The sequence below is a fragment of the Helianthus annuus genome, chromosome 13, assembly GCF_002127325.2.
Source record: "Helianthus annuus cultivar XRQ/B chromosome 13, HanXRQr2.0-SUNRISE, whole genome shotgun sequence".
Classification (NCBI taxonomy): Eukaryota; Viridiplantae; Streptophyta; class Magnoliopsida; order Asterales; family Asteraceae; genus Helianthus; species Helianthus annuus.
In genome coordinates, this window is record NC_035445.2 from 87123187 (window position 1) to 87195275 (window position 72089).

The 72089-nt window shown below is 39.4% G+C and overlaps 6 protein-coding genes across 6 annotated transcripts; 4 read left to right on the forward strand and 2 right to left on the reverse strand.

Annotated features, from left to right (window-relative positions):
* The first annotated feature begins 5960 nt into the window (after positions 1-5960).
* Positions 5961-6695, forward strand: LOC110901204. Its single transcript, XM_022148047.1, has one exon. The coding sequence runs from the start codon at positions 5961-5963 to the stop codon at positions 6693-6695; it is 735 nt and encodes a 244-aa protein (XP_022003739.1).
* A 6891-nt stretch (positions 6696-13586) lies between these two features.
* Positions 13587-14756, forward strand: LOC110901203 (uncharacterized mitochondrial protein AtMg00810-like). Its single transcript, XM_022148045.1, has one exon. The coding sequence runs from the start codon at positions 13587-13589 to the stop codon at positions 14754-14756; it is 1170 nt and encodes a 389-aa protein (XP_022003737.1).
* An 8779-nt stretch (positions 14757-23535) lies between these two features.
* Positions 23536-24189, forward strand: LOC110901202 (mitogen-activated protein kinase kinase kinase 1). The gene has a single exon (XM_022148044.1). It carries the CDS (start codon positions 23536-23538, stop codon positions 24187-24189), a length of 654 nt encoding a protein of 217 aa, XP_022003736.1.
* A 12400-nt stretch (positions 24190-36589) lies between these two features.
* On the reverse strand, positions 36590-37774 carry LOC110901200. Its single transcript, XM_022148043.1, has one exon. The coding sequence runs from the start codon at positions 37772-37774 to the stop codon at positions 36590-36592; it is 1185 nt and encodes a 394-aa protein (XP_022003735.1).
* A 9024-nt stretch (positions 37775-46798) lies between these two features.
* LOC110898475 (GATA transcription factor 12) lies at positions 46799-48657 on the reverse strand. The gene is made up of 2 exons (XM_022145259.2): positions 48298-48657; positions 46799-47616 (listed from the first exon to the last, which is right to left on the reverse strand). The coding sequence occupies exons 1-2, from the start codon at positions 48547-48549 to the stop codon at positions 46963-46965; spliced, it is 906 nt and encodes a 301-aa protein (XP_022000951.1). The 5' UTR covers positions 48550-48657; the 3' UTR covers positions 46799-46962.
* Positions 48658-49818: 1161 nt separating this feature from the next.
* Positions 49819-51286, forward strand: LOC110901199. The gene is made up of 4 exons (XM_022148042.1): positions 49819-49984; positions 50107-50388; positions 50731-50987; positions 51275-51286. Exons 1-4 carry the CDS (start codon positions 49819-49821, stop codon positions 51284-51286), a joined length of 717 nt encoding a protein of 238 aa, XP_022003734.1.
* The last annotated feature ends 20803 nt before the right edge of the window (positions 51287-72089 follow it).

Here is a 72089-nt window from a genome sequence, read left to right on the forward strand (position 1 = left end):
TGTGATCGACGATGGTGGCCAGTTGGGTGGGGATTGTTAATGAGGTCAGCAGTTGCAAACTATCGTCGAAACCCTAATTTTGTTGCTTGTATAAACCTTGATGCTAGGAAACCCTAGGAAGAGACTTTTGATGGCTGAAGATGACTAACAAGGCATTTAAGGGATGTTTAAAGGAAGAACAATAAAAACAAGGAGATTGAAGATCAAAATACGTAGGAAACAAAATTTGACAACCCTAGTTCATTTTCTACTGATTTCTTATCTTTGAACTTGTATTTGATGATCATTTTGATATTGGCTATGTTTTTGGTTTATTATGTCTAGCAAAACATCCTTATAACTTTCCAGATGTGATGATTTGTGGAATGATTTGATGTTTAGATGTTTGATTTGTCTATGTAGTACGATTTTAGTAGATTTTCTATGGAATTAATCTTATGACGTGTATGGATACAAGTTGCGTATTGATTGTGATGTTTTTTATGTGCCAGGATTGATCTTTCCATGAGTTTATGCATGTTATATTTGATATCTTCCGTCTGTTGGATCTAATAGTGTTTATTTGTGTATGTCTTTTTATAAAACAGTTTAGAAATCAATCAAACCAATAATAATAAATAAGGGTGTGCGTGGGTCAGTTTTGACCTAAAACCATAACCATAACCGAGATGTCGGTTAATCGATAACCATAACCATAACCGATCGGTTATGGTGGTTAGGGTTATTCAGTTTTGATGGATATTGTGACAACCAGAACTTTCAAGGTTAGAATCGCCTAACCTCGTAACACTCAACTCGTACCTAACCTCGTATCACTATTCTTCATGTTGCATTCTACGTTGTATTTAGGTGTGTGGTATGTAAATTGGACAAGCATGATTTGATTGTGCATGACTGTTATTCCTTTAAATGCTAGTGTTGGTGTTATGAATTCCGCCGCACACTATTTCGGGTCACACTTATGCCGTGTATTCCTGGGCCCGGTTAGCCCAATATGAGCCATATACCCCTTGATTCTCGGCCCAACCCACTGACTTGTTTGCTATGCGCAACTTATGAGGATGGGACGATGGGTATACATTCTCTTTTCAAATCATTTAGAAACCCTAGTCTTTTTCCACACACACACACAAACGACGGCAACGCCCATTTGAAGCATCCCTATTCTTGATCGAGCTCATTCCTTTGAAGCATTACTGTTCACTAATGATCGGCGCTACAATCTTTCGGTTAGTGGATTTGTCCTCGTTTTAATTCTTGTTGATTGTTCTTGGTTTTTATGTAAACTTATTGATTGATGTGTGTTGTTTGATCATGATCGGAAGTCATGCTAGAAACATGTCTTGATGTTATTTTGATCGGCTGTATGCTAATCTACCAACTAGGATCGTACTTGGTGAGAAAGTATAATAATTCTTTGGTTAACAGATTAACTAGATTTAATTGGGAAGGGGGTCATTAGTGATTTGTTAAAATGCATGATTTTGGCCTAGAATTATGTCGACAGGACTTGTTTGTTAAAATGCATGATTTTGGCCTAGAATTATGTCGACAGGACTTGTTTGATGTTCAACTCATGGTTGTGATTCGTTTGATGTTGATAATGATGATATTGGTTGAATAATGTTCATAAACTTGATGATCCAGAGAAATAAATCAATGGAGGATATTATGATTCTGGCCACTAGGGTAAAACGATTACGAACATGGATATAGATCCTAAAAGTTCGGACTGTTACAAGCATGACTTGGGGGTTAACTGGTTAACCGCACACTCGACCATGCAAGTCGCACAACGATTATGATCACACATTTGGGTTGTGGTCGCACACCTTTAGTTAGTCGCACAGTCCTTGGGCTTTAGGTATAGTCGGGCCGTACACAACTACAAGTCGTACACCTTGTTTGGGCCACACCTGGATATTGGGCCAGGCATGTACATAAGTATAAACCAGATCGCACACTGACATGGTGGTCGCACATTAGCCTAGGATCGCACACCAGCTCACGAGTAAAACACGGGTCGCACAGGTTAAGCTCAATCGCACACTCTATGTGAACTTGCAACTGATTGGGCTTTACACGTTATCGGGTCGCACACTTCATTGAACATTGTTGTTTCGTTTGGGTCGTGCCTTAGTATTGGGCCGTAGACAAAACTGGAACCGCACATTACCTGATGTACACTCGGGCTGGACCTCAGACCATGTAGGTCGCACACTTATGTGATTATGATTGTTAAATGTGGACATGTAAACAAGCCGGTATGAGGCCCGGGCACCTACAATGTGATACTATAATGTATGATACTGATTAGATTGCATGATCAACTGTTACAACTTGTATGATGATATGTGTATGTTACTTGTGTAATATGTGGTACAACTTGCATTAAGTGTTTAAGAAACTGATTGTCTTTGGTAACCACGGTAGGGTATGGTTGACCAACTTGGAACGGGTAACATAACATACCGAGCAATCTAAGGTGAGTTCACTTCTCTTGAGCATGCGTCCTGAAAGGAATACGTCTTTTCTGCGTTAAAATGGGATGTTGGATAATACACTCACTCCTATCACCTTAAGTCCCATCTTCTACCGAACTAGTTACCTGAGAGGTAACGGGGTATTAGTTGATAGCGCTATTAGGCTTGGCAACCTCACACTGTACCTGAGAGGACGGGCGAATGACCTTAAATCATGACCAATGCTTTGATAGGGGCATTGGGGACGGGAAAATAAACTGACGTCATCTTGCGGTATCGAGTTATTATCAACATTGCTTTTGAATTGAACTAAACACTTGGCAACTAAACGTTTTAATAAAACTGTGAACTCGCCAGCTTTGTGCTGATGCACTTGTATGCATGCTCGCATGTTATTGGATATGTGGCTATGGAACTTGCTGTCTGGGAAGCTGGAGTGGTCATGGGTCGAGATATATGGAAACACGAAACGAGACTAATTGGTTACATAACTTAGGCTTTGAATTGATTAAACTTTGTATTATGCTTTCGCTGAACACGTTGAGTTTATAAATATTGTTTTGATATACATTATTTAATGAATGAAAGCTTTTATCTATAACCTTGTATGAGTTCAATGTGATTGGTGGCTAGATCCTGGTACGTCACACGCCTCATGGGGGTTTCCGCTTGGGGTATTTTTGGGGGTGTCACAGTTATAGCATGTCAGTTATGGCTGGTGGTTAACCGTGTATTTAGCTTAGCTAAAAATAGCTTAATTTTTTAACATGAAATAAACTGTTATTACATATTTGTATATATTAGTATATTACATAGTATTAAAAATACATATACTCAATAATATTAATACTAATTATTATCGAATATTCAAATAAAGTGATATGATACATTCCATAAATTCAAATAAACATTCAACCAAAACCACAAAACTATATTGGAAACCAATAAATACTAAAAATCTTTAGTTAAAAACATCAAATATTAAAAATATGGTGAAAAGTCCTAAATCCTACAAAGATTTATTACATGTCGGCTCGGTTCGATTATGGTGGATATGGAAAAATGATAACCTTAACCAATCCGCTACTTTCGGTTTTCGAAAAAACCATTAACCGACCCACCGGTTTTTTAGTTGGTTCGGTTTTTTGGTTCAGTTTTGTCTGTTAATTCGGTTATGGTTCGTTTAATTCGGGTTTTTGCACACCCTAATCAATAAACACATCAATCAATACACAACTAGATTTACGAAATGATTGTCAAATGATTTTATATATCCATCATGATTTAAGAACAATGAAAGGTAGAAATTCACTCCCCTTCACCAGGTGTACTCTATCTCTTTCTCTCTTAGTTCTTAAGTTTTTGTCTCTCCATATACTTTGATCATAGGATTTACAACTCTAAAAGTTCTCAGGATTACATCGTGTACTGTTCTATTTATAAAAGGAGAGAACTGCTTGTGATGCCACCATGAAAGCGACCCTAAACAACTTATTAAATGATGTGACTGCCAATAGTTTGGAAAAATGTTGGACAGTTGGAAAAACCATTGTTACATTGAAACTACTAAAAATACAAGGATCTTCAACTTTGACTAGTTGACTCAGCTGTTGACTTGTTGACCAGTACTATATCTTCTGAGCACTTGTACTTTGTCTTCTAGTACTTAGACCCACTAGTTCTTGTTTCAACAGTTTTGAGTGGTTGTTAATGAAGCTTTCAAGGGGGAACTTCTGGTACAACTTAGTCAAACTTCAACCTTATTCCATCAGGCAGGGAAGATGGTTCCCTTGAGTTTTGGCTTTCATCATCAACAGATCTTACATAACCCAACACCATATATTGGATATATTGACGTCCATTAACTTAGGGATTGAAACCTTAACCAGTAATAAACAACTAACCAATATAACTGGTAATACGTATAGGCTACCTACGAAAAGAGTTTTCTAATCAGGTTTCTTATGTATATGCGTACTTTGTGCTAATTTATAATCAGTTTATCGTTCCATACGTGTCTTGTTGAATGTCTTTCAGTTATAGATGCGTATTAAATTGTTTATTGTGTGTTTGTGACTAGTTTATAGTTACTATCGACATATGCCAAAGGAACCTTGACTGGGAGTTTAGAGATGATTAGTATTCTACCATCTTTAAGTCCAGTAGGAGATTAGATGTCGGTGTGTATATGTTTATCAATATTCGGGATTGTGGCCTGCGCGAGAGTGAGTCACCCCTAGCGTGTCTATTTAGTTTGCATCCCGTGTTAGAAACCTGATAAAACCACTACCCCTTGCATCCCTTATACTTCCCTGATGTACTGTTTCTGGTGGGACCGAGAAGATATCCAGATTTAGGGTACCATTGCATTTGTTTAGAGAGACCGAGAGGTGATCTGAACCCGAGACCGGTGAGTTTACACACTTCCCTAAATTCTAGATTGTGTCATGTTTAGAGAGTGATTTGACATCCAGTTTAGGTCTAGATCGTGTATTTTAAGATCCAAGTAGCCAAATTCAATTATCCAATCCCGTGACTTGTGAGCGAGTTAACATGATTCTTGCCTAGGTAGCTACTTTCTCATTATCTGATTTCAATAAAATCATTGTTTGATTGCTTGGTTTTGTGACTCTCATTCTTAGTTAGCTTCAGTAGTTGATAAAAACGGAACATCCACTAAACATCACTAGACTAGGACTCGATAGAGTTTAGTATCGATAGTCGCGTCATTGTGTCCTTGGATTGATCCTGGTCTTGCCGGCTTTACTACATAATGACATGTACACTTGCCGATTGTGTTGTGTAATTAAGTCTTAGCCTATGATTTAGGATCGATTGTTATTGAGAATTTTGTTACCTAGAATAGGAGATTGCATTCAAGTATATATTATAATGTTTATACTGGAAATAATCAAGCGATTACATTCACATTCCTACATGGTATCAGGCCAACCCTAGGCCTCCTCCCTACCCCATATCGCCGCCCTCTTCCCTGCGGTTCTTCGCTGCCATTTTCCAGCACCGTCTTTCCCTTTCTTTTCTGCACCCCTCATGGATTCCAAACTCCACCCAGCTGTCACTGTCACCAACATCAAGTCCTTCATTCCCATCACCCTTGAATCTGACTCCGCACAGTACTCGACATGGTCCGAGTTCTTCCGCATCCACTGTCGCGCGTTTCTTGTTTCTGATCACCTTGAACCTTCTGCTACTACCACCTCTGATACCACCAAAACCACCGACACCGAGAAAACATCAACCCCAAAACCCAATTCGTGGGAGAGGCTGGATGCCATAGTCCTTCAATGGATCTATGGCACCATCTCCCCGGACCTTGTTCAAACCATCATGAAGAAAGGCTCCACTGCCTATGTTGGGTGAGCTGCCCTCGAGGCCCTGTTCCAGGACAACAAGGCTGTTCGTGCACTTTACTTGAAACAGAAGTTCAACTCTACCCGTCTTAAAAACTTTTCCAACATGGCCACGTATTGTCAGGAACTAAAAGTAATCGCCGACCAACTTAACAATGTTGAAGCCCCTGTTGATGATCAATCCCTCATGTTACAAACGCTAGCCGGCCTTACCGATTCCTATGAAGCGGTGGCCACTGTTCTTGGCAACACTAAACCCCTGCCATCCTTCAACGAGGTCCGGTCACAACTTTGCATGAATGAAACCCGCAAAGCCAATCAAGCCATCACCTCTGCCCACTCAGCCGGCTCGGCTCTTCACACCACCGCTCGCCCCGCCGCCTCTCAGCCCCCTTCACCGAACAATACCTCTCACCCTACTGACTATCGCACCGACACCGGCTACAACCGGGGTCGCTCCCGTGGCTGGGGACGTGGTCGTGGCAGACCATCTTGGAACCGAAACCGCCAACCCAATCCTCCTGCCCAGCAGTTTTCGGCCCAATTCCCATGGCCATTCGGCCCACCCACATGGCCCAATACTCCTCAACAAACTACACAGTGGCCTACATGGGCTTCGCCCCCCTGCCCATACCCGACAACTCCTCAGCCGAACTCTAATACTTCGGGTCAGGGAATTTTAGGCCCACGCCTTAATGCTGCCAATGCCACCTACACCCCCACCGATATCGCACAAGCTATGTATACGTTGAGCTTAAACCCGCCAGATTGGAACTCTGTGATGGACACTGGCGCTACGGCCATTATCTGCAACCGTCAGGTACATCTCAATCTTATTTAAATAAGAGTAAAAATCAATATATCATTGTCGGTGACGGAACTACCATTCCGGTGACAGGCCAAGGCAACCTTACCTTACCACCGCCCTACCCACCCTTTAAATTAAATAATGTCCTTTATTCACCAAAACTTATCAAAAACCTCATATCCATTCGTCGGCTATGCACTGACAACTCTCTTTCTATAGAATTTGACCCATTTGGTTTTCTTGTGAAGGATCTCAAGACCCGGATGTAACACCCCAAAAATGTTAATTCACTTAGGATAAAATGTAGAAATAAAAGGGGGTAGTATTTAAATTAAATAAGTATTTGAAATTGAGGGACTAAAGATGCAAATGCCCAAAAGTTGGGTTACTAAAATTAATATATGTCAAAAACCCACACACAGTACGTGTATGGGGTTCTGGTCGATCAACAGAGAGGAGCAAGAGGGGATTAAACCCTAGTTTATCAAAATCCACAAGAATCAAGTGAAATTTTAAGAAAATCGAAAGCATAAACAACGAATTTTAAGCTCCTACATCTGTTCTTCGAAGTGGTAAGTTCAATTTTATGATTTAGCAAAATGTAGGAAAAGGGTCTTGATCAAATCTGATTTGCATGATATGAAATATATGAAATTGAGTTAAGATTATGATATAGGTCAGAATCATGTTTGATTACTAGCAATTTTGTTGTTAATAGCCAAAACCCAAATTGATAAAAAGCTACTAGGGTTAGAATGATCAAGTATTGATACATGTGTGTGTGTGTGGTTGAAGAATAACCTTGTCTATGATGTAAAATCACTAGATAAACTGATATGGAGTAAAACTCTATTGATTGTTGTTGAATGATTAAAGTAACTAGCTTAGAAATATATGTTAGTTAGATGGGTAAATGTCCCGAAAATGCGAAACCCGCCATGTGTTTGATGAAATGCTTGAATGAACAACTATGTGTAATTTCGAAAATAATGGAACGAAATCTTGGGTACTAAACGAACGAACGAATGTGTTGATATAGGCGTGAAGGAAGAAGGTTCAAATTACAAGAAATCGGAAGGATCACAAGACCGAGGTATGTTCTGTTGCATACAAATCCTTATTTAGAAAAATATATATATTTGATGAACAACCCTTGTTATAGCGGTTATAGTGATTAGTAAGTAAATAACAAATCCTTCATAGGTTTGGTTATGCTAATATATTAAGTTACGCTATGCAAGTCGACCGGTTCTAGTCCAACCGGGTCGAGTCAGAAGTGGTATCATCCGTGTAGAACGGGTGGTCACGAATGCAATAAGAAACGTATGAAGTTCAATCCGTTATACGGATAGAACGAAAGATCTATGTGTATGTCACACCCCGACCACGTAGAACATACAAAACGTGGCGGAAACGTCGGGGAGTGTTGTAACAGAATCAATTGTTTCAAATCCATGGCAAATGAAGTTTCGTTTTATAAATCAAACATGAAAGTTTACATTGTCTAAACAAGAATCAAAGTGTACATAACATAAATTAACTAGTTCTTGTCTCGTTTTAAGTCACTAAGGCACAGGTCCGCCTAAGTATGTCTTGATAAGTCCTATGCATCATCTCCTGAAAACACATGCGAAAATAGGTACGTCAGCATAAAAATGCCTGTGAGATACATTGGTTTTGTGAAAACGGGATTCATGACTTATGTTTGAGAAAATGTTTAGTCATGAACCTTGTAATTTGCTTTGTCTTGTAAATCATTTGAAAAACGATAAGATCAGATGATATGTATAAATAAGAGAACACTGTATGGTTAAACGGATAACCATGTAAAATGAGTTTGTAAAACAATGTCTCATGAAAAGTGTGTTATTTGTATAAAATGTCATATGTCTCAAATTGAAATGATTCAAATAACGCTACGATGTGTAATACCATACAAACACTTATATATAGGAAGTACCAGCGGCGTATCCACCATGCTTGTATCATATTACACACGCCTCGTTACTTAATCACTTACTCAAACCAAACCATCAAGATGAAATGTTTAACAACGGTAGAAATGTTTATGTATAGTCAAATGTCTATTGTCAAATGTAAATCATGTCAACGGATACGACTGGTTCACACGGTTCAATGGTTGCAAACGGTTCATATAATCAAACGGGTTTAGACGGTTCACATAGTCAAATGGTCACAACGGTTCAAAATGTAGCATAATGTGTTCATATGCTGGATGAGCATATGCAACATAAATGCAATGTAAAACAATGTACTAAGTACGCACACAATGGGCATACATAGCATGTAATGTAAAACAATGTACTAAGTACGCACACAATGGGCATACATAGCATGAAATGTAAAGCGATGTACTAAGTACGCACACAATGGGCATACATAGCATAAAATGTAAAGCAATGTACTAAGTACGCACACAATGGGCATACATAGCATGAAATGTAATGTAAAGTGTTGTGCTAAGTATGCACACGATGGACATACATAGCATAAACACAATGAAATCATGTACTATATATGTACTATCGAACATAGCAAGTATATGATGTGAAAACAGGAAAGCATGAAAGTAACAGATAGGCACATGTGTTTCACCCCAAAATAGTTTGGAAAACAGTAAAAGAGGGGTTCAGTGTACTCACCTGAGATTGCTTTGAGTTCTTGTATAATAACCAGATAATGCTAAAGATCACGGGATATCAAACGGCACCTAATAGGTAGCTATGTTAATATACCGGACCAAATCGGAAGGATCGGATAGTACACGGGTTCGTAAACCAAACGAGTATGGATACTCGTGTAATATGGTTTAACAAAGCCTACATACCAAAATGAAACTTAACCTAAGTGCTTACGGTCCATCACGACCCGTTTAGGTAGCTTATGCTACCTTACGCGTCGTTCGCGTAGAACGCGTTCGGAACGCCTAACAGCGCGACCACAAGGTATAACCCCGGGAGGTTATAGCTATGGTCACCTAATGTGTTTGGTCAGATCCTAATGATTGACCAAATGGGTCGGGTTCGAAAGTATAAGCGATGGTTTAGATCGCTTACCTTACGACCCTATATAAGCACTAAACTAAAAGTGACGAGCTAAGCATGTTAGAACATGCTTAACTAAGTTTAGAAAACAGGTTTGGCATCAAATCAAACGGCTTTGATGCTCACGAGTAGTTTGGTTACAAAATACACAAGAATGCGCATTTTGGCCGAAACTACGACTCGTCACTGAGCCTAGATAACGTGGTGACCAGTAGGTATAGTCACTACGGACTATAACCATCGTGATCACGCTCACGTTATGAAGTTCCATGAACTTCGCATCAACCATAAGCTGGTCAATGCAGAAAGTCAACAAAACGTTGACTTTCGGACTCGAAAAGCGATAAAACAATGAAAGAATACTTACGGAGGGTCCCCGAATGCTAATCTAGATCAGAGAAACTCAGGTATGAAGCAAAACTTCAACTTAGAGCTTTTAGATCTGATTCTTGTGATTTTTACACAAGGGGGGGGGGGGTATTTATAGGAAAAGTGGAACCGTTAGGATCGTTTATCGAATATCGTGCCGCGATCTCGTGCGTACACTTGTCGAAATATTGTGGTAAGTCAGAAAATGCCCCTTGGCTCTTGATTGGGTGAAAGGGCATCGCCCCTTGATCGAACGAAAGGCCAACTGCATTAAATGCATACATTGAATCTGTCTGACAGTCTCACGCGGCCCGCCTCAACATTTAGGCAAAACTCACGCGGGCCGCCTGAAGCTTCTGATCTGCACATACTTTCAAAAATGGCAGTTTTGGTCCCTGTTGCGTATTTAAGTCATTTCCGACACTTCTAAGGCCCGTAAAGCCAACTTTAAGGCCCTAAAATGATGCCTAAACATTGTGGACATGAAACATGCTCAAAAATGTTCCGGATGTTGGTTCGTTTGGCCGTACGATCCCGATGTTCGCTTAATTACGACGGAATGCGCATAAGCGTGAAAGACGATCCAAATGACGCGACGAATGGATTTTTCTTATGCCAAACACTAAGGCATAATATTAGGATGCTTACATAAATTTTTGGATGTCCGGATGTATTCAGAACGTAAGTTATGCGCGAAAGCGCAAACTTGTGCACTTTTTGACACTTTTAGTCCCTGAATGATCCAAAAGTTTGTTTTAGCATACCAAACACCTCAAAGCCTATTTCTAAGCTACGTAAAGGATATTTAGGGTATGTTTAACTTATGGACATGTTCCGGAATGTTCGTTACAGTTCAAATTGGCATACTTTCGCAGTTTGTCAAGTTTAGTCCCTGTAAGCGAATTAACTTGTTTTTGCTATACCAAAGCCTTCAAAACTTATTTCTAAGTTATGTAAAGGTTATTTAAGGTATGTTGAGTATATGTTGATGTTCCGGAGTATTTGTCGCATTAAACTGAGTACGTTTACGCACCAGTTTGCGTATAATGCTCTAGAAAGCAATGTAGAGTTTGAAATTGAACAATAATTGATATGTGCAAAACATACACATATTTATACAATATCCCAAGTATGAAATACAATGTTTCATCGGCTTGGTATTTGTTTGATGGTCGCGGTGACACAGGTGTCACAGTGTAAGCTATTAACCCGATGATACCGGGTCGTAAGTGGTATGCTTGAACGTCATCAAGAGGGTATATGACATTACCCATTTAGATGGGTAAATAGAATGCGTAAGAATAATGAAAGAATATAAATGAATGAAGCTAGTATGTTGTTACATCGAGTTAATTGAGTATTACGACTAACTTTTGAAGCCTTTTTATTGAATGTAAGTAAATCCTCAACTTAGGCGATTGAACGGCTTGGAACGTGCACACTTGATCTATGCTCGCTTCACGCTTCCGTTACAAGTTATTTTGATATGGGTTAAATTTTTGGTTAAATGTACTTAAACTTATGTAGTATGTCGATGTCCTTGTCGTAGGGTTGAAACTTAGTAAATGTAGTCTTTTCGTGTTCAATATAAACCTTGTCCGTCTTTGATTTTGTCAAAAATGTTAAATGTTGGAGTTTGTTGTGTAAAACAGGTAATAGTAGTTTTAAACGAATGGGTCATGCCGAAATTTCCAAAAATTTTCCATATATTATGCTAGTTAATTAGGTAAGGTTTGGGGCGTATCACCGGATCCATATCCTCAGGTGCAACAGAAGCGGTGACTTGTACCCACTTCTGCCGCCTCCCGCTTCGCAACGGACCACACCCAGCACCTTTGCGACCCTCACTCAACGCCTATGGCATCAACGCCTAGGCCATCCAGGATCTAGTCTTTTATGTTCTTTGAAAAATTCTACTTTGCTTTCTTTTGATAAACCAGCTATTAAAACAATTTGTCATTCATGTGTTTTGGGAAAGAGTGTTCGTTTACCTTTTACATCTTCTACATCTCATACTGTTGCACCATTTGATATTGTCCACAGTGATCTCTGGACATCGCCAGTGTTAAGTACTAGCGGTCACAGATATTATATACTATTCCTAGACGACTATACTAATTTTTTATGAACCTACCCGATCTCCAATAAGTCCCAAGTATACGCTATTTTCTCGACCTTTGCCACCCAAATTACCACCCAATTTGAACGCCCCATAAAGACATTTCAGTGTGACAATGGTACCGAATATATTAACAACAATTTTAAACAATATTTTGCTCATAATGGAATGATGTTTCGTCTCTCTTGCCTCCTCTCAAAATGGTAAGGCAGAACGAAAAATCCGCTCTATCAACAATATCATCCGCACCTTACTTACTCACGCTAACCTCCCGCCCTCCTTTTGGCACCATGCCCTCGACATGGCCACATACTTACATAATATCCTCCCCGCTAAAACTCGAAATCATCTTACTCCTACTGAAATTCTATACCGCTCCACTCCCTCCTACGAACATCTTCGGGTCTTCGGCTCTCTTTGTTACCCTCTTATCCCATCCACCACCACTCACAAGCTTGAACCCCGGTCCCACCCCTGCGTTTTCCTCGGGTACCCCATGCAACACCGAGGGTATAAATGTTACAATCGACACACCAATCAAATGACCATCTCTCGTCATGTAATCTTTGACGAAACCATCTTTCCTTTTCGACACGTTTTCTCCACACCCCCCCCCCACATATGACTTCCTATCCGCACCACTTCACCCACATGTTTGGTCCCACATATCCCCCACCCCCGTCTCCCAACCGAATACCCACCAAACAACCACCCCGCCCACACCCTCCCCAACATTCATAGCCGGCCCACTTTCTCCAGGCCTACCTTCTTCCCCACCCTCACCCTTGACCCAACAAAACCCACCTTCACCTCCTCCCACACCTACGATGCCTACCCCCCAGCGCCATCCACTCCACCAGCCCCACCATATCCTCAACACAGCCCAACCCCTCCTCCACCTACACGCTCCATGCACACCCGTGCCATGGATGGCATTCATAAATCCAAGCAACACTTTGACTTTCATACCGCCACCATTGTTCCCATTCCCAAAAACCCAATTGTTGCTTTGTCTTCACCAGAATGGTATAACGCTATGAAAACTGAATATTATGCTCTTATTCAAAATGAGGCTTGGGAACTTGATCCTAGACACCCGCAGATGACTGTAATCCGTAGTATGTGGTTATTTAAACACAAATTTAATTCTGATGGTTCTTTGGAACGATACAAGGCTCGGTTAGTTTGTGATGGCAGGTTACAACAGGTAGGGATCGATTGTGGTGAAACTTTTAGCCCCGTGGTCAAGCCCGCTACAATCCGCACGGTCTCACTATTGCTCTTACCAAGGCATGGCCGGTTCATCAACTTGATGTCACAAATGCTTTTCTACACGGCACCCTCAATGAAACAGTTTACATGTATCAACCCATGGGATTTCGCAACAAGCAATTTCCGAATCATGTTTGTCGCCTCAAGAAGTCCTTATACGGTTTAAAACAGACACCTAGAGCATGGTACCAGCGGTTTATAGACTATGTCCTACGAATGGGTTTTATTCAGAGAAAAAGTGACAATTCTCTCTTCATCTTACATCATCAACAACACACTGCCTACCTTCTCCTTTATGTTGATGATATACTACTTGTTACTTCTTCGGCTCACCTTTGTCAACAACTCATGGATAGCCTCGCAAGCGAGTTTGCTATGAAATATCTCGGTCCTTTGAGCTACTTCTTGGGCATTACGGTTACTAGGCACAAGGATTCCATGTTTCTCTCTCAACAGGCATATGCTTATGATATTATGCACCGAGCAGGTATGCGATCATGTAAACAAGTGGATACGCCCGTTGACACCCAACCCAAACTATCGGCCACATCCGGAGTCCCATTTGACGATCCGTCATTGTACCGTAGCTTGGCAGGTGCTCTTCAGTACCTCACTTTCACCAGACCTGATCTGAGCTATGCAGTCCAACAGATTTGTATGCACATGCATGCGCCAATGAACTTCCACTGGCAGGCTCTAAAAAGAATCATTCGATACCTACAGGGCACGACATCATACGACCTCACACTTGAACCGTCTTCTTCCGTGACTATGACTGCTTACACCGATGCTGATTGGGCTGGCTGCCCTGACACACGTCGCTCAACTTCCGGATACTGCGTTTATTTTGGACCCACTCTCCTTTCTTGGTCCTCTAAACGTCAACCTACAGTCTCTCGGTCAAGTGCAGAAGCTGAATACTGGGGGGTTGCTAACGTCGTTTCAGAAATATGTTGGCTTCGCAACCTTCTTCTAGAGCTTCGTCACCCGCCTACGAAAGCCACCCTGATCTACTGTGACAATGTCAGTGCTGTTTATCTGTCAGGCAATCCAGTTCAACATCAACGCACCAAGTACATCGAATTGGATATTCACTTTGTTCCTGAACAGGTTCAACGGGGTCTAATTCGTGTGCATCATGTTTCATTTCGCCATCAGATAGCAGATATCTTTACCAAAGGGCTCCCTCGTAATCTGTTGAAGATTTCCGTTCCAGTCTTAGCATCCGTAAACCTCCTGCTTCGACTGCGGGGGTATCTTAGCCTATGATTTAGGATCGATTGTTATTGTGAATATTTGTTACCTAGAATAGGAGATTGCATTCAAGTATATATTGTAATGTTTATACTGGAAATAATCAAGCGATTACATTCACGTTCCTACATTAAGTTAGCTAGACCTTTTCATTTGAGGATTTGACATATAAAAAATATTTTACATATCAAGTTTTGGCACTTTTGTCGAGGACACACAACGCTTTTGAGGATGACCCGAGTTGGGGATTTAGTCACCATACTGCTTGCTTAGATTTTAGTTAGTCAAATTGAAAAAAAAAATAGAAAATTTATTAAAAACCGAAAAGAAAATTACTCTCGTTTTCCTTATTTGTTTAGTTAGATCTTTGCCATCAGTTAATGATTCGTGCCAATGAATTATTTATTTACCAAACTATTTAGCCTTATTAGTTGGTGTTTTTGTCCTAAAGACATATTTATTTTTGTTTTTAGTTAAACTTTTAATTATTTATATTAATCCAGTTGTTGGCCCAAGTTAATTTTTCAATTATTAATCGAAACCTGAACCAACCCAATGCTCCTAATCGATTAACCAAAACTGATACATTTTTGAAATACCTTAATAGAAAATTTTGGTTTTAATTACGGTTATGACTCAAACCCGAACCGAACTGAAGAAGCACATGCACACCCCTGAAATCATCAATCTAACTGTTATGTTTCCCGTCATATCACACTGGCACCCCAATAGGCCCTCGATAAAACTGATCCCCACCTCGCCCGACAAGGATGGGTAAGATTTGCAAAAAATAAGGATTGTTGAATTTTATCACTCCCAACTACAGTGTATATTGGCTGGGAGCACCCCTAACTATCGCTTTGAGTCCCATCATTCCGAACTTAATATTTTGTGTGTTGTGTCACTCCAAATCCACTCTCAACTATCACTTTGACTTCAAATCCATAGTAACACAACACACAAAATGTTAAGTTGGGAGTGGTAGGAATCAAAGTGATAGTTGGGAGTAGCAACGGCTAATACACAACAGTTGGGATGATAAAATCCAATAACCCAAAAAAAGTTTAAAGAACTGGTGTCTCATCTGTGAGAAAAAGAAAAACCCTTTTTAGTTTTTTAAATACGTCATAGATACTCAATTAGATAGTAGTAATGTTGGGTACTAAATATGTCATGGGTACTCAATTAGACAGTAGTATTGTTGGGTACTCAATTAGATAGTAGTAGTGTTTTATGTATCGAACAATTCCATAAGTTTTAGCCTTTGTTACATAAATACATATTTTTCTACAAGGGTTTGCTCATTCTTTGTATGTAAATGGTAAAACCATAAATATTCTGGTTTTAAACAATGAGTGATGATGTGAGAGATCAAACAAAACAATTGTCAAGAGCAAGGATGAATTGAACCATAACTTTGGGAATAAGATTTGATGTCATTCACTATGATACCCTTTTCACAGTTTGTACATTTCTCCTACTTGAGCTAGATTTGTCTTTTGAGTGATATTTCACCCAATAGTACACTGCACCTAAAAGAAAAAGGGAAAATTACAGGAGTAGCCTTTGACCTTACTCATTTTCAAAAATAGCCATTTGACCAGGCATAAAAAAGCCCGGTCACGCTCCCCTATCCCAGTGAACCGTCATTTTTATGCACCTTCAATCCAGCCACAACCAAGCGGACACGTGTCCTCCTAGCTGAATGGGCTTTATGCCGCTACCTCTCAAGCCGAGCCGCTTCATGCCCAAGCCGAGCCGCTTCGCCCCCTGCCCCACAAGCTAGCCAAGCCGCTACAAGTACAAACCATGACCTTTCAAGGCCAAGCCGAGCCGCTACATTTTTGTGTATATATATGTTTACCACAAGTACAAGCCATGACCTTTCAAGGCCAAGCCGAGCCGCTACAAGTACAAGCCATGACCTTGAGATTTATGGTGTTAAATTTTCAAAACTCTTGTTAAATTTCAGTAGTATTTAAAAAAAATATCAAAATACATCAAAATATGTCAAATTGGTTTTTGAAGTATAGGGGGGACAAATTTTTTCAATGTTGTATTTTTTAAGAAAATGACGTTTTTCTTAGCTTTAAAAAACCGAATCCCATACAGAAGGAGTTCTCTACTCTGTGTTCTCTCCTTTTCTATGGAATCTCTCGGTTTTATGCCAATTTTTTCATCGGGTGGGTTACCTCTCGGTTTTATAACGTTTTTCTTAAGTTTAAAATCTCAAACTCATTATATTTGTAGTGGGTTAGGATCAAAGAAAAGCTTTTGTATTTAACAACTTTTCTTTGATTTCATTTTTGCTTTAACCTTCATATACGCTTTGTTAGCTCTCGGTTATTTTTAACTTCAATGTAATACTTTTCTCCATATTTTTTTTATTGTTTTCAGGCCAAATAAACATTACTCAAAATTATTTATCTTTTTATTAATTTGCAGGTATCATTATTGGAGTTTATATCGGCAAGGAGATGGAAAACCTGCGACAAATATATATATTTATGTCAATTTCTAATCAGGCGTGTTATGTATTGGCTTTCATGACGTTTTTCTTAGCTTTAAAATCCGGAGCTCACCTTCATTTAATACAATCGTGACCGGCAACATACTCGATGTTCCCGTTAACAACCTCCCAGTTTCCCCCGGTGTATATCACAAACTTAACACCCATGAGTTATACTAAACGTGACCAAAGTATGTATTCAAACAAAGAAAACAAGAAGACAAAAAACACATGTGTGCAAAATCCAGATGTTATATATATATATATAGTTACGAAATTATACATAAAAAACACATGTAAAGGCTTGAGCATGTGTTGAAAGGTCATAAAATTCAAATGAAACGGCTTGGGGTAGGTGGCAATGCTGAAGCGGCTTAGATCCAGGGTGTAGCGGCTCGGGATGGGGCGAAGCGGCTCGGCTTGGCCATGAAACGGCATGGCTTGGTAGTACCACAAAGCGGCATAAATCAGAGATTGGGCGAAGCCGCTCGGCTTGGGCATGAAGCGGCTCGGCTTGAGAGGTATCGGCATAAAGCCCATTCAGCTAGGAGGACACGTGTCCGCTTGGTTGTGACTGGATTGAAGGTGTATAAAAATGACGGTTCACTGGGATGGAGGAGCGTGACCGGCCTTTTTTATGCCTGGTCAAATGGCTATTTTTGAAAATTGCCTTGGTCATAGGCTACTGCTGTAATTTTCCCAAAGAAAAATGCTTGGAAAAAGTACACTGTAATAGTACATCTTTAATTTTTTTTTAACGGCAAGTACAATTTTTTTATAATATTCTTTTATAATCTAAGGTAATGTTTGGTATGCAGGAATAAGAGGTGGAATGGAATGAGTGATTACAAGGGAATGAAGAAAAGAGTGTTTGGTTGGTCAATGAAATGGAATCACCCATTCCAAAAAGCATTCCATTCCCTCAAAATCATTCCTTCCACCCCCATGTTTTTTTCCCATTCCATCCTCTCTTGCACCATTCATCAACAACACTACAACCCACGACCTTCGCCACAACCCACCACCACCACCCACCCACCACCGACGCCATCCGCCACCACCTCACCCCAACAGCCACCGCCATCGTCGCCCCCCACTCGCCACCGTTATCACCCACAGCTGCGACCAACCGCCAACGCTACTCGTCGCCGCCGCCCACCACTAACGTCGCCGCCGCCACCGCCGCCGCCACCGCCGCCACAACCAACCGCACCACCGCCACCAACCGCCACCTTTGCTGCCACCCACCACCAACGATCACCTTGTCGCCACCACCACTCGTCGTCACCGCCGCACCGCCACTCGCCGCCACCACCACCACCCATCGCCGCCGCCGACACCCACCACCGCCACCTATAGCCACCCACATTCACTACCGCCACCATCACTCACCGCTAATTTTATTACTCCGTTTTTCATGCCTACTGAACAATACACAATAATAATTCATTCCATTCACATGGTAACCAAACAAGACATGGAGTGGTAATGATCCATTGCATTCCCTCGTCCATTCCATTACCTCGTTCATTCCATTCCTTCGTCCATTCCATTACCCTATACCAAACAGACCCTAAGTATTAAATCATCCATCCATTTTTCCCCATTTTACTTTATTCCATTATAAACAAATAGCTTAGTCTCGTTAACTCTTTCTAACCTTAGGGGGAGCGGGGCACAATCGGTAACCCCTTGCGGGGACCGTTGTTGCCGCTCGGTGGTGGTGCCGCCATCCAGGCGGTGACAGATTTCGGGGGACCAAATCGGTGGGGAGTCACCGAAGAAAGGAAGGAGAGAGGGAACTGATGAACCAATGAAAATTTTTCTTTTTTTTTTTCCTTTTTTTTTTGAATAAAAAAACAATTCCCCTAAGAGGGGTGCACCCCGTACGTTTTTGGACAAGAGGAAAGTTATAGAGGGGAAATGACATGGCAACGTATGATTGGGTTAAAAAAAGTTTTCCCTCACCTAATTAGGGGGGTGCCCCCTTCACCCTTAATTTATAGTGGTTTTTGATTTAAAAAATAAAAAAGATAACTAATTAATCTTTTAATATCAGGTTAACACATCAACAAATATAACCTTTTTAACGCCTCTTAACACAAAGAGAAAGCGGTGTCCAATGTCGGTTAACATGCTATGTCATCGTTAAAATCTCAAATGTAGTACACACCCCAGGGGCGGATCTATGAGTATCCCAGGGGTTGCCCCTTAACTTTCTTGACGAACTGCAATGTTTTTTCTTTTTCTCTAGTTAACAGTGTGTTTGTGTTTTTCTGGCCGGTGGCGAGATGAGCTCTGCAACAGTGTGGAGAATAACAGGAAGAAGATTTGATATAATTGGCTATATCTCTTTCTACATATTTTATTCTTTTTTACATTTACTAGGACAAGACAAGTCACAACTTCCAATATTGTAGCCTTTTCTGTGAAAATATATAATGATGCAGGGAAGTTTTGTGAAGATTTCCTGTACATGTATCATCATTGGTTTAAGTTAAAAAAGTGTATAGACATTTTAGTTTTTTTTAGGGAAAATTACCAGACTAGCCGCTTGACCAGCCATTTTACGAAAATAGCCATTTGACCGGGCTTAATGGACCTTCCCATCAAAGTGAACTCCCATTTTTATGCACCTTCAATCCAGCCACAAACAAGCGGACACGTGTCCCTCTTACCTGACCAGGCTTTATGCACCTTCAATGTCAGCCGAGCCGCTACAAGTACAAGCCGAGCCGCTTCATGGCCAAGCCGAGCCGCTTTGCCCCATTCCAAGCCGCTACACCCTAGATCTAAGCCGCTACACCCTGGATCTAAGCCTTTTCAGCATGCCACCTACCCCCAAGCCTTTACATTTGAATTTTATGAGCTTTCAACCAATGCCCAAGCCGCTACACCTTGGATCTAAGCCGCTTCAGCATGCCACCTACCCCCAAGCCGTTTCATTTGAATTTATGAGCTTTGAACACATGCCCAAGCCTTTACATGTGTTTTTTATGTATAATTTCGTAAGTATATATAACATCTGGATTTTGCACACATGTGTTTTTTGTCTTATCGTTATCTTTGTTTGAATACATACTTTGGTCACGTTTAGTTTAATTTTTTTTTCTTTTTTTTTCGAACAATTACTTTAAAAAAACTATGCACACGTCCATAAGACTATATATATTTCGAAACAAATAAAAAAATATTTATTTTCAAACCTATGAATATTAATTTTAACTTACGAACAAGACATTACATTTTTATAAAAAAATAATAGTTTTACATCTTGTGCAGGTTATATTATAAAAAAAAGTGAGTTTTTTTATAATTTTAGCCTATGAATAAAAAAAATAATAGTTTTTTTTATAATTTTAATAAAATGTATATCAAGACATTCAGGAAAAAAAACTAAGAAATATCGTTTATATAATTTTTTAAATAACTAATCATGATATATATCGGTAATTTATATCAGAAATTTATATATATTTTTATCGGTAATTTATGTATATTTTTTAAAATATTATCTAACTTACATATAAATGTACAGGTTATATTAAAAGTCACCGAACTTATTTGTTGTCTACCATTTTTTGAACCTTTGCATATATACTAACATAACTTAAAAGTTCAGATATTTCTTTATTTCGATAAGAGATGAATTAGAAACAATAAACATTATACTTATATAAATATTACACAAAACGGTTTTATAAATCCTAAAAATATTACAATATTAAATAATTTTGATACCTGCAAATTAATAAAAAGATAAGTAATTTTGAGTAATGTTTATTTGGCCTGAAAACAATAAAAAAATATGGCTAGAAAAAGAAACACTGTCCACATCAATATTTAAAAACGATATTTCTTAGTTAAAAGATATAAGCTAGTATGTGTATAAATTTTTTTGATATTTTTCTTAGACGGCCTTCGTAAAAAAATATGGAGAAAAGAGTATTTTGATATTTTTTTGATGTATTTTGATATTTTTTTGGTGTTTTTTGAATTTAAAAAAAAAATACTACTGAAGCGGCTCGGCTTGTACTTGTAGCGGCTCGGCTTGTACTTGTAGCGGCTTGGCTTGTACTTGTAGCGGCTCGGCTTGTACTTGTGGGGCAGGGGGCGAAGCGGCTCGGCTTGTACTTGTAGCGGCTCGGCTGACATTGAAGGTGCATAAAGCCTGGTCAGGTAAGAGGGACACGTGTCCGCTTGGTTGTGGCTGGATTGAAGGTGCATAAAAATGAGGGTTCACTTGAATGGGAAGGTCCATTAAGCCTGGTCAAATGGCTATTTTCGTAAAAAGCTTGGTCAAACGGCTAGTTTGGTAATTTTCCCTTTTTTTATGGGAAAATTACCAAAGTGGCCGTTTGACCAAGCCATTTTCCAAAATAGCCATTTGACCGGGCATAATGCACCCTCCCATCAAAGTGAACTCCCATATTTATGCACCTTCAATCCAACCACCAGCTAGCCGACACGTGTCCCTGAAGCCTGAACCGGCTTTATGCCGCGTCGCCTGGCAGCCGAGCCGCTTCCCCCCAAGCCAAGCCGCTTCACCGCCTGCCCACAAGTACAAGCCATGCCGCCTAATTTACAAGCCAAGCCGCGTAAAGTACAAGCCGAGCCGCGACAGTTGCATTTTTTAAAAAATATCAAAATATATAAAAAAACATCAAAAAAATATCAAAAAACATCAAAAAATATAAAAAAAAATCCAAAAATATCAAAATACTCTTTCTCTCCATATATTTAATAACTCGGTTGAATATTGTGAATAATGGAATTCATTTTTTATCTCTTTTCTCTTTATTTTTTATCAATTATTAATTTAATAATTTAATATTTTATTAAATTAAATAAACTAATATTTTAATAAATTATTTTCCGCCGCTATGTTAGATCCTTTGATTTGAAACTTTTATTATTATTAATTTGCATGTATCATTATGTTTTTTTAATTAATTTTTTTTAACAATTACTTAAAAAAAATGCACAAGAAACTAAGAAATATCGTTTACGCGGCATAAATACAGCGAAGCGGCTTGGGGGTAGCGGTGTACCGGCATATTTGTAGGTGAACCGGCATATTGGCAGGTGTACCGGCTTGGGCATAGCGGTAGCGGCATAATGGGCATAGCGGTAGCGGCATATTGGCAGGTGTTCTGCGAAGCGGCTTGGCTTGGGGGGGAAGCGGCTCGGCTGCCAGGCGACGCGGCATAAAGCCGGTTCAGGCTTCAGGGACACGTGTCGGCTAGCTGGTGGTTGGATTGAAGGTGCATAAATATGGGAGTTCACTTTGATGGGAGGGTGCATTATGCCCGGTCAAATAGCTATTTTGGAAAATGGCTTGGTCAAACGGCCACTTTAGTAATTTTCCCTTTTTTTATTTGTTATTTGTTATGTGTTGTTTGAGTATGTTTAAAAGTCTTATGATAAAGTTACAATGTATTCTTTATTTTATCAACGTTATTATTATTTTTTTTTAACCGAGATGTTTTTGCTATCGGGAAAAATAAAAACAATTGATTTCAAGGTAATTTGAAGATACCATTACTATATATGATATATTGATTGCTAGATGAAAGGATTTAGACCCGGATCAGATCATAGACGGGCTAGGTACAATCTATCATCAACTGGCCTAAAGACGATGTGGATATGGCCTTCTAGTTTGAAAGGTAATCAAGTACACTAGCGAATACGAAAAGGTCTTGTGTACCTCTAATTTAAAATTTTTAGTTCTACAACTGTCTTTGAGCAAAGGTATTCTAGCATAAAAGGGATGAAATTAGATTTTAAGTTATGGTTTGGTTACTAGTTTTAGTTGTTACTGTGTATTTAATTGAACGAATGTACAGTAAAAAAAATGTGAGATACCCCTAAATTTTTCTTCTAGCTCCGCCACTAATCTTATCCTTATAGAAAAACAAATCAACAACTTTGCTATGAACTATTTATAAAAGTCGTAAACTATCTATAAATAAACATTCATGTTTTGCCTAGTGCATTATCTAAAAAGGCTACTTTGTATTTATCGTATGTCAAAATAGTAAATACTTCATTACAATCCTCTCGAATATTATAAAAAATTATTAAATAGAAAATATACTTAAATCGTAATATAAAAGACAAAATTAAAACATGAAACATATAATCTACAAATTTAAGTATATCGCATTAATTTTGGAAATCAGTTTCCAAAACCTAAAAACAAACTCAATCCACTACCTTTAGCAACTCCTTTAAATTCGCACACATATACCACAACTCACCACCCATCCCTACACCACCTCAATGGATTCAGACTCATACTACTCGCCCTCTCCGGAGGAAAAGTTTTCCCGGCGACTCAGCCGGTCACTAGAAAACCCTCTCCACCTCCTCCACCGCAACAACTCCGACTTCTTCATCTTGGGCGCCACCGGCAACGTCTACACCGTCACTCTCTCCACCACCCCCACATGCACCTGCCCAGACGCCACCACCCCATGCAAACACATCCTCTTTCTCTACGTTCGTGTGCTCAACCTCCCCACCAACGACCCATGTCTCCGCCTCCAAACCCTGCCGGAGTCTGACCTCACACGCCTCCTCTCCACCCACGTCTCGGATGAAGCGTTCGCCGGTGAAGGGTTAAGAGAGCGGTTTCTTGAGTTGTATGATGAGAGGAAGAAGAATGAGGAGCATGTGAAGGTGGAAGAGGGGTGTAAGTGTACGGTTTGTTTGGAGGAGATGGGGGTGGATGAGAGGAAGGTGGTGAAGTGTCGAGCGTGTAAGAATCCGATACATGAAGAGTGTGTGATGAGTCGGGCAAAGTGGACGGAGATTGGGGAAGAGGGGAAGTATATTAACCTAAAGAAGTATCTTAGTGACGACGATGATGATGATGATTATGGTTATGGGTATGGTTGGCGAAAAAGGCGAAAAAGGAGAGGATATTATTGGTGAAGAAGGGGGATGGGAATGTTGCCAGATGGTCACTAGTGCTGTTTACATTGATATATGTTTGAATTTGTGGTAATGGAAAGATTAACCTCTATTATTAGGATGAGTAATGTTTGCAAGATGGTGTGGTTGTGTTTTGAGTTGTTATCTTGTTGGTGGTAGTAGTAGGAGACTAGTAGTTTCTCTTGGTGTATAGTTTTATGGATGCAAAGATTAATTAAGCATTGTATTAGTGTAGTCAATGGTGAAACCCTAACAAGAAAATATATCTTTTTTGTTCGCCACAAAACAAACCTCTCACTCTCTCCTGTTGTCTTGTGGTCAAGCATAAGCTACAAAAGGGGAAAAAGCACCTTTGATTAATAGAATTATAAAAATAGAACTGGACTTTTTAGATTGTTAACATAGGCTTGATTTTCCGTCTCCTAAGTCGCATGGCGGGACACATTACTCTTCTGCACATCTTTAATATAGAATTTTGCTCTTGCGCCAACCTTTATCCCCTGTGCCAAACCACACCTCCCTCCTGCGTTGCGCCATCTTCTCTTGCCCCATTCTTTCTAGTGCCACGACTTCTTTTTTTTCCCGCCAAAAGGACATGTTTGTCTCTGGTTGGTGGTTATTGGTATCATGACTAATTTGATAATTTTGCAAGTTAGGCCATCCGTAGTGATAAAGCCCTTTGTGGGGCGTTATGCGACACGTGTTGTGCCACGTCACACAGGGGCGTTATATCACTAGAGCCCGTAGTCATAAAGCACCTATCCATCAATACCTAATTATTAATTTTCGTTTTTATTAATTAATTATAAAAACCTTGCTTTATTTTGATTGGTCCAAACTTTGAAAACAACCCTATCACCGGCGTTATATATATGGCGCCATCCAACTTTTTTTGTCTCATAAAGCCCCTCGTAGTGGTGTTTGAGGCTTTATAGAAGCTTTATGAGGGCATATAACGCCCCACTACATATGGTCATTTTGGTGATTTTCATATGGTCTTTATTGGGAAGTAGTTTTGAAAAGGGAACTGTTTTCATACACCTAATTTTTAGTGGTTTTCAAAGTAAACTGTTTTCATATCACCCCTTTCATGCTTCTTTAGGCCATGTGTAGTCATAAAGCCCTTTTGTGGGCGTTATGCGACACGTGTCGTGCCACGTTACACAGGGGCTTTATGGGGCGTTATGTCATTAGAGCCCGTAGTCATAAAGCCCCTACCTCATCATAACCAAAGTGTAAAATGCAGGGACCAAAGTATAAAATGCAGGGACCAAAGTGTTTTAATGCAGGGACCAAAGTGTAAAATGAGGGACCAAAGTGGAAAATGCAGAAGTCATCACCACCATCTCGCGCCGCTATACACATCGCGCCTCCCCCATTTTTCCGACTGATGGCGCCCTCCGTGGCGGTGTGCCCGGCGCTATGCCGGCGCTATGGTTGGGCATACCGCCCCACTACACATAACCTTACTATGTCTATTGTTTTTTGTTTTTTTATGTTTCTTTATCAACTAATAAATTAATTAGTTAACAATAATAAAAGCTATTGAGATTTCCTCACCATACGGCGGGGAATTCAGTTTGTATAATTTTCACGCGTTTGTATAATTTTCACGCGTTACGGTATTAACACTCGATAAAACAACCAAAAATGGAAAAAATAAAATTAAAGATAAAGTCGTGACATGTCAAAAAATATATCAACACATTACGTCAATCGAGAACAATGAGAACGAATACCAGTATCGATGTTGTTTGGTCGGAATTGGTTTAGTTCTTTACGACATCGGTACGCCACCGGCACTTGCTATAACTTATGATACAGAAAAACACTATATTTTGAATACAACTCCATTTTCAATATTGTTCGGCCAGAACCGGAATCAGACAAGATCTACACCAGACACGTAAAAATGAATGCTCGTACCACCATCGAAGTTATTCGGATGGTATCCTTTTGGTTCGCCATGCTAAATAACAAAGAAAATCAACTATATTTTATCCGTTCGATTTTGAACAAAATTTTCATTGGAACGTAGATAAAAATAAGCATGTTGCAACGGTATATTCGAAATTAGAATAGCAAAAAGGATAAATGACATCAATTAATAAAAAAACAAATGTGAGGTAGCTTTGATGACTTGTATATCTATGTTTCGATCACTTGTGTATCTATGTTTCCATCAATTGTACGTTACATATTCACAACTTTGTGCAACATGTTTAACTTTGGGTTATATTAAGATCATTCATTACCTCCACATCACACAATCATCATCAGTGGTGTCTAGATCAGGGGCGGAACCAATGCAGTAATAGTGAAAGCACGGACTATGGCTCAACCCCGTATTCGTAGTGTATTTTTTTGGTTTTATACAAAGAGTAGCCCTAAATAAATACGAATATACCCTGACAAAAAATATGATAGTTGATGTTATTAAAATCCCAATTTTTTATAAGTCCGAACCATTTACGACTCAAAAGCTGTAGAATAAATTAAGCCCAAATTGTAAAGTAAGCTCAAATTAACAATAATATAAATATATAATTGAAAGGAGCCCAATTAGTAAATATCAAAGTTTAGCCCAATACCCAAAACATTAAAATAAACCTTTTTCATTATGGGCGGAAATTGGAAAGTGGAAACAAACGTCGAACCTGAACTATCAAACATAGTTTTTATTCATTATGGGTGGCATTTTTTTAGGATGCCCTTAAATTAATGGGCTAGCTCCGCCAGTGGTCTAGATTACGGGTAGTTTGATTTTTTCGGTCACAGGGGAAGCCTATTGGGTTAACCGTTGGTTCTGGGCTTAGGTCAATCCAAGCCAATTTCAGTTCAAATATCCAAAGAGGTTTTGGGACAAACAAAAATAACAAGCCTGATGGTTTATAAAAGAGCAGGCACCAAATGATCATATTTTAAGACATAAAAGTAATCTGTAACAAAATAGAAATATGGGTTTCAAAGGTGGCTGGGTTCTGCTATTTTGTTTTCATACACACACACACACCCATAATCGAATCATAAAACTCAGTATTCATAAATAAAAAACATTACCAAACCATCGGTTTCTCAATTTCTTCAGTTATTTCGGTTCGTATCTTTTGATTATCGGTTGGTTTCTACCCATCCCTTACAAAAAATAATATTCTAATGCATTAAAAACTATTGATGGAAAAGAAATATAGCAAATGTATATTTAATTGTGGGCAACCTTTATGATCAAACTTGGTGTCAAATATTTCGGTTCCTGATGCTATGAACACGTTCATAGTACCTTTCCATTCTAGGGTGGTTCTATAGGTTGGCCAGGGGCGGTTCTACCGGTCGACCAGGGAGTTAAGAGTACTCGGCCTAGGCGGAGAGTACTCGGGGAGTACTCGGCCTAGGCGGAGAGTACTCGGACATGTTAAATTATAAAGAAATAAGCTTTAGGAAATTAAGTATATGTGAAATAACATAAATTTACTAATATTTATAATAAAATACGTGAAAATGATATTTATTCTTTAATATGATAGGCATAGAAATTATGTTTTATTTTTCTAAAAGTCATACTCGGACCGAGTTGATCTAATAGATCCGATTCTGACCAAGGTTGACCACATTTGATCGATTCCGAGTAATTAGGCGGAGTTGAAGAAAGTCATATCGGCAGGCTACCTTGTAACGCTTACTCGGAAAGTACTCGACCTTTGAGACCTTGCTTTACAACCATAATTATATGTATTAGATACCCTTGATCAAATATTACAATATCTCTAAATGTAAGGTGTCAAATTGAACATGTATCAAGATAAACTCTCTATTTTCAATGAAGAACAAACAGAAAGAATCAAGAATCTCGAAAAAACAAATCAACTCTCAACTCACAGCCTACTAACAGATCATCAACACGATGATCTGTAAACTCTTACAGTGGATCTAAACAGAAACAAGATCTTAACAAAAGATCAGAATCTAAACCCTAAGAGAGAGACGACGGAGAGAGAAAATATCTGAGATGATGTTTTCGATAATGTGTATTAGACTTGACAGAATACTTGCTATATACACCAGTCGTTATAACTCAGCATCTTCAAAGCCCACTTGCATCTTTCAAGGCCCAGCAACATCAGCCCAGCATTCAACTTCCAGCCCATTCGCCAGTCAAAGTTCCAGTCCAGTGAGTGAGTCCATATCACACATAACAAACATAAGTAACATAATAAAATTAATATGTACGTAAGTAATAAAAGTGATTAAAGTGATATGTATGCACATATTATCAACACCCCCCCCCCCTCGCTTTTATTACCAAATACATCCAACATATTCAACCATTTACAAATAACATGATGTTGATCAATTAACAACCCTTTTGTAAAAATATCGGCAATTTGTTTGTCAGTTTTAACACCAACAGTTTTAACAATTCCAGCTTGAATCTTTTCACGAAGGAAAAACAAATCTATCTCAAAATGTTTTGTCCTGTCATGGAAGACAGGATTTGCTGCAATAGATAAAGCTGCAGAATTATCACAATACACAGAAACAGGTAGTTTAACTTCTACATGCAACTCTCTAAGCTAATTTACAACCCACATTAACTCACATGTCGCAGTACACATAGCTCGATACTCAGCTTCAGCTGTAGATCGAGAAACTGTTGACTGCTTTTTTACTTTTCCAAGCAATTAAAGATGTACCAAGAAAAACACAATACCCAGTAACGGATTTTCTAGAAACGAGACACTTACCCCAATCTGAATCTGCATAAGCCGACAAATTAAGATGTGTATGTTTTCCCAAAAACAACCCTTTACCTGGAGCACCTTTGAGATATCTCAACACTCTCATTGCTAATAACATATGAGCCTTTGTTGGCTTATGCATGTACTGACTTAATACATGCACAGAATAAGCTATATCAGGCCTGGTATGAGTCAGGTATATTAACCTCCCTATCAATCGTTGGTACCCGGTGACATTCACAAAATTATCACATTCTTTATCACATAATGCAGTAACCACATGATTTTGTTCAATAGGATTATTAACCGGTTTACAACCTGACATACCATAATCTGCAAGAAGCTCTAAACAATACTTCCTTTGTGATAGACACAGTCCACCACTAACATTTAGAACTTCAATACCCAAAAAATATTTCAAGGTACCTAGATCTTTAATTTTAAACTTTGTTTGTACATACTGTTTTACATTCTCTATTTCAAGTTCATTATTACCCGTTATAAGAATATCATCTACATAAACAAGTAACACAATAAACACAGAATCAACAGATTTCACAAACATTGAGTGATCACATTTGCTTTGAACAAATCCTAGCTCAAACAAAACACTAACAAGTTTAGCATTCCACATCCTTGGAGCTTGTTTAAGCCCATACAAGGATTTATTGAGTTTACAAACTCTAGTGTCCTTTTTATCAAAATATCCTTCTGGCAGTCTCATATAAACATCTTCAATCAAATCTCCATATAAAAAAGCATTGTTTATATCAAGTTGGTAAACTTTCCAACCGTTATAAACTGCCAAAGTTAAGACACTTCTAACAGTTATCATTTTGACAACCGGAGAAAACGTTTCGTCAAAATCTATACCCTCTCTTTGACTATAACCTTTTGCTACGAGTCTAGCTTTATACCTTTCGATTTCTCCTGATGACTTGTACTTTATTTTGTAAATCCATTTACACCCAATAGGTTTTCTACCATGAGGTAATTCAACAAGATCCCATGTTTTATTTCGATTAAGAGCCTCTATTTCCTCATTCAAAGCATTAATCCAATTCTGGTCATTACAAGCTTCAAAATAACATCTAGGTTCTAGTGACTTATTTAGACTAGACACAAAGCACAAATTTTCACATGACAAATTTGAATAATTAACCACTCTTTCCAAACCATACTTAACTTTTCCCTCTATTACAAAATCATTTAGACTTTTAGGCAAAACCGAAGACCTAGTGGACCTTCTAATACTAGTAGGAACATTAGGCATATGGATTCCCTCAGACAGGTTATCACCTTCACCACCTAATTGCTCATGCTCAGCCCTATCTAGATCGGGTTCAGATTCACTAGGTTGCTGATGACCAGCCATTCCTATAGCAGCCTCAGAAACCTCACCAGATTGCTGAGACTCATGACCACTAGAATCCGTTGGTTGATCAACCCCCTTCTCATCATCGGGACTACCTATTTCCTCAGAGTATAGAGATTCACTTTGTTCGTGTAAGTCAAAAAAATTCAAAGTATTAATATTTTCAGGTAAACCAACATCAAATGAGTTTAAATCTTTATTTTCTTTAAAAGGAAATATAGTTTCGTAAAATCTAACATCTCTGGAATAAAACACACTTTTATGTTCCACATCCCACAATTTATATCCCTTTTTTTCATCCGAATAACCAATAAAAACACATTTATTAGCATGACTTGAAAATTTATCTGAATTATTAAGTATAGTACTAAAACAAAGTGACCCAAACACTCTAAGTTGATCTAAAGAGGGTTTGAAACCAAACATAAGCTCATAAGGGGTTTTACCATTAAGCACAGAAGTAGGAGTCCTGTTGATCAAGTATACAGCAGTTAGAATACAATCAGCCCAGAACTTTAAAGGAACACTACTTTGAAATAACAAAGCTCTTGCAACATTCAACAAATGCCTGTGTTTCCTCTCAACAATGCCATTTTGTTGAGGGGTATAAACACAAGTCGTTTGATGTATTATTCCCTTGTTAGCAAAAAAAAACCTTTAACATGTTATTAGTAAACTCGGTCCCATTATCGGTTCTAATTATTTTCACAGACTTTTCAAACTGAGTTTTAATTATCTGAACAAAACTTTTAATATTTTCGAACACTTCATCTTTATATCTTAGCATATAGACCCAAGAAGACCTAGTATAATCATCAACAACAGTTAAAAAATACTTGTACCCTTCTCTGCTTTTCACTTTATAAGGCCCCAGACATCCATATGAATAATTTCACCTAAGCGTTTAGTTTTGTGGTCACTCAATGGAAAAGGATCTCTATGTTGTTTAGATTTATGACACGTTTCACAAGGAATGGTTTTATCAAACTGTTTCAATTTTAAATCATCTTTTAAGACCTTTAAAAAAATTCCAGATGGATGTCCAAGTCTGGCATGCCACAAACTAGTTAAATCAACACTATTACAGCTAAAACAAGTATTCACAGATGACTCACCACAAAAATACAAACCATCACGTTGACTACCAGTCACCAGGATTTTCTTTGTTAACAAATCCTGAAGATAACACGCATTTTCATCAAACAACACGGAAACTTTACTATCTTTTGCAAGTTTATACACCGAAATCAGATTTACACAGTAATCTGGTACTACAAACACATCATAAAGAGTCATCCTATCATTCAATTTAATATCCCCTATTTTGGTAACCAAAGCACTTGTACCATTTGGATGATTAACTTTCACATTATATTCAGAAATATCTAATTGATTTATTAAAAATCTATCACTCATTACCATATGCTGATTAGCACCAGAATCACATATCCAACTTATGTATTTTAAAGAATCTCTTAAACTTGCAAAACAATATCTATTTTTAACAGTACTAGCAAAACCATACAAACTAGACCACCTACCTGACATATTACAGCTAACCGAACCTTCACCCGACTTTTGATTCAATAAACTCAACAACTTTGACACCTGATCAGCAGTCAAACTAGAAACAGTATTCTTATCAACTTCAGATGAATCACAAACTACATTATTACTAACAACTTGTTTCTTTCCTTGACCAAACTTATTCTTCATCCAGGGAGGATACCCAATAATCTCAAAACATTTGTCAACATTATGTCCAGTTTTGTTACAATGTGAACATTTTACGTTTTGATTTAAACTCTTATTAGATTTCTTCCTATTATCAACAAATGGATTAGTCTTGACAAAAAAACCAACATTTTGTTCTTTTGACAAACTGACATTTGAATTTCTGTGAGATTCCTCCCTGGATATAATAGAAAAAGCTTCTTTCACAGTGGGTAAAGGATCTTTAATCAACAAATTAGTTCTAACAGACTGATAAACACTGTCAAGACCCATAAAAAACTGCATTAACTTGATTAAGTGACTAAAATCATTATACTGTTTAGAAGCATTACATGTACAGACAGGTATTTGTAAAATTTGATCTAATTGTTTCCACATAATGTTTAACTTGTGATAATATTCAGCCACAGACAAACCATTTTGGGAAAAACAATTAATTTTCTGATATAAGTCGAACACAACAGACCCATCAACTTTGTCATATGTTTCTTTTAACTCTTTCCAAACCTCAGACGCAGTTTTAGAGTACACATGACCAAGATATAACTCTTCTGAAACAAAATTTAGAATCCAAGTAAGCACAACCGAATTACATCTTTCCCACTGAGTAGCTAATATATCATTAGTTTCAAGTTTAACCACAGAACCATCAATAAACCCAAGTTTATTTTTAACCCTTAAAGCAAGTGTCATAGCATTGGCCCAAACTGTGTAGTTTTCTGTTCCTTTTAGTTTAACACTAATTACACTTAGATTTGCAGAATCACTCGGATGTAAATACAACGGATTATCAGGTTCAAGCTTATTAATCAAGGTTTCACCGAACACATTAACAAAATCAGCCATGTCGAAACAAACAACGAATTACCAGTTAAACAATCAAACAATCACACAAAAAACCTAAACAGTAAACAAGTGCCAGGGACCAGATGGTAAGTTCATCACTCTTAAGGTGCTTACCCAAGCCTTTGCACAAGTACTGTAACCTAGATAAACTAGATAACGAGAACACAGCTAATGAATATTCAAGAATCAAATCACAAACAAGAAATCAACACAAATCTACAAATATTCAAGAATCAATTAACAAATCAAGAAAACAACACAAACAATGCAACAGGGGATGGCCCACCCTGTGTCCCGATCAACAATCGGCCCAACTACTCCGGCAACAAGATGCCTAAATGCAGAAATTAAACAACAGAAAGTAAAACAAAGAAAGATCTCACCGAGATAGCAAACCCTAGCAAGGGTTTCTCCGATTCTGATTAGGATTTTACAACTTTCAAAAGTTGAAAGTTGAACCCTAGATCAGAACAGCAGCTTCCTTATTTTACTCCTCAGATCCAGCACAGCACCACAAGCCGATGATTCAGACCAGATTTGGAGCCAACAAACACCAAGACTATTACGGCTAAAAAGATCTTAACAAACCAGTTCAACCGACCCAAATATAAACAGATCTGAGCCAAAATCCCCAAATTCTGGAAACCCTAATTTTCGATACAGAAGAACAGTTTTACAACGGAAGCTATAACCCCAAGAGCAACAAACTAGTGCTCTGATACCATGTCAAATTGAACATGTATCAAGATAAACTCTCTATTTTCAATGAAGAACAAACAGAAAGAATCAAGAATCTCGAAAAAACAAATCAACTCTCAACTCACAGCCTACTAACAGATCATCAACACGATGATCTGTAAACTCTTACAGTGGATCTAAACAGAAACAAGATCTTAACAAAAGATCAGAATCTAAACCCTAAGAGAGAGACGACTGAGAGAGAAAATATCTGAGATGATGTTTTCGATAATGTGTATAAGACTTGACAGAATACTTGCATACACCAGTCGTTATAACTCAGCATCTTCAAAGCCCACTTGCATCTTTCAAGGCCCAGCAACATCAGCCCAGCATTCAACTTCCAGCCCATTCGCCAGTCAAAGTTCCAGTCCAGTGAGTGAGTCCATATCACACATAACAAACATAAGTAACATAATAAAATTAATATGTACGTAAGTAATAAAAGTGATTAAAGTGATATGTATGCACATATTATCAACATAAGGTAAAAGATAATCTCCTTTTTATGAACGTAAGGTATAAAATAAAACAAATGGAGGAGTTGAGATCCGGTTTAAACAGTAATCTATACATCCTAAGCATTTCCCATGTCGATATTAGTAGTTTACTACACAATTTGTAAGACGTCAGACTAAAAGTCACAACAAAACCCTACATTTTTACATTTTTCTTCCCATTCTACCATGTTCTCCCTGCATCGCCCCTTTCAGATATGAAACCCTTCTGAATGTTTCTTCAACTCAATGGTCCTCTTCAATGCGATAATTAGTTTCTTCATTAATTTAGCCCTAATATTAAATGTGATCAACAACGTTTCTGCTTCAATGGCCTTATCCGTTTTTAGCAATCCATCGTCTTAATAAGTCGTCACTGAAATAAGGTAGAGCTACAGCGGATACACGGCGGAGATGGCGACGTCCGACGCGTTCACCTCTTTCCCTTGGCTGCTTCACCTCCTCTTTCTCCACTGTGTTCGTATATTATTATGTTAAATGGAACACATTTGCTAATTTTGTTTTTAACTTGCTTTTAGATTCAGTATAGAAGCATGTCCGGTCAGCAACCCATTATCTACTTGATCCGGTGTCAAACCTCGCATGCGTTGGACCACACACCACGACCCTGATTTGAAGAAACCCTAACCGATTGTTGGTTTGTTACTATTCTTGTATATATGCACACTTTTGATTTTCCTTCTTAGGTTTCTATACATGTAGTTTTCATGTGTTTTGTTTTTGGAGTAGCTTTTGTTAGGAATGGTGCTTAAGGGTTGTATTTCTTTTTTATGAAGAATATTGTTCAATCTAGTGTTTTTAAGGAAAAATAGGTTGATTTTAAGAGGGTTTATTTTAAATTTAGCGTTTTTGTTAATACCTAAGAAGCAAATCTATGAATTTTGGTTCATAGGTAATGTGATTTTGAGGCATACCCATCGTAACATCATATACAAGTAATTAAAGTTATCACAATTTACAACTGAATATGTATTGAATACATGTTCTTTTATTTTCGATTGATATGAATTTCTTTCTTATTTAAAAAAAATGAATTTCTTTCTTTGTTCGGCCGTGGTTTTTTAGGGCTTAGGGTACCAATTCTAATGGTTGTTTGACATAGAAAGTCATAGATAAATTTGTTTATAAACTAAGATCTAACTTGTTAGCTTTTTAAAGTTGATTTACCCTCAATAAGTTTTTTTTAATTATTACTTGAAATACTTAACCTTTATAGTTAGGCATCATTTACATATAAAAAACATGAAAAACGCCCCTATTGTATTCTATCATCCCTTCCCGTTCGAACCGGATGTAGACATTTAACATTGTTAAGAAACTTGAGGACCAACCTTATATGCGCAACAACATGGCGTAAGGTCACATTGAGCCGTATTTCGGCTACAACATTTGAAGATTAAGTTCAAGCAACAATAATTTTAGGAAAATTACAATTAACAATACTCAATATTCACCACAATTACCTTGGACACATTCGGTGTCTAGCGTCACTTCGAATGTCAAAAACAATATGTCGCCGAAGTTGATCTGAATTGATAGGAGTTGATTGGAAAAGATGATTGGTTCAAGGGTTCGATGACAATGACTTATTTGTTGGGTTAAAGAGAAAATGCGGGTCGCAACTGGGTTTTAGGGTGTGTGTTTTGGTGAAAAGTCCAAAATACCGTTACCACCGTTAACCATTTAACGGTATATTTTGTCGACGATACAATGAGGAACTTCGATGACAAGAATTCGCAACCACGGGTACTCAGATGATATAAGGTACAATTTCATGTTAACCAGAAGTACGCAACTTATGTTTTACTCTTTTATAAAAGTTTTAGCCATTAAAAAACATTGCTTAAACAAAATAATGAAGAGGTTTTCTTTTAATAGGATACTATTTAATTAGCTTTTTTTTAAGGAGAACTTCATTAAAAACACACCGAACCCAAAACGGGGCGGCCAACTACAAACGGGACAACTACGTATTCACAAATTTACATCAATCAACCCAAACTAAAGAACCTTTCTTAGATCTATGTTTATACCAGAGAAAACTAACAGCCCTAACTTCGCTAAAAATTTCTTCTACACTGGATCTCTTACCACCATTGAATTGAACTGGTTGTTATTCCTGGCCTTCCATAATAACCAACATGCTGTATAGATTGCAGCACCTTTCTCTATGAAGCCCCTCTAGAACCAGTGTTATGAATCTCTATAATATCTCTAAAAGAGAACACAAAGAACTTCATGATACGACACCAATAACTGATTTTTTCCCACAAACCCAACGCGACGGAACAAGAAGTGAAAAGATGTGAGACCGAGTCCGGGCCGTCGTTGCACATACAATAGCCGCCATCCGCCACCTCACCGCCCCTCCTAGCAAGCGCCTCCACCGTCGGGATCCTTTCTAACTCCGCACACCAAACAAAAATGTTGTATTTCTAAGGAACCCACTTGCATCAATCCAAAAGATATCGGCTACTGTAATCTTTCTTCGAAACTATCAGTCTTTTAACAGCAGCAACCGAGAAGACATCCGACCCGCTGCCCATCCATTTCCACCTGTTGGTCAGATTGGAGCGCGAGACCGAACCCATCACCGAATCCAGAGTATGCCATTCGCTCCTTTCAGGATCCGATTCGAAATCATGCCTCAATAACCAAAGACCTTCCCCATCTAATCTGTCACGGATGCTACAGTTTTTTACCATCTCTAACCGAAAAAGATCAGGGAATTTTTCTTTAAGCGGAACATCATAAAGCCATGGGCCTAGCCAAAAAAGGATGCTTTCATCATTCCCTACCACTCCTCTAAAGAAATTTCTAAGAGGAATGTTACCCACCACCGGCTTGTTAAGCACAAACACAATATTACACCGCACTCCACCATAAGCTTTCTTAGCCGGAAAAGAATTCCATCCCGACCCTCCCGAATGAATGACATTAACCACATGGACCCAAAGATTATCCCTCTTCGTTTTGAGCCTCCATCCCCGTTTCGAAAACAAAGCCATATTAATATCCTTGAGGTTATGCAAACTGAGACCTCCCATCTTCTTAGGAGAGGCAACCCTATCCCATGCTACCCAATGGAGTTTTTTCTCACTAGACGAACCCTCCCATAAGAATTTTCTAAAACCTTCTATCACTATAACCGGGGCGCGATAAAGAGAGAAAAAATACGAAGGAAGACTCTCAAGAACTGACCGAAACAACGTAACTCTGCCGCCAATAGATAAGAGAGAAGCTTTCCACATCGACAACCTCTTTTCAAAAATATCAAACACCGGTCTCCAGTTATTTATCCGATTCATATTCGCCCCGACAGTCAAACCGAGATATTTGAACGGAAAAGATTCCGCTTTACACCCAACTCTAAAAGCCATTTCTTCAATCTCATCTAAATTCACTCCAAGCCCGAAAATATTACATTTCCCGAAATTAATTTGGAGGCCCGAGCAAACATGGAAACATTTCAGAATTCTAACCACATTATGAATAACGTCCCTATCCCATTCCCCAAGAATTATAGCATCGTCGGAGTAGAAAAGATGCGAAATAGAGGGGTCGTCAAAAGGAAGCTTAACCCCGTTAATAATACCCAAATCACCAGCCTTTGAAAACATGCATGAAAGCGCTTCCATGACAATGACAAAGAGAAAAGGAGAGATCGGATCCCCTTGACGCATACCTTTATGGCACTTGAACTTGAAAGTCGGGGCACCATTAACCAGAACCGACGCTCTGGCCGACGACGAGATAACACCCTTAATCCACAAAATGAAGACTAGGGTTTCTTGATTTTGCGGTGACAAGGTATGGTACTGGACCCGACCCGAACGGTCGAACTTTTCTGCTATTTATCACTTTTATATTAATTATATATTATTATTATTGTGTACTAACCCGCGAAGCCAAGCGCATTGTAGTTTATACTACACTAGGCTGTGGGCTCGTAGAGACAACCCCTAACTGGGCCTGGCCCATTGAGGTTAGGGTTTTCCCATATCTCCTATATAAGGAGGTCTCCACCTCCTCATTAGGGCATGAGATATAGGGCAACACACTTTTGTAGCTGGAAATAGGGGATTCTTCCTCTACCGGCCGTTTCTACATTGCCCACTCTTCTCTTTTCTTATTTGCAGGTCTAGGATTCGGGCGAAAAAGACGAGGTGTGACCATATCCGTATACATCACCATAGAAGTACCGACCCGCTCGGGTTCTTGCTTCTTCATTGGCACCATCCGTGGGATCGGCAACGGACCACGCCTCGTTTTTCTCTATAAAATCTCTAGATTTGTGCTTTTATTCTTTGCCGATTTGGAATCTTGAGGTTAACCGAGATGATTACTGCATCCAAACCTCTTCAGATCCGATCTATGCTTGTTCAACAATATCTGTAGTCGTTCAAACTATACGTGTGATTTCTAGCAGATACTAGACTCACAGCCTCTTCAAATCAGGTATGAAAACTTGGCAATTTCTACAATAAATTTCGGATCTGTTATGCGCGTTCGAGATTCACTCGCGTCACTTTGCTCACAACTTTTTCCTAGCAGAAGGGTAACACATGTACTACTGAATATAAAAACCAACACCTTCACTTTGTTTTAAGAATCATAAACACCATTGGTGTTGCATGGTGTATAAACATCTACAGTACCGTGATACCCTAAGTGTTGCTATTTTGTCACAAGAATAAGGTAATTCAAACTACAACTCATGTTGGTAATAGTACAGTATACAATGCATACAATATTTTTTCTCTATAGGAATGTACTAACTTTGGCAGGCAAGACAACTATCAACGTGTGAGGCTTGCTTCGCCGAATTGCGCGACTCGCAACGTATGATGTTTACGCTGCAGCGTTTCCCACTCGTCACATGAATCATTATGACGAACAAGCTCCGCCGCTTCCACGGGTGCATCTTCCTGTACCTAACGGGTTAGTATATGGCGAAGCACAATCAGCGATTAGCGCTCTCAACGGCGGACTATATCGGGCATCGCTGATACGCCTCCCGCGGCTTGTACCCTACTCAAGGCTGGTACACACACACGAAGTCTTTCGGCACCTGTCGTGCGCCGCCTCGTTGGACGGCACCCACCTCACGTCGCCTGAACATACTAAAGGGTATTCGTTTTTCATGGTGCGCCCGCTTCACTTATCCACGAAAGGGCATCCTTTCGCTTAGGCGTTTTTGTAGAAGGGGGCAAGGGGTATGTTAATAAATAATAAAGACCAATTATAAATCATTGGTTATCACTTATATTAACAATCAGATTACATTGGCAACCATTAGATATCGAAACTCTTGACCCATTTTGGATTAATACATATACGCACTGTAAATAATACATATATTCTGGGGTTGATTATTATTCTAAATCATTTAGAAAGATTTTAGTCATACACACTCTAGGGTGATAAATGCAACAATGCATTTGATTTTGGGAGTTTCTACGGAACCTGCAAGCAGTAAGTGTGCTACCTATAAATTTGTTTACTCAAATTATATGTTCACATCATCAAAGATACAAACCTTTCGTTGAACGTCATGCGTATCGATGAGGCTTTCACGCGTATCGGCGGATCGCCACTACCGGCGGAAGCCTTTACGCAACCCGCCACTACCGGCGGAAGCCTTTACGCAACCCGTCACTACCGGCGGAAGCCTTTACGCAACCCGCCACTACCGGCGGAAGCCTTTACGCAACCCGCCACTACCGGCGGAAGCCTTTACGCAACCCGCCACTACCGGCGGAAGCCTTTACGCAACCCGCCACTACCGGCGGAAGCCTTTACGCAACCTGCTACTGTCGGCGGAAGCTTTTATTCAACCCGCCACCAACGGCGGAAGCTTTTATTCACCCCGGAACGTTTCCAACTGATGTTTCTATCCACCCGCGCCGCTTCCGAACGATTACTTAATCACTCCGCCACCTATGGCGGAGGCTTTGGTTTACCACATTACTCCCGGCACATTTTTATCCACCCCGCCACCTCTGGCGGATAATCTCGGTCCACATGTGACACCTTAGCAAATGCTTTTATCCAACCCGCAACTAAGGTGGTCGCTTTTCTCTACTTAGACAGTTTCGGTGGATAAAACTCAATCTTGTTTTTCTCTACTCAATCTCCACATCTGCATTCATCATACAGATCTCCTTTACTGGCTAAACGCACATACGTGCTCTAGGTCTACAAGTATACAGACCTGACATTTTTGTTCTTGAGAGATCCAAATATGAAGATTTGTTTCACAACTATCATTCCTGCCTTAAAGCTCTCAGCATTATATTTTGACTTTTGATGGTTGATGTCATGCCACAAAACACATTAAGTTCTAGAAAGCTGTATGCATGTTTCCCATGCAGACATATTAAACTAATAAATCTTTGAAATACACGATACCCTTTTGATTATTATAATAAGAGGAAAGGGGGTAGATTTTTAAATCTTAAGGCGAACTGCTTACACGTGCATGCCTGTGCAAACTATCTCGTTCCGCCATCTACAGCGGACCACCAACTTCTCCCGCCATCTGCGGCATGACCGCCTTCGCTCCACGTGTGCGTGCCACCCGCCTTCGGGTCACTTGCATGCATGAGCACCAGTTGTAGACGGCCCTGTTGCATTTTTCACAGGCAGGTGTACCTTTTCACCGCCAAACACAACACACCTTGGCCGCCTCCGGGGACCACTTATATACCCCGCCACTTTAGGTGGGCAACCATCACGCTCCGCCCATCTCCAGGGTGATAGTATCGGCTAGACCGTCTCCGGTGGATAACCAGGTAATCCCGCCCACGCCGGCGGACGACCATCTCGGCGGATAACCAACGGCTCCTTCAAACAAGTTCGGATTGCTACTCAGGCAGATCATCGTCTCAACAGGCCACTGTCAGGCATAAGCGTGACTACAACTTACGTTGCCAACTGCCACGGGAACAATACACATTCACCCGACAACTGCTGTTGCGCATGGTCAGATTATGTTTTGCATGCTTATGACACCAGATAACTCTTGCGCCCAAATGTTTACTTGAAAGTACTCTTTGTTCGTTTACTTTAGTATAGAGTGGCGGACAGGATCCGCTTCCCGCCGGACAAGCTCTGTCACCCGCATTTACACTGGTCCGCCATGTTTGGCAAACCATTAACCTTTTAAATAACCCACTTGGGCTATCATCTTGCCAGGCCGGTGTTGCACCTTTGCTACATGAAATTAATCGCAGCCGGTGGCCATTCCCCCTCCGGTACTGCCTCGTGGGTGGCTAGTATTCCACAATCTGAAATACTTGCTTTTTGTAAATTATTACGTCAATGCTCATACCCTTATTCATGATACCCAGTGCCCTCAACCAACATTTTGACAACAACGGTTGAATTTTTAGACAGGGCACAGACAGAATACCTCTACGCACTTACATATGAAAAGCTCAGGCCAAAGCCGAGTAACCTTAACCATGTTCCATAAATACACATTTGCAACATGGCATGTAGCGTTCGATGAGCCTTACCTACGTGGCACATCCAATCTGTGCTTACGATCCCAGACAATATCTTCATTTAAGACAAGGTTTGGTAAAACCTTTATGTTCATTATTTGCTGGGCAGGGCTAACATATCTTTGAGGATCATATTTATCATTCAACATATATTTGGCAACAAGTGTTGAATCACAGACAAACTGAAGCAACACGCTGGCTATGACACACAAGCATATTGAATTGGAAGACTTACACGACATCATTAAAGCAAGTAGTAGTCTCCGGGGATTATGGCAAACGCGACGAGTGACCAAGGACACACCTCAAAGTCTAGCTTTTTCGTATTCAACCCCTGGATCTATAGTTTTCGGATAGATATCATTCGAATCCAGCATGTCATAAGTATGGCACAACCATCCTAAAAACATACGCTATATCTGTAGCAAAGGATCTGTGAACTTTGTGGCGCATTTTTTTCCTTTTCGAAATTACTTCTCTATATATGAGGGAAATTCGAGATCTGAAGCCGCCGCTTTGCTGCTGCATTACTGAGCTAATTATTTAAATCGAGGCCATAATATAGAATAGTCTTCTATTTCAAAAATAGATATTCTTAATGTTCCACCGAGAGGCTTTGCGATACATTCAATGGGCAAAACGCGATGACCGATTTTCATGCACACCTGATAACCCCTCTTCAACAACGAGATTTCGGTTGGACAACTTCTTGTTAGACCCTCTTACTTGTAAGGTTTGGCTATAGATCGAGTCACCGGTCGGCTACGTGCCGCACCACTATTTGCCTACCAGATGCAACATGAATTGTGACACCGGTTTTCACGCCATTGGCTTTCCTCTTCTATTCCTTGTCATATGTTCGAGGGAGGCGTTTGATTACATACAAGCCTTTACAATGTTGGCAACTGGACAACAATTTAGACACAGTTCTCGGTACTATATATGCTGGGGGACTTCCACGGTGTGTCATCGCTACAATTGAATAATGATCTGGACATTCCGGGTTTTGCACCACACAATTCTTGAGTAAGGACACAATCTTGGTACAACTCTTACATTCGTTGCATTACTTGCTTAATGATTAATTCTAGTTGGGTTGTGTGCCGTCAAACAACTTTATAGTACACTAAATAATTTGACAATCATTTCATTGATTAAGTGACTACTGACAAGTAAATGAAAGAATTCACGGCAATCTCACATAAAATGGTCTACAACTTAATATATATGTCATATTTGGCGATATATGATATATCTTCATACGTACTTGCATTATTTTTTTTTGAGCACTTAAGTTCAATACTACTAACACAATTTAGCAGCAATGAACTGGGGGACTAGCAGGGTATACTGCCACTACGCCTTAAAATTGATCATCTTCTCTCAGGTTGCCCATTAAGGTGATATCCACTATATATTACCCTGCATCCGTTCTTATATAATGTGAATATTTTGATGCGCCAGACAATACTTACACTTCTCACATCATTTGGCCTACGCTTATACCACTGGATATGACATATGCAATTTGGTAGTCAAGACAAATGCACAACAAAACCAAGATACTTGATTATCTAAATAGGTATTCCACACGCTATGCGATAGGAAAAATACTTATTCGGATATGTATTCTCCACACCAGTCTGCGACATGGATAAAAGAAAACCCTCACGCCACAGTCGGCGAGGTAAACAGACATGCCACCTACTATAAGCATTCCACACGCCAGTGTGCGTCCAAGAAAAGAACGTAGTAGCTTACATAAAGTGCTCATTCACGCCTAATGTGTATAAAGCATTTTATTATCTCAACGAGTGTTCACTCACGCCAAGCGCGTAGAAAGCACTTTGTTGTTCAAGTGTTCATTAACGCCGCGCGGGTTATAAAGCACTTTCTGATATCTACAAATGTTCATATAAACATTTGTAAACACAACATACCACCGCATTTGAACTGCATATCACGGTAAAAGACAACTCTGACACGAAATATTTTTTCACAATAACAAAGTCAAATGATCAAATTATACAGCGCTAAGAGTGGGCATCTTGGTAATAGATGTATTCAACCACTACTACTCCAGTGGGTATCTTGGTAATAGATGCACAACCACTGATGAAAAACCAAGTACTTGTCCCACAATTATACAAACATTGTGGGGAACATAAATAACGCTCTAAGCACCCTTCCGAGGTCACTGAGCATAGCAAGCACTTCTGCAGGGGTGCATTATATATCATTCTTTCCGACGGCAACGATAACTGCTATAACCGGATCATCAATAACGACTGGTACAACCACCAGCGGTTTCACATTCGCCTAAGGTGGCATAACATCCGCATATGCATCTATGACCACCAATGGCTGCACATTACGACAACGGAGACCCCGATGACACGGACGCGTGGTAGGGACCGTCGTCACATCAACATCAACTCTTTCAATGAGTTGAACGCCGTTAGCGCACCATGTGTTAACCAACAAAAGTCACACCACAAGGTGGATATTCTACAGTAGCCCAGGCGACTGCGTGCGCACCTCTACGGCAGGGCCACATCCGCAAAAGTCATCTAAGGGCGAGACACTGAACTACCAAAACTTAGCCTGCTCCAAGGCTCACACGCGGGACCCAACCGCATATGCGCAACCTTAACAAGCTCGTGGCAATGCGCCAGTACAAATGGCAATTGTCTATAACCAATCAGCGTACGTCAGGTTTACCCAACCAATTTCCACGATGAACAATCGTATACTATTCATTGCTCCATTATCTCTACTCACAGCTAACGACAACCACAACAAATGTGGCCAACAACTTTCTTGCACCCGGACGACATGTAAGCCTAAAATTAAGTGATCTTCACTCCCGAACTCCTAATAAGTCTAAGTGCTCCTCCCACGCTTGCACGTGGGAGCAACACTAGACTGGGGGACATGACGAGGTATGGTACTGGACCCGACCCTAACGGTCGAACTTTTCTGCTATTTATCACTTTTATATTAATTATATATTATTATTATTGTGTAGTAACCCGCGAAGCCAAGCGCATTGTAGTTTATACTACACTAGGCTGTGGGCTCGTAGAGACAACCCCTAACTGGGCCTGGCCCATTGAGGTTAGGGTTTTCCCATATCTCCTATATAAGGAGGTCTCCACCTCCTCATTAGGGCATGAGATATAGGGCAACACACTTTTGTAGCTGGAAATAGGGGATTCTTTCTCTACCGGCCGTCTCTACATTGCCCACTCTTCTCTTTTCTTATTTGCAGGTCTAGGATTCGGGCGAAAAAGACGAGGTGTGACCATATCCGTATACATCCCATAGAAAGTACTGACATTTGATCTTTTTAAATTTTACTTTGTTTAAAGTTATTTATTTAAACGTTCAACTTGTTGCTCGACTACCTGTCATTGCTTTGTAATTGCCTTTTTCTGTGTGGAATGATATTGTAGTGTTTATTTTTAATTTATGTAATGTTTTTAAAGTAAAACTAACTTCTAGTATTTAAGAAAACAAAAATGACGTGGAATGGCAGTGGAATATGAAACCACATCCCTTGGAGGGGAAAAGTGAAATATGATAATTTAAGAGTGAAAGTGACGATAGTGAAAGTGATCAACCACACTCTATAGTCTTAGGGTGTGCGGAGTGGGTTTGGTGAGTGGAGCAGAGAGGAGTTTGCCGCGTGGAGAACCATTGCCACCCCTTCGGTGACATCTCTTCGGTGAATCGTGAGGGACTTGATCGGTGAGCATTCACTGAGTGTTTTGAAGAGGAGAGAGGTAAGAGGGTGAAGGAATTAATGGTGGGTCTCAACCCCTTTCAACCAATCATAAATTTATTTTCTTTTTTTTTAAATTATTGGTTAGAAAATAATTTAAACACTCACCGTTTAATAACCACTCCCTCTACCCTTAGGGCTCAACCGATTTGATTTTCTAGTACAGTCTGATTTTTATCAAGTTGGTCTTTAAGTAGTAAACGTAACGTGAAAACTATATTCAACAAAACCGATAGCATATTAAACTTGTGAAAATATCAATGATAAGTATCTTGAAGGTGATGAAGGCACATGATCACATAAAGGCACATGATCACATGAATTTCTATCAATTAAAAATCTCTTGGGTATATTTTATCTTAGCATATTTGCCAAATCGAACAAGTGCACATGTACGTGTCTCGATCTAACCCAAGATTGATTCATATTAAATAATCAACTAGTAGCGGTATACTTAGGCTACGAATCGAAAATTAATTTTTATAACCTATTATTAATATAAAATATTATAACTGTATTTATTTTGTCATCATGTTCATAGTAATAAGTTTTATAATTAAAATAAATTTAGTGCATATAAAGTAGGATAGTGTATGAGTTGTTACATTAGAACATGTGTAGTGAATGAACAAAATAATGCCCTCATATTTGAGCGTTTTGCGTTATATGGCAGTCCAGTCAGTAATGAGACATTATTGGGACGTTTTCTAAAATAAGTGTAGTAGGGATCTGGGTATTGTGAAACATTATGTTAAAAGATGTGTTAAACAATAACATTAAAAAAACATCCAAAAAATGTTATTAAGGCAAACAAAAACCATCCAACCTGTCATTGGCCAAAGAGATTGAGCAAGGCGTGGAAAAAGAACGCCGGATGCATTTTTTTGAAAAAAAAAAACGCTTAGGGGCGGGTGTGGGTTATGTGAGGCCCCTTTTTCTAAGAAAAAAATGTACAAAAATCACACTACGGATGGTCTTATAGTTATGATAGTAGGAGCCTTCGTAACTTAAGCATGCACCTTTCAATGTTTTACTTTTGAAACGCATCAATTTTTTATTTTTAATTTAAATCAAATTTTGTTAACTCTTTATAAAATCATATTCACACACATATATACATGTAGATATTTAAAATCATCTATAATTTAAGATACTATAAACGTTTTAGTTTATCATTAATAAACAAAATCTGAATCCTGTTATGTTAATTGTTGTTTTATATAAGTAAAAAACCTCATAAATAACTTCTTTTATAATTATAGCACCACCCCTCATTTAATCTCGAAATGCATGAATAATAATTTAAGATATGCAAATGTGAACATATATATGGTTCAATCTTTGGTATATCATTTTATAGACAATACGTGTGCGTTAAATTAATTATTTATATATTAAGTTTCGTTTAATTATCATGAAAAATACCATAAAATAAAAGCAAGAACATAAAAAAAACTACAAGAAATTAAGTACTAAAATTTTCATCTTTATTTGAACTTTAAAGTTTAAACCTATCTATAGTGGAACTCACTCATCAAGGGTGAGGGATGAAATAGTAATTATTGGCATTGGGCATTTGTAACATAACATCTTGATGATTCACAAATGGTTGTTGATGGTGCATTGTTTTTTGCATTTTCTGCCTTCGTAACTCAAGCACCTTTCGATGTGAATTGGAGTGTTTGGCAAGAACAAATGTGGGGCTTGCAGCTGGTCTATACTCAGGCACGAGCCGGCCCGACTTGTATCGCACCCCACAAGCATTACACAGCGTTCGTGGGCCCATGGGTCCAGTTCGCCATTGAGGTGTCTTGTTAGTGGCGCAATGAAGACACTTTCGCCCTTCTTCATTCTTTGACTGAATGTTTATTTTCTTCGGTTCAGTTGAATTATTCGAGGCTATATCCGGTCTAGAATTTGTTGATCCCATAACCGGAAGCCGAGACGCCCAATTGTGAGATGTGACACGCGAACGTTTGGTCCGGGCCTTACCCGGGATGGTCATGTCATAGTTGAATAACGAGTTGTTGGTTCGGTTGATAGACGACCGAGATTTACACGGGTACATTTCGGGTTGTTCGGGTCGGGCTTCGACTCCGGATAGTAACTGATGCTTTTGCACATCCTCATTGGAGTAAGATTCTTCAACAAAATTCGATAACCACTCGAATTCAGCCAAATCATCGTACTATCAAACAAATATTGCAAATTAATTACTTAATTCAAATTAATTAATCATTTATAACAAAACAAATATTGCAAATTAATTACTTAATTCAAATTAATTAATCATATATAACAAAATAAATGATAAACATATCCAAAAGACGAAATTAATTAAATTATTAACTTTTTTTTTGTGAATTTACAACTTTAAAATTAACAGAAAATAAAAGAAGATCCGTTATCATAATCATTACCAAACAAATGAGTATAACCTAAATACCATTTTGTAAGTAAACCGTCGGTGGAGTGGATTACTAACGAAGAATCTGTCGGTGATAACGATACTCATTTATTTAGTAGTGATAGTATATATGTATGATGTATCAAATATTTGGTGCAAGTTTTGTGTTACAAAATTCTGAATTAAATCTTATGATGACACACACATACATCACATATAAATACATACATACATATATCATACCGTATCATATGGGTTAGGTTCAAGAGTGAATACTAGTATATTTGTGAACTGAGCCGACTAATCCTTGCCATAAACGTTTGTAAATCAATGGTCAGGATTTGTTCACTCAGTTCGCAAATATACTATTGTTCACTCTACAACCTCACCCTCATGATATCATATATGATATATATACATATACATATATATAACAAGTAACAGCAATAACTAATGAATTACCGGAGTGCATAGGTTAGAGAACTGATTGTCAACAAAACTCCGGCAACCATCATCTCCGGCGAGGCTAGGTTCTCCGGTGCCACACTGTGAGGAAGAGTTGCAGCTGTCAACAGCGGCAGAGGAATCCTCCGTCGCTAAGTCGTCGGTGGGGATATCTAGAAGGTCATCAACGATGAAATGGTCGGTTTTTTCGGACGTAAATCGTTGATTATTAGCATGATAATATGGTGAAGATGCTTGAAAAAACTCCATAGGAAATTGTTGATAATTTTACGTAGAGAAAATGTGTGTGTGTATGTATGTTTGTGTGTGTGAAAATGAGAGAATTTATTATGGTTGGAATGGTATGGGGTAGGGATGGTGGGGGTGGTGATGTTGTTTGACCAGTTTTGGTCTAGAATATCGGTTAGGGTGGTAACTTAGGTTTGATATCTTCTTAAATAAATAAAACCGGTCGAGTTACTGAATTAGGGTTTAGGAGTAAACCGGTCAAACGAGAAAAGTCGGTTTGGTTTACCTGATTTGACGGTTAAGTCAAACTCTTTTGTTTTGTTTTTTAACGTAGGAAAATGAGATTTAATCCCTTGTGTTGGGGAATGCAAAATATGAACGTAGTGTGTATTGAAATTTGAAAGTATGAATATATGGATACAGGATAGTTTACAATCTAGAAGTGTGGAAAGTGTATTATAACACTATATATAACATTATATAACATCATGTAAACACTGTATAACACTATGTAACACCATCTAACACTATGTAACACTATATAACAAATATAACACTGTATTTTGTCTGATAGCATGTCTATGATAGATGTATAGTATTATATTTGTTATATAGTATTATATAGTGTTACATAGTATTATACGGTTTTATATGATGTTACATAGTGTTATACGGTGTTTGTATGGTATTATATAGTGTTATAATACACTTCTCACACTTCTGGATTAATGTACAGGATCCCTACCCTGAATATAGGAGTTCTTTAAAAGCTACATTAGGTAAAAAAGATAGTGTTGTAGTATGTTTTTGAAATGAGATTAGTTCATGATTTGTGTAACTAAAAAGTTGTATTATTTTGCTAATTATTAGGCTGGAGGGTGTGGTTGAAACCCTGTAGGGGCTTTATTAGACCGAGGGGTATGGGGCTCGTCCCTGTTCTGGCGCCCTCAAAGTGGGTCGTCCCACATCGGCCCCTTATGGCCCGTCGCGACTTCAACGGCCTCTCCCCGACGATGGAGACGAGCCGGATGATGGTGGGCCCCTTCAATCATGCCGTTACAAACGACTACTTTAAAAAAAAACAAATTCATTTAATTTAAAACCTATATAAATACTCACACCATTTAACCATTTTTACACAAAAATTCACTCACTTTCTCCAAACAACTCTCTTTACACACCATTTTTATACAAAAATTCACCCATATTCTCACATGATCTTCTCTAAAAAATACACCATGTCATCTTCCTCTTCATCGAAATTCACCCATCTTCTCTAAAAAATACACCATGTCATCTTCCTCTTCATCGGGTTCCACGGACACCATGGATGCCGTAAAATATTTTATAAACAATGTGGTAGAGGCGACACAACTAATTTTGGAAGAAGAAGAGGAGGAGGAGGTTTCGTCACAACCACGAAACAGGAATCCACACATCGACCGAGACCGAGAGAGTTAGTTATATTTTTATTCTTATATTTTTGTTTTTATGTTTTTAGTCTTATATTTTTATTTTTATGTTTTTAGGCTTATTTTTTTAATTATAAGTTGTATATATGTTTTTTTTATCTTGTAGGTGCTAACCAAAGATTATTCGCCGATTACTTTGCTGACGAGCCGTTGTACTCGGAGGCTATTTTTAGACGCCGTTTCAGAATGAGTCGTCGACTTTTCTTACGTATTGCCGACGATTTAGCTGCTTATCACCCGTTTTTTACCTTGCGACCCGATGCTAGAGGCAAAATGCGCTTCACCACCTTACAGAAATGCACTGCAGTGATTCGTCAACTAGCTTATGGGACGGCAGCCGATGCTTGGGACGAATACTTAAAGATGTCCGAAAGAACTGCTAGAGAATGTTTATACAAGTTTTGCAAATTTTTGGTGAGACTCTACAGCCAAAAATATTTGCGAAAACCGAATTACAATGACGTCCAAAATTTGTATCAACACCACCAAGAAAGGCACGGTTTTCCAGGCATGCTCGGGAGCATTGATTGCATGCATTGGCCATGGCGGAATTGTCCTACCGCTTGGCGAGGAATGTATACGCGAGGCGATCAGGGACATCCAACAATAATTCTAGAAGTTGTTGCGTCTCAAGACCTATGGATTTGGCATGCTTTCTTTAGGATTCCTGGTTCGAATAACGACATCAAAGTTCTATAAAATTTTGAGGTTTTTGACGATGTTATAAAAGGGATCGGTCCTTATACGAGGTTTACGGTTTCGGGAGTGGAGTACAGACGCGGGTATTATCTTGCCGATGGAATATACCCACAATACTCTACAACTGTTAAAACGGTTAGGCATCCTCCAGATGAAAAAAGAAAGAAATTTGTCAAGTTTCAAGAATCGGCTAGAAAAGATATTGAACGGTGTTTTGGGTTCTCCAACAAAGATGGCATATTATTCAAAACCCAGTACACGCTTTTACACCCAAAACGTTGCGATACTGTATGTATGCTTGTATTCTGCTGCATAATATGATCCTCGAAGACGAAGGACATGCAATTTGTGAGTATGACGAGAATGCAGTGGAGCAGAATAATGTTCCGGTTAGCGGAGAACAACAAGATTTAAACAGGTTCTCGTTACATAATGATTTCACACATGCCAATCTTCAATCGGACTTGATCGATCACATTTGGAGTCTCGGAGAAAACAACGCGTAGTTTTTTTATTTATTTATAACTTTAGGCTTTTTTTAATGTAACTTTAGGTTTTCTTTAATGTAATTTTAGGTTTTGTTTTAATGTTACTTTAGTTTTTTTTTTAATGTAGCTTTAGAATTTTTATTTAAATGTAACTTTAGGTTTTTATTTAAATGTAACTTTTTTATTTTTATTTACTTTGTTTTAATTAATATGGCAAAAAAATAATAATAATGAAAAAATGGGGAAGGACCATTCACCACACCCTTGGATATTCCCCAAGGGGATGGTCCTCCACCTATGCGGCGCCTATGTGGCGGATAGTCCCTTTGGGGACTATCCTCACCATACCCCATGGTCTTAGGCCATGTCAGTGCCACCTAGGATCCACCTATGAAATGGAGCCCCTTTTAATTTGCATAGTGTGGATGGAGCCCCCTATTAAACAAAATTTAAAAAAAAAAGATTTCATTGGTTTAAATCAAGTGGGCCCCTCCTATAGCGCCCCTTCCCCATCGTTACTATGATGGAGCCCCTCCTATAGCGCCCCCCTTTAAATCCGAGGGTGTGGAGGTATAGCGCATCGGGACGCTATAGATGATGAGTTGGCGGGGGTGGCGCCCCCACACCCTCCAGCCTTAGTATATATATTTAACGAGAGTTCGGTTCAGATTAGAACCATAACTAGTATTAAGCACCCCCGCGTTGCGGAGGGGGCGAACTCCAATGCCACACTACTATCAGCGACCACAACACTGAAGTTGTGGCTTATTAATGTGAAAAAATTAAACTGAAACGTAAAACATATAAAAGAATAACTAAGTCGATCTATGACCCGTGCGTTAGGATTAACTTGGCAAACGAGAAAAATTGACGATGTAAAAACGTTTACCCACAAACGCATGTTGCGTCGTGTTAACTCGCAAAATTTAGAATGGAACGGAAAACGAAAATTTTGCGAAAAATGAAAAGTATAGAGGACCAAAGTTGAAAATAAAAAAGTTGTGAGGTTAAATTGCAAAGATGAAAAGTTTACAGGTTAAAAGTAAAAAAATCAAATAATTTTGGGTTAATTGGTTAAAAGTAAAGATGAAAAGTTATGTGGTTAAAAATAAAAAAATCAAACAGCTTTGGGTTAAAAGTAAAGAATTAAATAGTTTTGGGTTAAAAGTAAAAAATTCAAAGTTTTTTTGAAAAACACCCAAAGCATAAGGTACAAAATCTTTATGCCTAAACATGTTAGAAAATTATAGTAACTAGAATAGAATAGAATTGAATTGAGACCCGCCGCAATGCGGCGGGAATTCTTTAGTTATAACTAAGTCGATCTAGGACCCACACGTTATGTTAAACTTGTCAAACGGGAAAAAATAGACAATGTAAAAACGTTCACCTACACACGCACGTTGCGTCGTGTTAACTCACAAAATTTAGAACGAAACGTAAAAACGTTAAACCAAAGATGCACGTTGCGATGTGTTAAGTCACAAAATTTAGAACCAAGCATAAAACGAAAAATTTGCGGAAAATGAAAACTATAAAGGACCAAAGTTGAAATTAAAAAAAATTGCGAGAATAGATTGTAAAAGATAAAAAGTTTTAGGTTAAAAGTAAAAAACAAATAATTTTGTGTTAAAAGTAATTTATGAAAAACTTTTTGGTAAAAAGTAAAAAAATCATTTTTTTTGGAAAACTTCCAAAGCCAAGGTCAGGACAACCGTATGCATAACCATTTTTTCTTTAGAAAACCCCCCAAAGCACACCCCGCGTTGCGACGGTGCGTAAAATGGTGTCAAATAGTACTAATGTCACAAATCCGTCATCGACCACCAACACTGACTCGACCTAGGATCTGCGTGTTGCGACGCACCTGTCAAACATGAGAAAATAGAGGTAAAAAACGTTGAACCACACATGCACGTTGCGCCGTGCTAACTTGCAAAATTTGTAACAAAACATAAAAAAGTTGAACCACACTCGTACGTTTCGTTGTATTAAGTCGAAAAATTTAGAACTATTCGTAAAACGGAAATTTGCCAAAGATGAAAGGTATAAGTGACTGTGAAGTTAAATTGCAAATAATGAAAAGTTTTGGTTTGAAGTTAAAAAAACAAATCATGTAAGGTTAAAATTGCAAAAACTAAAAACCTTTAGGTTAAAATTAAAAAATCAAGTTTAGTTTTGGGTTAAAGTTAAAAATACAAATTATATAGGGTTAAAATTATAAAAGCTAAAAACCTTTGGGTTAAAAGTAAAAAATCAAGTTTTTTTTTTTTTTAAAAAAAACTCTCAAAACACAAGGTACAAGTGGTTATACATAAAAAACTTGCTTATTTATATATGGGATAATATATATATTTTTTTGGGACTAATTTTGTTAATTATTACTGTATGTTTAAAGAGAGTTCGGTTCAACTAGGAAACTTTTAGTAATAAATTAAATAAATAATCAAATAGTGTTGATATAAAACTTTTTATTAGGTAAATATAATTTAGTAAGAGTTTAGGAGTATATAATATCTCAAATTTATGAAAAATAAGACATTTATGATTTTATTTATCGTACCTGGGTGGAGATACAATAGGAAGTTTATTTTGCTAGGAAGGCTAGGAAGTAATCTTGACCATCAATTTGATTAATCAATGGTTGAGATTAAATGGGTGAAATTGAACAAGAAAAAAGAGGCGCGTGAGTTAGTTTGAGGGTATTCTAGCCCATTCAAGTCAATAATTTCTCTCTCCTCTAAATCCCCATCGTTTTTTAAACGTTAATAACTTTTTCATACGACAATATTTTTTTTATAAAAATTACACCATAAAAACGAGCGTTTTTTATCTTTAAAACGAGCACACTATTGCTATACTTTTGAAAAAAAAATTTCGAAAACCCAGATGCGTAAAACGCAATGGATAAAACAACACACTATAACCCAGGTTATAAAACGCAATCAAGTTTCATATGGTCGTGATTATGTTTTAACATGGTCATGCCTATATTCTAACATGATCATGTTTATGTTTTAGCATGATCATGTTATCTGCACTCAAATTATGAAGAAAACGTACCTAAAACGCAATGGGTTTCACATGGTCATGTTTCTCTTTTAACATGGTCATGCCTTAGCTTTAACATGGTCATGTTTTTGTTTTAACATGGCCATGCCTTTGTTTTAACATGGTCATGCCTCTGTTCCAACATCCAAAATCAAGGTTCTAAAACGCAATAGGTTTTAACATGGTCATGTTTATATTTTAACATGGTCATGTTTATATTTTAACATGGTCATGTCTTTGTTCCAACATGATCATGCTTCCCTTTTAACATGATCATGTCTTTTGATGTTATTTTACACTCCAGTTCTAAAACGCAATGAAACCCAAAATCAATATTTTGCACTACATATTCTAAAAAGCAATGAAGTTTTAACATGGTCATGTTCATGTTTTAACATGGTCATGCTTTTGTTCCAACATGACCATGCTTCTATTTTGGCATGATCATGTTCTTTGCACCCCCAAATTGTAAAACGCAATGAAACCAAAATTCAATATTTTGCACAATGGAGTTTTAACATGACCATGTTTAAGTTTTAACATGGCTTCAGTTCCAACATGACCATGCTTCTATTTTAGCATGATCATATTCTTTGCTTGTAGGGGGAGGGGGGATATTCCACAGTCCTCCCAACCGCCGAGGTGATCCCACCTCGCAGACCGCCACCCAGCAAGCCTGAGTCTGGGGGTAAATCCGCTACCGTAGGGGCATTGGGAATGAGCAAGACTCGAACCCGCCACCTCCGGGTTAGAATGCGGGCTGGTGGCCATTGGGCTGACACCCAATGGTTGTATTCTTTGCTTGTAAAACGCAATGAAACCAAAAATCAATATTTTGCACTCTGGTTCTAAAAAGCAATGAAGTTTTAACATAGCCATGTTTATGTTTTAACATGGTCATGCTTTTCTTCCAACATGACCATGCTTCTGTTTTGGCATGATCATTGTTGGGATTGAACCCTATCAGAGGAACAGATAATTAAAGCCAAAACTGGATCAGAACAGTGGATTATGAATAAGCAGATGCTGATACACAAATCTCTCCCCTTGAAAGTGATTACAACTACTGATGACCTCCTATCTGCTGATCTTACCAAACTGCTGACTCATAACTGCTGCTCAACTAAAGATCTGATGGAAGACTAAAGTCCTGCTGATTCAATCTACTGCCTTGAGTCAAGCACTGCTGATCCGGACAAGTGCTGCTGGGTTCACAGCAGTAGAAGATTGCAGCAGCTGTTCTAAAGTCTGTTTTGTAATAGAATGTATTAGCAGTAGTTAACACAAGCAGTGTCTGTATAGATCAGAGATTAGAGTTTGTTAGGAGGTTAGATGTCACTTTCATGGTGACGTCAGCAAAGATGCTCAGTAGTTTGCAAGTGCCTATAAATTGTTCAGTACTTTGTACTGTTCTATTAGCTCTTTACATCATTCGTCTTCTTTGCACGAACAAACTACTGAACTCGGGCTGAGGGGGAGTTTGCATTCATACATTTATCTTTGTAATCGTTGATGAAATTAAATTCAATCGTTCGGTTCATTGTGTAAAAGATGTTTGATTAAAGTATTACTCTCAGTTGATTGTATGCAAAGTTTGTTTTCATTTTAATTCCGCTGCACAACTCATCCATTTTCATCTTAACTTCAAACACAAAATACAATCAAAAGGAAACTCAGATCCAACAATTGGTATCAGAGCTTGGACAGTCAAATTTGATTTAACAATCATTTTGACGTAAATAGTTCAACTCAAAACAGTTGATACTGATCGTTTGTTCGTCGTTGAAAAACAGAGTAAGGATTAATCACCATTAAAGTTGATTTCTCAGTACCTGTAAAACAACAAGAATGACGTCACAATCTCAGGACGATAAAAACAACATGTAACACTCTAGTTACTATTTAACGGTTTTTATATATAAATACCAACAATTAGATGTGTAATTAAGTTTACACATACTATAAAAATACGAGTTTATTAAAACTTTTACAAATCATAAGTTATTCAACATAAGTGATCGAATTTGTCGTTTAAAAATTTGCGACGAGGAAATGTGCGGAAGCATGTATTTTTATCGTGTTCGGTCCTTCGATGAGCTTGATCGTCTTCCGGCATCCAAAAAGAACCTACATTTCATAAACATGAAATGCTTTAGTCATACGGGGATTGTAATAAGTCTAAACAAATCCGGTAATGACAATGGAAGGAAAAAGAATCCCAACGTTAAACTCTTGATCTCAAAACATGGATTTCCAACTGGTGTAACACCTCGAAAATTTACGTCCAATAATGCATTGACACGTGTCATAGGGTTCCGATATGTGAAAACAAACTTTAGAGGGACTAAAGTTGACAAACGGTGAAAACTATGGAACGTAAGGGTCCAAAGTGTCAACAATGGATAAATAGACTCCATAATAACCCTACATAATGTTTATAACCCTAAACGGATGGATCATGGATCATACGAAGCGGAAAATGCACGAAAGTGAGGAATTACAAACTATAGGGGCCAAAAGTGTCAACATGTTGAATTTATACCTCTGAGTGATCTTTTGGCAGACCCGAAGCTTTGTAATGCTAAAATATACTCACTAGAATATGTGGTAAAAGTTTCATGAAGTTTCGTTATCGTATGAGAAAGTTATGGCCAAAACCGTACTTGAGGGGTTAAAAGCGTCAACGTCAAATTTCATGGCTTTTCGGGTGAGCGCAAAGTTAACCAAGGACATTACCATGTTGGTAAAAGTCCCAAGGTTCTTAAAAACCAGATTTGAAGGTTTACGAGTCAAGATAAATAGCCGAAACCTCGCGTGCGAAGACAGGGACCAAAGCTGCAACATTTGAAAAAGTTTGGAACCTGCAGAACCCCAGGCGGCCCGCCTGGGCTACCTTAAGCGGGCCGCGTTCCCCTGCCAGCATCAGAAAATCGCGAAAATTGTTTTTGGGTCTGTTTTGTGAGTGCATAACAGCTTGCAACACCTCCCTTTTTCACCAATCAAAGGCCTTGCATGTTGGGACACCTGTTGCACTCTTGTAACACCTGAATTCCCATTTATATCAGATCAAAGCTTCTTTTTTTGAGGCACTTGTATTGTAAACAAGAACATCACAACTATCAAAACTTCACAAGGCATTCCAGGAGCTTTCTGGTCGTCAAGGCAGCCTCATAGTGCTTTCTAGGCTTCATTAGGACCTTTGTAAGCATTCATATCATTCTATAATTCGTTCTAGCTTTGATTATTAGCCAAAAGTCAATCCGTTGTTCATATAGTTTGACTTTTCGATTAAACGAATTTGGCTCTGTCATTTCTCAAATTGAAACCACTTATATGTTGGTATTTATGTGGGAAACAAACCCTCAAAAGGGTATTCTTTGATTCCCACTCTAAGCATGCTATTTGTCGAGTCAAAGTTGTTCTTAAAAAGTCAACAGGAAGCGTTTTTGAGAAATATAGCATAAATGGTAATGTAGATGACATGCAATCAGTTTGATCATCAAAAATAACTTTATAATGAATATAAGAATATGTTTTATCATGATCAACTCGACAATCTTTAGTATAAACTCGGATCGTAACCGAAAGTCTTATAAAATGACTTTTTCGTTGACTCTCGATTCGGATCCATGCATGCATGTTTGAGATCTGTATTAGAGTTTATTTTTGACCATTTTTATTTATGTATGACTCTCTGGAATTTTTACAACTTGAGTCTATGCTTAATCGATTCATATGCATGTTTCCGATTTATGCTTAAAGTTGACTATTTTGCCCTTTTTGATATAAAACGTGATTTTTGGAAAAGTGAAAGAGTAGAAATCTTTATTTCTGAATTATAAACTTGCACCGAAAATTTGAGACCAGTTGGAGGTCCAGATTTTGAGTTATGGCCGATATCGTAAAACTATATCTTTTTGTTAAATAAACGGCGCATTTAGCGTATAACCTATTTAAGGCCACCTTTTGGTATAAAACTTTTTACCCACTGATGTTATATAATATTCTGGGATTTTTGAAGATTTTTATTTAATTTTTGGCTGATCGTATCATAGGTCGCTAAGTTGATTCGGTTAATGCCGGTTTTGACCTTTTAAGCCATAAAATGAGTTTTATAAATCCTTTTGACCCCAAACCTTTTTCTACTGATTTTATTTGTTAAATAGATTATTTTGAGCATTCTGGAAATATAAAAATCTCAGCTTTCTTTTGAAAACCCGGAAACGGCTCTAAATCGCATTTTAAGCGTTTTTAGCGCATAGTATGCGTTATACACATATTTAACATATAAGGGTTATACCTACTGATGTATTTAGCATATTTTTATAAAATAACAGTAAGTATAAATTTATGAACTCAGATTTCCAGTTTTGACATTTTTAGCCCTTGTGAAATTACCAAAATACCCCTACGGTGCATAGTTTGATTTTAAATGATAAGTTTTGTAAACGGGTCATACCTGTAACACCCCGTGTTTTCCTAAAGTCAAAGTCAAAGTCAAGTGTTGACTGTTGTTGGAATTAAAGATCAATAAAGATTAATTTCATTTTAGTTTCATTTTGATTTTCATATTATTTGGAGTAAGTGTTGTATAATCAAACTAATCGGCCGATAATCGAACTGTGAATCAACGACCGACTGTGAATGATAGGAAGTAACAATGCAATAAAGCTAGTCAATCAATAATCAAGCTAATCAAATCAATCATCAAACTCAAGTGTGGGGATTTTAGTACTTTTTATACGTGTGTGTGTGCCTTATGTGTTACTTGTGCATGTTTACTTTTATGTTAAAGTGTGTGGTGAATCAATCAAATCAATCAAGACTCAAAGGTGAATCAAACTCAATGGAAATCGAACCCGAAATGGTTGTAAGGATGCTTGTATGTTAGATATAGTAGTTGGGACTAAAAGTAATTTGATTAGGAATTCTATCATTCTCAAATCATCGTTCATCGAAGTCGAAATATCAAAAATCGTCGCAAAACACTCAAAACCAGGCTAGCCGATCGAACAGGGCAACCTGATCGAACAGGCTAGCCGATCGAACAGGGCAACCTGATCGAACAGGCAAGCCGATCGAACAGGCTGTTCGATCGGACAGCCGCTCGATCAGGGATGCTGTTCGATCAGCTGACCCTTTCCTCTTTTGGAAGCCTATAAATAGGGCTGTCCTTGTCAAACTTTCCACTTTTGGAAAAGCTCTGACCGACCAGCCTCTTCTTCTCACTAAATCTCAGATTTCTCTCAAACCGGTAAGTATTTCGCTCTAATCCTTGTACGTTTTTGTTCATTAATCGATTCTCCATCTTTCTGTCTTTCAAAACTTGGATTTCATCCACGAAATCACCAAGATCTAGGTGTTCTTGGATGATGTCATCATGTGTTCTTCAAGAACACTAAGTTTTGACATCATTCCACCATGAATAGCTTAGATCTAACCGATTTCCACATAAATAACCTAAAATCTTCCAAAGATCTTAACATTTCACGGTGGAAAAGGATTGGAAGATGGGTTTTCATCTATCTTTCAACTCTTTTACACTCAAAAAGGTGAAAACGAGACTTGAACCGATTTATAAACCATTCTAAACGAACACATGGTTCAAGATTCGGGTTCTACCGAGAGATATACCGATTTCGGGTTAAACGTTAAACTTGGGTTCCAAACCGTCTCTGGCCGAGCTTGGGTGATTCCTGCTCGAGTCAGTAGACTAAGTAGGACTTCAGCTTTGTGGTTCAACTCGTAGTCAAAATATCTCTAAAACATCAACAACTAACGGGAATAGCCAAGTGTAAGTGATAGGTTAACCGAATCGAGAAGCTGGCCGAACGGCTAGGCTGTTCGATCGAACAGCCCAACCGAACGACTACGCCAGCCGATCGGCTAGGCTAACCGATCGACTAGCATCTGTGCCCACAAACTCACAAGGTGTAGTATTGAGTGAGTTCTGTTCGATCGATCGAGCCACTCGATTGTGATCATCACTACTCGAATCATGAGATACTACACTTCAAGACACTTAGACTTTTCGAAACATTGGAATGTCACCCGATCGAGCATGCCAACCGATCGAGTGACAGACTTGAAAACAATGAAGTGCTAACCGATCGGTTGGGCTAACCGATCGAACAGCTGTTCGATCGGCCAACTTGAAAGGTAGTACAACCATCATACGCAAACACATCCTTCTCATCAAAGGAAGAAACAATCCACTTGAAGGAACCAGCCGATCGAGCCAGCCGGCCGATCGAATGGATGTTCGAACGGACTTTCAAACCAATCGAACAGCCCACTCGATCGAACAGCTGTCCGATCGATTGGTCTATCCGATCCAGTTTCCACTGTTCACTTTTCCGCATTTCTCATCGTATTGTTATCGAACTATTCAGGCTAACCTATTCTCAGTGCTCCTTTCAATCCACGATCAACCACTGTGAGTATACTCGATCCCTTTTTGCTTTCAGCACTTTTGGGTGTTACATACGTAATCTATCAAATTCACAAATAACACAAACTATTTGAACGCTAACCTACTTGCATGTATTACTTGTCTAAATGATTGCTGTTTATTATGTTTACACGTGGAGTGCTATCTACCTGCTTTAGCAACGTAGTACTATAGTTTGGACTCAGCACCCGTTCACACGGGGGGTTGCTAAGGACAATTACTTGCATGGATTACGGTGGTAATCATGTATTGCGAACTGTCTCGGACAGTCAACTTGAAGTCGTTGGTATCGATGGTCCCATGTTGATAATTTACATGCATCGTTTGCCCTTGTGTACGTGCTTGGTTATGCGTAAACTATTCGAACTTTATATGCTATATCAAACTTGTGTACTCACCTTTACATTATATGTATTGACTTTTATTTTAACGTATGTGACAGGTGTTTAAGCTACTAGCGTGCTAGGGAAGCGAGGCAATAATAAGCTTCTAGGAGCCTGTGACCTTAGGACAGTGTCCACATACCTGCTCCAGGGTCATAATTATCTGTAGATCTTGTACTGGCACCTGTAGTCAGTAAGATCTATAGTTAACCGTCTAGAAGTCTTAAAACAATATTTAATTCGGTCTGTAATAACTAAGAATTTGAGTTGTCGGAACAGTTCCCATATTGTTTAGTTGATTTCTATGATAACTTGTTATTATTTGGGACACGGTATGGGACGTGTTATATAACTGAATTGTATGATAGTTGTTATGGAAACTTCTGAACAATCTGTTTCGCTCAGTGCCGCGCCCCGATGATTCCGCCATCGGTTGGGGTGTGACAGATTGGTATCAGAGCCATAACTATAGGGAATTAGGTTAGACACGATCTAGTCCGGATCGCTGTCTTAGAGACCTAGACTATAGCCAGGAACCAAGAGACCAAGTTTATGTGCTTATTTTATGTGTTCCCTTCTATTCTATCATTACATCCGAACTCCGAGCCAAATTTTGTAGTTTGGACGGGATTAGGAGTGAAACCCGCGAATTCCTGCCTAAATTACAAATTTTTGTCAATTATTTTGTGTGATTTTCTATCAACAAACGGGGGAGAATTATACCAAATCAGGGCTGAAACCCTTAATTTGATGAAAACTTTCCTCTAAATTTTCTTAAAACAAGGAAGAAATTGCTGAGCTAGGGGTGAAACCCTAACCTTGGCAGTTATTCCAACTTTATTTTATCTCGCCAAGGCAATTGACGGACTCCAACGACCTGAACTCACGAGTATGGTCTAGAATGCGCATGCATAATGCCCAAGAATCGAGGCAGAAACATGTCCCCTAGAGTCGAAAGTGACGACAAGTCAACTGTGAATAGTTAAATTGCCATGGTTAGTCAAAGTCTAGTAGCCGCAGACAATCCATTTTCCGATTTTGAGTGTTGCTTCGTTGATTTTATATGATTTACCTGTTTATGTGTTTTAAGATTCGTTGGTTGCTCCATTTGTTGTCGATCTGCGTGACCTTTGTTGCTATCCTATCTCGATTCGAACCCCTGTTGATGTGATCTAAACGAAACCAATATACTATGCTACACTACACCATACTATGCTGCTCGACGTATTGAACGCGACCGCTATACTCAAAACTTAGAGGCGGTTAGGAAACTAAGTGTGCTGCTGTGTACGGTTAAGAGGATTACATGACATTACTTGCCTCTGTGATAAAATTGCGTACGTGTTTAGGAAATTAAGTGCTCTATTTGCTTAATTGCTTATGTGTCCTAATTGCTTCTGTGCTTATGTGCCTCTATGATGATGTGCTTATGTGTTTATATGTGTTACGTGACGTGAGATGCGACGTGATTCTAAGCTTTAGTAAACTAAGACGTGCGAGATTCGAATTCGTTGTGTTGAGTCCTATGGCGATGTCTATTGCAGACCATGTCGTCATCATCAAGAATTCGCCAAAACCTTTCTCGTCAGGAAAAGAGAGACCGACGTCTCGCCAAGCTCATCTCAAGGTCTGTAGCGAAAGCTGTCAGTGAGGTGTACGAAAACACCAGCAAGTCGTCGGAAGAATCCCGAACCCTCACTGAACCCAGCAAAGCTCCGTTCAGTTTCAAGCAATTTAAGGCGTGTGGACCGAAGGAGTTCACCGGTGAAGAGGGCCCTACAGGCTTATTTCACTGGTTTGACTCTGTGGAAGTTACCCTTCGCCAAAGCGGATGCCCGGATCATCTTCGAACTCTCAATGCTACCGGTGTCTTCCAGTCGCGGGCATTGGACTGGTGGACAGCCGAAAGGAATAAGCGCGGGAACGACGCTGCCTACGAGCTGACGTGGGAGGAACTGAAGGCTATCATGCTGGACGAGTTCTGTCCTCCCCACGAACGCCAAAAGTTGGAGGATGAGTTCTGGACCATCAAGCAGAAGGAGGGCGACAACGCTGGTCTCACCGCCCGTTTCAAACAACTAAGCATTATCTGTCCAGACCAGGTCAAGACTCCCGAGATGACCATCAAGAAATACATCCGTGCTCTTCCGGATTGTGTTGCAGATTATGTGTTCGCCGCCAAACCCGCATCAATCGAGGAAACCTACCTACTCGCTGCTGAGATTAACGACAAGCGAGTTAAGGCTGGTGTCTGGGATAAGCCATCCAAGTCGTTGCATCAAGTTACTGCCGCATCAACCGACAACCCTACTGCTCAAGCCTCCAAGTCCTCGAGAAGAAGAAAGAAGAACAAGAATTGCGCCGCCGCAACCAATGCTGCTCCTCTTCAGTCAGTGCCACCACAACAGCAACAGCCACAGCGCACTGCGCCAGTGATCAATGCGCCGCCGGCTAAGCGTGCGTACACCGGCCCCCACCCACTCTGTGCTACGTGTTCTTATCATCACCCGGTGGGTGTGGCCTGCCGTTACTGTGCCCACTGCAACGTTTACGGGCATTTCACTGCGAATTGCCGCTATGGTCCTCGTCAAACGCAAGCTCAAGCCGCTGTTAACCAAGCCCTGCTACCTGCTCCTCAAGCTCCTCAAGCTGCACAGGCCCCGGCAAACAATGTTCGGACCTGCTTTGCATGTGGTGACCCTAACCACTTCGCAAACCGGTGCCCGAACAGGGTGGTGAAACAAGAAGCTCAACAACCCCAGCAACAACAACAGCAGCCTCAACAACAAGCCGCTCACGCCAGAACTTTCAACATCAACGCACGCCAGGCTCAAGCTGATAACAACGTGGTCAATGGTACGTTCCTTGTGAATGGTATATATGCATCACGTTTGTTTGATACTGGAGCCGATAACTGCTTTGTGTCATTTGAATTTGAGAAGCTTCTTAGACGTAAGCGCTCTTATCTTTCGTCACCTTTCGAAGTAGAAATCGCTACCGGAAGAACCATTGCTGTCAATTCTGTGCTCCGTGATTGTACTCTCGAGCTCAACAATCATATATTCCCGATTAATCTCATTCCAATGCAGCTCGGAAGTTTCGATGTCATAGTAGGCATGGACTTTCTTCGTGAAAACCATGCTGAAGTTGTGTGTTCCGATAAGATGATTCGTTTTGTGCTAGCTAGTGGTGATATTCTATGTGTTTATGGTGAAACTACTGCGAAAGATCTCAAGCTCATGTCCTGTCTTCAAGCTCGCAAATATCTCCGCAAGGAATATCGAGCCTTCTTGGCCAACATTGTTGTAGCAGAGACGGACAAGAAAAGGAAAGTTGAAGTCAAGGATGTTCCCGTTGTCCGAGAATTTCCTCAGGTGTTCCCTGATGATCTTCCTGGATTACCTCCAAGTCGTGATATCGACTTTCGAATCGACCTTATTCCAGGAGCTAACCCAGTGGCCAAAGCTCCGTATCGACTCGCTCCATCTGAGATGCGAGAACTCTCAAACCAACTCCAAGAGTTACTTGAAAAAGGCTTCATTCGCCCGAGCACTTCTCCATGGGGCGCACCAGTGCTTTTCGTCAAAAAGAAGGACGGGTCGTTTCGAATGTGCATCGATTACCGGGAATTGAACAAGCTGACCATCAAGAACCGATACCCCTTACCAAGAATCGATGATCTGTTTGACCAACTACAAGGTGCTCAGTGTTTCTCCAAGATTGATCTACGTTCAGGCTACCATCAGTTGCGGATTCAAGAGGAAGACATACCCAAAACCGCTTTTCGAACCCGGTACGGCCACTACGAATTTGTTGTCATGCCTTTTGGTTTGACCAACGCACCCGCGGTCTTCATGGATCTGATGAATCGCGTGTGTAAGCCGTTCTTAGACCGTTTCGTCATTGTATTTATCGACGACGTCCTGATCTATTCCAGATCGAGGGCCGAACATGCGCAGCATTTGCGATTGGTTCTCGAGTTGCTTCAGGGAAACCAACTCTACGCCAAATTCTCCAAGTGTGAGTTCTGGTTGGAGGAGGTTCAATTTCTGGGTCATATTGTGAATAGTCGGGGTATACACGTTGATCCTGCAAAGATTGAGGCAGTCAAGGGATGGGTTACGCCAAAGAATCCGTCAGAAGTTCGCTCTTTTCTCGGATTAGCCGGTTACTACCGACGATTCATCGAAGGATTCTCAAAGATTGCTGTACCGCTTACCTCCCTTACTCATAAAGACAAGCCTTTTGTGTGGGGAACCGCGCAGGAGACTGCTTTCCAAACCCTCAAACACATGCTGTGCCATGCACCAGTTCTTACACTGCCGGACGGAAGCGATGACTTCGTTGTCTATTGTGATGCTTCAAACCTTGGACTTGGCTGTGTTCTCATGCAACGAGACAAGGTTATAGCTTACGCATCTCGACAGCTCAAAATCCACGAGAAGAACTATACAACCCATGACCTCGAGCTAGGCGCAGTTGTCTTTGCCTTAAAGATTTGGCGACACTACCTGTATGGTACAAAGTGTACGATCTTCACCGATCACAAGAGCCTACAACATATCTTTAACCAGAGAGAACTCAATATGCGTCAACGCCGATGGGTAGAACTTCTCAACGATTACGACTGTGAGATCCGTTATCACCCAGGCAAGGCGAATGTAGTTGCAGACGCCCTCAGCAGAAAGAATTACGTGATAGGTGTTCGAAACATTCAGGCTCAGTATAACCTCGAAGCTCTCATCCGCGAAGCACAACACGCTTGCTTTAACGAGCGTACGTTGAAGAAAGAACGAATCTATCACGACGGAACTCAGCTCGTGAGCAAAGCCAACGGGATATTCTATTATCTGGACCGAATCTGGGTTCCGAGGAGGACAGATTTGCGAAAGATCATCATGAACGAAGCCCACAAATCCCGATATTCCATTCATCCCGGTGCGGACAAAATGTACCAGGACCTTCGCTACAAGTACTGGTGGCCTGGGATGAAAAGGGATATTGCTCTTTATGTTGGTAGCTGTTTAACTTGTGCAAGAGTCAAGGCTGAACACCAAAGACCTTCAGGCTTACTCGAACAACCGCCGATACCCGTATGGAAGTGGGAAAGCATAGCTATGGATTTCATAACTAAGCTTCCGACCACGCCATCAGGTCACGACAGTATTTGGGTTATAGTCGACCGTCTAACCAAATCAGCCCACTTTCTGCCAATACGAGAAGACTATAAGGTGGCCAAACTAGCCCAAATCTACACCGACGAGATCATTAAGAATCATGGTACGCCTCGAGACATCATTTCTGATCGCGATGCTCGGTTTACATCGAGATTGTGGGAAACTTTTCAAGCAGCTCTTGGTACGACGCTGAATTTGAGTACCGCATTCCACCCGCAAACCGACGGGCAGACTGAAAGAACGATTCGTACTATTGAAGACATGCTCCGTGCGTGTGTTATCGATTTTGGTGGTAGTTGGAGCAAACACCTACCGTTGGTCGAATTTTCGTACAATAATAGCTATCACTCCAGCATCGAAATGGCACCTTTCGAAGCCTTGTATGGTAGGAGATGTCGCTCGCCTATTGTATGGCACGAGGTCGGTCATTCACAATTGACTGGGCCCGAGATTCTGCAAGAAACGACTGACAAGATCCACCAGATAAGGGAAAATTTGGTAAAGGCCCGGGACAGACAAAAGATGTACGCCGATAAACGACGCAAGCCCCGCGAATTTACAGTTGGCGACTACGTGCTCCTAAAGGTATCACCTTGGAAGGGAGTAGTCCGATTCGGCAAAAGAGGGAAACCTGCGCCTCGATTTGTTGGACCTTTTAAGATTCTGGAAAGGATCGGTAAAGTTGCCTACAAACTCGAATTACCGGAGGAACTCAGCAATGTCCACCCGACTTTCCATATTTCAAACCTTCGAAAATGCGTAGCCGACCACGACGCAATAATACCACTCGACGATCTTCAGGTCAATGAGACGCTACACTTCGTGGAAAAGCCTGTCGAAATCATGGACCGACAGACCAAGCAACTCAGACGCTCTCGCATTCCTATTGTAAAAGTACGATGGGAAGGCAAACGAGGCGCGGAGTTCACTTGGGAACTCGAAAGTGACATGAAGGCCAAGTACCCGCAGTTGTTCAGATAGATCTGAAGTATCAAATTGGTAAAATCACACGGCGATGTACGGTTCTCGGCCTAATTTCGGGACGAAATTCCCTAAAGGAGGGGAGACTGTAACACCCCGTGTTTTCCTAAAGTCAAAGTCAAAGTCAAGTGTTGACTGTTGTTGGAATTAAAGATCAATAAAGATTAATTTCATTTTAGTTTCATTTTGATTTTCATATTATTTGGAGTAAGTGTTGTATAATCAAACTAATCGGCCGATAATCGAACTGTGAATCAACGACCGACTGTGAATGATAGGAAGTAACAATGCAATAAAGCTAGTCAATCAATAATCAAGCTAATCAAATCAATCATCAAACTCAAGTGTGGGGATTTTAGTACTTTTTATACGTGTGTGTGTGCCTTATGTGTTACTTGTGCATGTTTACTTTTATGTTAAAGTGTGTGGTGAATCAATCAAATCAATCAAGACTCAAAGGTGAATCAAACTCAATGGAAATCGAACCCGAAATGGTTGTAAGGATGCTTGTATGTTAGATATAGTAGTTGGGACTAAAAGTAATTTGATTAGGAATTCTATCATTCTCAAATCATCGTTCATCGAAGTCGAAATATCAAAAATCGTCGCAAAACACTCAAAACCAGGCTAGCCGATCGAACAGGGCAACCTGATCGAACAGGCTAGCCGATCGAACAAGGCAACCTGATCGAACAGGCAAGCCGATCGAACAGGCTGTTCGATCGGACAGCCGCTCGATCAGGGATGCTGTTCGATCAGCTGACCCTTTCCTCTTTTGGAAGCCTATAAATAGGGCTGTCCTTGTCAAACTTTCCACTTTTGGAAAAGCTCTGACCGACCAGCCTCTTCTTCTCACTAAATCTCAGATTTCTCTCAAACCGGTAAGTATTTCGCTCTAATCCTTGTACGTTTTTGTTCATTAATCGATTCTCCATCTTTCTGTCTTTCAAAACTTGGATTTCATCCACGAAATCACCAAGATCTAGGTGTTCTTGGATGATGTCATCATGTGTTCTTCAAGAACACTAAGTTTTGACATCATTCCACCATGAATAGCTTAGATCTAACCGATTTCCACATAAATAACCTAAAATCTTCCAAAGATCTTAACATTTCACGGTGGAAAAGGATTGGAAGATGGGTTTTCATCTATCTTTCAACTCTTTTACACTCAAAAAGGTGAAAACGAGACTTGAACCGATTTATAAACCATTCTAAACGAACACATGGTTCAAGATTCGGGTTCTACCGAGAGATATACCGATTTCGGGTTAAACGTTAAACTTGGGTTCCAAACCGTCTCTGGCCGAGCTTGGGTGATTCCTGCTCGAGTCAGTAGACTAAGTAGGACTTCAGCTTTGTGGTTCAACTCGTAGTCAAAATATCTCTAAAACATCAACAACTAACGGGAATAGCCAAGTGTAAGTGATAGGTTAACCGAATCGAGAAGCTGGCCGAACGGCTAGGCTGTTCGATCGAACAGCCCAACCGAACGACTACGCCAGCCGATCGGCTAGGCTAACCGATCGACTAGCATCTGTGCCCACAAACTCACAAGGTGTAGTATTGAGTGAGTTCTGTTCGATCGATCGAGCCACTCGATTGTGATCATCACTACTCGAATCATGAGATACTACACTTCAAGACACTTAGACTTTTCGAAACATTGGAATGTCACCCAATCGAGCATGCCAACCGATCGAGTGACAGACTTGAAAACAATGAAGTGCTAACCGATCGGTTGGGCTAACCGATCGAACAGCTGTTCGATCGGCCAACTTGAAAGGTAGTACAACCATCATACGCAAACACATCCTTCTCATCAAAGGAAGAAACAATCCACTTGAAGGAACCAGCCGATCGAGCCAGCCGGCCGATCGAATGGATGTTCGAACGGACTTTCAAACCAATCGAACAGCCCACTCGATCGAACAGCTGTCCGATCGATTGGTCTATCCGATCCAGTTTCCACTGTTCACTTTTCCGCATTTCTCATCGTATTGTTATCGAACTATTCAGGCTAACCTATTCTCAGTGCTCCTTTCAATCCACGATCAACCACTGTGAGTATACTCGATCCCTTTTTGCTTTCAGCACTTTTGGGTGTTACATACGTAATCTATCAAATTCACAAATAACACAAACTATTTGAACGCTAACCTACTTGCATGTATTACTTGTCTAAATGATTGCTGTTTATTATGTTTACACGTGGAGTGCTATCTACCTGCTTTAGCAACGTAGTACTATAGTTTGGACTCAGCACCCGTTCACACGGGGGGTTGCTAAGGACAATTACTTGCATGGATTACGGTGGTAATCATGTATTGCGAACTGTCTCGGACAGTCAACTTGAAGTCGTTGGTATCGATGGTCCCATGTTGATAATTTACATGCATCGTTTGCCCTTGTGTACGTGCTTGGTTATGCGTAAACTATTCGAACTTTATATGCTATATCAAACTTGTGTACTCACCTTTACATTATATGTATTGACTTTTATTTTAACGTATGTGACAGGTGTTTAAGCTACTAGCGTGCTAGGGAAGCGAGGCAATAATAAGCTTCTAGGAGCCTGTGACCTTAGGACAGTGTCCACATACCTGCTCCAGGGTCATAATTATCTGTAGATCTTGTACTGGCACCTGTAGTCAGTAAGATCTATAGTTAACCGTCTAGAAGTCTTAAAACAATATTTAATTCGGTCTGTAATAACTAAGAATTTGAGTTGTCGGAACAGTTCCCATATTGTTTAGTTGATTTCTATGATAACTTGTTATTATTTGGGACACGGTATGGGACGTGTTATATAACTGAATTGTATGATAGTTGTTATGGAAACTTCTGAACAATCTGTTTCGCTCAGTGCCGCGCCCCGATGATTCCGCCATCGGTTGGGGTGTGACAATACCCTACTGTTATAATATGTCAAATTAAGTATATTTACTGTATAAATCAGACCTGTAACTCAGATTTCCAATTTAACTCTTTTATAATCTTTTAAATGACCAAAATGCCCTTATAAGGCATAAATTGAGTTTAAATTCATTCGGGGCATAATAGAACATAACTTGCTGATATTATATCATATTTAAAGCATAATATCTCAGGGAACTTGCATATGACTCTTTTGGTTACCCGTAACGCTCTTTTTGCGTTCGGTTCGGTTTATGTAACTAGTTTGCATAAATTGACCGAAACGGGTCAAACGTTATCATTTTTGTCTCAAATTCCAGAATGTATTTAGTATACCCATATTATACAAGTATTCAAACTTGTCGGGTCTAAATCACATTCTATCCGGTCTTCGCTTAATCGTGCGCTTGAATCGTATCGTCATTAAAACTAACCGGTCAAGCTTAGGCTTAAATAAAAGACCCGTTAGGAATCTAATAGGTTATTATAAACCTTTGTTCCAGAATAGGAGGCCCAGTAAAAGCTACCCTCACTTGCCAATTGTGATTCATACTTACTCAGGTAAATACTTTTTAACTTATTTTCCCTATACGGGCTTGGGTTACGGTATATAGAATACCGCTTGATCGAGCGTACAAATCTTGCACCCTTGGGTGTGCAATTGGAATAATTTGATCGGCTCGTTTAAACAGTCTTGTTTTACTTTAAGCCTTTGGGGGGTTAATGACCATGTCCCGGATATCCTTGGCATTATCTTACGAGATGGCCACGACCAGAGCACGGGGTGTAGGCGTACACCCGCCGTGTATAACTCTTTAATGTGGTGTGTCTATTAATCTTTAACCCGGACAAGATCCCGGGCTACTGAACGCACGAGTAACATGTAATTCGTTCACAAGTTTATATTGCATAATTAACCCAAGTTATAAAAATATTTATGCCATGTGCATTTAAATCAATTTTCAATCATTTTCAAAATGAGTCAGTTAATTTGTATTTACCAGTGTAGACTGACGTATTTTCCCAAAAGGTTAAGTGCAGGTACTACACGTACTAGGCTGGCTGTTTCCTAGAGCGTCCACAATAGTCTCGCAAGCTCGGACGACAATAAAACTGTTGAACAATTATCTTATTTTATTTGATCCGCCTGTGGATCCGTTTCAACTACTCGTGATATTTAATATTACATTTTATTTAAAGTTGAAATGAATCTATTTCTGCTTCCGCTGTGCATTATTATATTGTGTTGTTTGTCTATGACGATGCCAACTACGTCACCATACCCCACACCGGGCCCACCGGTGACACGTGGAGATCGGGGTGTGACAGGTTGGTATCAGAGCCAACGCTGAGTGAATTAAACACTAGTCTTTTATGTTTAATCTCAGTTACACAATTGCACATTCCTCGATTTTCGAGTCTAGACAAAGAACTTAGGAAATGTTCAAATTTCTTTTATTTTTCTAACTTTGTCTTATATATATTTGTTGTGCCACTTGTTTGATTTTTGACAGGTTCAAGATGCCGCCACGTGTACGAGGAAGGGGACGAGGAGCATTCGCCACCTCTCATGACCATGAAGCGGGGTCCTCGCATAGGCGAACCCCATCAGGATCCCTTTGGAGATCGTTCGCTGAACCCGCTAGGCACTCACTGAGTACCTCACCTTCCCTACCATACTCTTTTGGGCCTCATTCTGAAAATGAGCCCCACAACTCCCACCAATCCTACATTCCTCTTCACCAGTCACCTTACGACTACCCAGCACCCGTTTATCAGGGCCTGTACAACCCTGATGCCTATTTGGAAGAACCAGTGGGTCATAACCCACTTGGACCTAAAGACCACTTTTCGGGTGGCAACGAGATGGAGGTCGATGAGGATACCGATCCTTCCATGCCACCGTCCGGTACACCGAACCACCCCATTGAGATATCTGATGG

Excerpts from the sequence above, each read along its gene's own strand:
- LOC110901204 (XM_022148047.1), top strand. The coding sequence starts at position 5,961 with ATGGCCACGTATTGTCAGGAACTAAAAGTAATCGCCGACCAACTTAAC.
- LOC110901203 (XM_022148045.1), top strand. The coding sequence starts at position 13,587 with ATGGGATTTCGCAACAAGCAATTTCCGAATCATGTTTGTCGCCTCAAG.
- LOC110901202 (XM_022148044.1), top strand. The coding sequence starts at position 23,536 with ATGGATTCAGACTCATACTACTCGCCCTCTCCGGAGGAAAAGTTTTCC.
- LOC110901200 (XM_022148043.1), bottom strand. The coding sequence starts at position 37,774 with ATGGAAGCGCTTTCATGCATGTTTTCAAAGGCTGGTGATTTGGGTATT.
- LOC110898475 (XM_022145259.2), bottom strand. The coding sequence starts at position 48,549 with ATGGAGTTTTTTCAAGCATCTTCACCATATTATCATGCTAATAATCAA. Across the intron at positions 47,617-48,297 it reads TCTCTAACCTATGCACTCCG|TACGATGATTTGGCTGAATT; the intron begins GTAATTCATTAG and ends TTTGTTTGATAG.
- LOC110901199 (XM_022148042.1), top strand. The coding sequence starts at position 49,819 with ATGTCATCTTCCTCTTCATCGGGTTCCACGGACACCATGGATGCCGTA. Across the intron at positions 49,985-50,106 it reads CATCGACCGAGACCGAGAGA|GTGCTAACCAAAGATTATTC; the intron begins GTTAGTTATATT and ends TTTATCTTGTAG. Across the intron at positions 50,389-50,730 it reads CGAAAGAACTGCTAGAGAAT|GGATCGGTCCTTATACGAGG; the intron begins GTTTATACAAGT and ends ATGTTATAAAAG.